We start from the raw sequence: 72,089 nt of genomic DNA, 5'->3' as shown, positions 1-72,089 counted from the left end.
TCATTACAACAAAAAATGAAAACTGAAAAAGACTAACTAAGCCTATCAGCTACTAGTTACAAGGATTCCTATCTCTTAAGTCTTCTGAAACTTGGTCTTGAGTCTTGAATGGTGCTTCATATAGACTTTGGATCTGAACCTTGACACTTGCTAGTTGTAGGCGCTAGTTCTTGAGCAGATCACATTTGTTCTCCACTTCCGTAATTTGGATTCATTCATTTTTCTTCTTTTTTTTTTTTTTGTTTTTTTGACTAGCTCTTGTTGACCCTCTCAGACTGTTGACTCGCATTCTTGGGGCGAGCTTCTTGTTGCTTCTATCTTGGATTGAGTGCTGGGGATTTTTGTTGTAGCCTTCTGCCTTCCAATGGGTTACGGCTTGACTTTGAACGATCCCGCTGTTCTACAGGCGGACCCCTAACTTCTTCAATCTTTTACATATAACAATCATCTGCTCTACAGGCAGGCCCCTGACAATCAAAACAAACAAAACAAACAAAATTTCCTAACCCAGTTTGTACTGGGAAGGTTTGTGAGTCGTTAGCAAAATCGTAGCCCACTGATACTACTGATGCAGTGCTGAGAGTGAACTAAACACTAGATTAGGATGTATTCCCTTGTTATACAGGTGGGCGCCTAACTTCAATGACTGAAACGTATTCCTCTGTTATCTGAGCGGGCTCCCAATTTCTACACCTGAAAAGTAAAGACTGAAAGTATGCCTCTATTATCTGGGCGGGCTCCCAACTTCGACACTTAAAAATAAAAAGACTGAATTTATGCCTCTGTTATCTGGGCGGGCTCCCAATTTCAACACTTAAAATAAAAGACTGAAATGTATGCCTCTCGTTATACAGGTGGGCGCCTGGATTTAGGAAAATGACTCTTTTTTCTTTCTTTTTTTTTCTTCTTTTTTTTTTCAAAAATGTTTTTTTTAGCATCTTAGGAGAAAGATTCATCGGACTAAGATTTTGATTTTTGGTTATCTTAGGAGAAAGATTCATCAGACTAAGATTTTGATCCTAGGAGAAGGTTCGTCAGACTAGGTCTCTATCTTAGGAGAAAAATTCGTTGGACTAAGATTTTGATCCTAGGAGAAGGTTCATCAGACTAGGTCATTTTTTTTATTTTTGGTTATCTTAGGAGAAAGATTCATCAGACTAAGATTTGGATCCTAGGAGAAGGTTCGTCAGACTAGGTCTCTATCTTAGGAGAAAAATTCATCGGACTAAGATTTTGATCCTAGGAGAAGGTTCATCAGACTAGGTCATCATTTTTTTTGTTTTTGGTTATCTTAGGAGAAAGATTCATCAGACTAAGATTTGGATCCTAGGAGAAGGTTCGTCAGACTAGGTCTCTATCTTAGGAGAAAAATTCATCGGACTAAGATTTTGATCCTAGGAGAAGGTTCATCAGACTAGGTCATCATTTTTTTTTGTTTTTGGTTATCTTAGGAGAAAGATTCATCAGACTAAGATTTGGATCCTAGGAGAAGGTTCGTCAGACTAGGTCTCTATCTTAGGAGAAAAATTCATCGGACTAAGATTTTGATCCTAGGAGAAGGTTCATCAGACTAGGTCATCATTTTTTTTTTGTTTTTGGTTATCTTAGGAGAAAGATTCATCAGACTAAGATTTGGATCCTAGGAGAAGGTTCGTCAGACTAGGTCTCTATCTTAGGAGAAAAAATTCATCGGACTAAGATTTTGATCCTAGGAGAAGGTTCATCAGACTAGGTCTTTTCTTTTTGGTATCTTAGGAGAAAGATTCATCAGACTAAGATTTTGATCCTAGGAGAAGGTTCGTCAGACTAGGTCTCTATCTTAGGAGAAAAATTCATCGGACTAAGATTTTGATCCTAGGAGAAAGTTCATCGGACTAGGTCATTTTTGTTTTTGGTATCTTAGGAGAAAGATTCATCAGACTAAGATTTTGATCCTAGGAGAAGGTTCATCAGACTAGGTCTCTATCTTAGGAGAAAAATTCATCGGACTAAGATTTTGATCCTAGGAGAAAGTTCATCAGACTAGGTCATTTTTTGTTTGTTATCTCAGGAGAAAGATTCATCAGACTGAGATTTTGATCCTAGGAGAAGGTTCATCAGACTAGGTTTTTTTCTTTTTGGTATCTCAGGAGAAAGATTCATCAGACTAAGATCTGGATCCTAGGAGAAGGTTCGTCAGACTAGGTCTCTATCTTAGGAGAAAAATTCGTCAGACTAAGATTTTGATCCTAGGAGAAAGTTCATCGGACTAGGTCATTTTTTGTTTTTTATTATCTTAGGAGAAAGATTCATCAGACTAAGATTTTGATCCTAGGAGAAGGTTCATCAGACTAGGTCTCTATCTTAGGAGAAAAATTCGTCGGACTAAGATTTTGATCCTAGGAGAAGGTTCATCAGACTAGGTTTTTTCTTTTTGGTATCTCAGGAGAAAGATTCATCAGACTAAGATCTGGATCCTAGGAGAAGGTTCGTCAGACTAGGTCTCTATCTTAGGAGAAAAATTCGTCAGACTAAGATTTTGATCCTAGGAGAAAGTTCATCGGACTAGGTCATTTTTTGTTTTTGTTGTTGTTGGTTTTTTTTTCTTTAACAACCACTTAGGAGGAAATGCATCTCCTACGGGTGAAACTAAAATGAACTTAGGAGGAAATGCGTCTCCTAGGGGGTAAAACTTAAACTTAGGAGGAAATGCGTCTCCTATGGGTAAAACTTAAACTTAGGAGGAAATGCGTCTCCTATGGGTAACACTTAAACTTAGGAGGAAATGCGTCTCCTATGGGTAAAACTCAAACTTAGGAGGAAATGCATCTCCTATGGGTGAAACTAAACAAACCTAGGAGGAAATGCATCTCCTATGGGTAAACTAAAACTTAGGAGGAAATGCATCTCCTATGGGTAAAGACACAAAATGTATTCCCTTGTTATATAGGTGGGCGCCTAAAATATGAAATGCACAGATAAAAGTATTCCTCTCGTTATTCAGGTGGGCGCCTGTTGAGAATTTTAAAGACTGAAAGTATTCCTCTCGTTATACAGGTGGGCGCCTGGTGGTAAAGATATGAAAAATGATATGGCCGCATTATACTGGTGGGTGACCTAGAATAGAAATGAAAAGACAGAAATGTATTCCCGCATTATACTGGTGGGTGACCTAGAACAGAAATGAAAAGACAAAATGTATTCTTCTCGTTATTCTGGTGGGCGCCTGTCAAACTAGAACATAAAAGTATTCCTCTCGTTATTCAGGTGGGCGCCTGGTTTCAACAATAACTTTGAAAATAAGATCCTATTTGAGGGTGGATGAACCCAACAGATCCTATTTGAGGGCGGATGAACCCGACAGATCCTATTTGAGGGCGGATGAACCCGACAGATCCTATTTGAGGGCGGATTAACCCAAACATATCCTATTTGAGGGCGGATGAACCCAACATATCCTATTTGAGGGCGGATGAACCCAAAATATCCTATTCGAGGGCGGATGAACCCAAAATATCCTATTCGAGGGCGGATGAACCCAAAATATCCTATTCGAGGGCGGATGAACCCAACATATCCTATTTGAGGGCGGATGAACCCGACAGATCCTATTTGAGGGCGGATTAACCCAAAATATCTTTAAGACTTGAAAATGTCTTACCTCGAATTCTTGCTGGGGGTTGGGATGAATTTTCCTTTTCTACCTTCCCCATTTTTATTATTATTCTTTTTTTTTTATATCTTTTTATTCTTTTTGTTTTTCTTTTTATTATTCTTTTTTTTTTTTATGTTTTTGCATAGCCTCTTCCTTCGAAGACTACCTCCCTTGAGAGTCGTTTTGCCTTTCCCCGAAAGGAACCGCTGAGGATACCGTCTTTCCAACCTTGTGTTGGACTCCTCGCAACTGCTAGGGATAACACTGTTGGGGAATTATTTACTTACCTGTTGGGGAATTATTTACTTACCTGTTGGGGGGTAAAATGTTATCAGCTGGGGGTACCTGACTTCCAGAAAATTTTCTAAATGGAAGGAAAATTTTCTGCCCCAGTTTGATAATATCCCTTGTGACATGCAGTTGTGGCATCAATGCCATTTCCTTTACCTGTTTCAAATCAAACAAAATTGTTAGTTTAAAACATGGTGGTTGGTTGTGATACTCCTACTGGGATGGCTTTTCCCTTTCTCCTTCCTTGCTCTGCGTTCAACAACTTGTTGGGGATGATCTTATGTGCTGGGGATAATCCCTTCCTGCTGGGAGATATCCCTCTTCTTTTGTGGCATAGCTTGGAAACTGGCATTTCCCCGACCTTTTAGTCTAGTATGGATCTCGCTAAATCACGCTCACCGTTTTCCTTGCTTTGTTCATGGGCCTTGGCCTTGAGGTTTATAACTTTTGTTTTGGCAAGGATATCTCTCTTGACGCTTGTCAATCCTTTTGTCAATTCCTTTTTGCTGGGGATATCTTTTTGACACTGGCCTCACGTTTGCTCCCTGCTGACTATACCACTTGGATGTACTAGTCAGATCTCATTTTGGAAAGCTGATGGCCTATTTGAAGTCATTTCATACTTGTTCTGGCCAGACAGACTCTATTGGGGATTTTCTATGAAAGGAGAAAGATAAAAGGGAACAGAATATAAAGATAAAGGGAAAAAAACATGACTCTTTAACAAAAGAAACTATAAGTAAAAACCCTATCAAATGCAGATGCCGACTCTAATGGCCATGACATGTATATGGGGCCTATCCTTTACCGTCAATCCTCTTTCAAGATCTTCAATTGGCGATTCCCCATCTGATTCTCACTCTTATTCGACTTGTAGTGCCCGAAGGGTTTTCACTATCAAGCCTCTCTCATTTTGGTTTTCTCTCAGCTTTTATCGCCTTATGGTGTCTGTGAAGGTTTTCACCAATAAGACTCTCTCATTTGTATCACTTTCCAGCTGGGAATTTGGAGTGTTGCCGGCATGACTCTTTTTGTTGGAGATTAGAGTCCTTTCTGTTGTGGAAACAGAATGTTATGTTCGCCGGTAAGAATCTTATTTGTCTGACTTGGCATCTTTTGAAGACTGGTCAGAAGGTCTTTCTTTGGACCGTAATGTGGGTTTTGGATAGGGATAGAAAGAAAGGGTATTAAAGGCTCAAAAATGAATCGATTTCGGGTTATTAATTACAACATTCGGAATTAGATTTATTTACAACAAACGCAACTTTTGCCCCAGTTTCTTGCTTGGGGATATTTTGATTGTTTTTTTTTCATTTTTCAAAACTATGACCGAGCCGTGAAGCGCCTACGTATCCTCTTTGAGGAATCAGGTCAAACGTAGTTCCCAATTCCTCTTTTCATTCCGACTTTCTTTTGTTTTTTTTTCTTTGTTATCAATTTTCTTTTCTTTTCTTTTTCTCTTTTTTTTCTCTCTTTTTTTCGTTGCTGTTTTCTTTCTTTCTTTTTTTTCGTGCCATGCTTGCATTTTCTAGTCGTTTTTACTGATTCCGAACGAGGGGTATGAAAGAAAAATAAGTAAGGCTCAAAAGGGGTAACGAAGGATAAAGTGTTTAGGTAGCAGAACAAAATGCCTTCGTCATTCCAGTCTTCAAAACATGCCAAGTGCAAACAACACAATTGAACAATAGATTTATAGTCTCTTCCGATGGTGCTGGACTTGACAATTATATTCAACATATGTTTGTTCATTTGTCACTTCTAAAGCACCGTTGGGCGACACTCTTATTATCATGAATGACCCTCATGCCAATTTGGCGGATCTTGCTTTTAACGGTTTCCTTTGTGTTTAACTTGCCCCAGTTCCACATGACTCGAGCTCTGAATAATCTCAAACCGTCATTATTTCCTTTAAATGCTTTGATCACCTTCTCGGGGTTTTATGATTAACTTTTAAGACTAGGTCCAAAGTGTGTGCGCATGACATGCCCCTAGAATCGGCATTGAACAAAAATGATAAAAGGACTAAACAAAAAGATGACGGGAAATAATAAAAGACCGGACTTTATATTAGACTACCGGTGAAATGGTTTAAATAACAAAACAAACAAAACAATCCAGAACAAAATCCTAAAAACAAACTGGATAAGACAACGTCCGACTCATAACCTTAATAATCCGAACAACAGAAATGACAACAAAATGAGCCACCACAAGCTTCTCTCTTGCTGACCAAGGAACAAAACGTCCTCCCACTTTATCAAAATTGGCCTTTTAGCCACTGAGCTTTGCATCAATATTACCAGCTTCAACCTCATCAACCTCCGTAGGCAAGTTCTCGAGGAGGTTCGAGTGCTCCATGTCACTGTTATTGATCACAATCCGCCCTTCTTGGATCATTTTCTCTACTTCCCTTCTCCAACTATGACAGCTCTCAATGTTGTGCCCTATGACATTGGAGTGGTAGGCGCATCGTGCTGCCGGATCAAAGCTCCTTGCAAGCGGATTTATAGTACATGCGGGGAGTGGCTCAATCGAACCAGCATGCCTTAGCCTTTCAAACAGACTGGCATAAGATACCCCGATGGGGGTGAGAGCCTTTCCTCGTTTCAGCAACCTCTTCATTCTTGCATGTTGACAGGGCCGGAAACCTGATCTAGATGGCTTTTGATGGGCTTGTATGGGTGGGTAAGCATTTCGTGGAGTCGGGTCCCTGGAAAGTGAAGTATGGCGGGGGAAGAAGTGGTGTTGGGGAGCGGAGAAGCATTGAGGAGTGATGGAGCTACTCGGGTAGCTGGGAAGGCTGCCATAAGTGGGTTGGGATGGAGAGTATGGGGGATCTTCCATTATGGTGTTGGGTGCTTGGGAAATGACCGAGCTCAAGAGACTTGGCGGTGGAGGGGGTGGTGCTTTTCCTGTTATCCATGCCTGATACATGTCTGCCACATGCTGTCTCAGCATTTTCACTTCTTCTATCAACCCGTTGTTCCGTTCGATCAATTGTTGTCGGTCATCAGTACCGACCCACTCGGTTCTGCGGTTCTGAGCCATTGTCCTTTGATTTTGCTTTGCAGGGAGGAGTTACCACAACCAACCACTCTCTATATATGGACACATCAAAGGGAAGTCATCACGTTAGTGTTAGGGCATTGGACAGACAATCATATATAAAAAATGTACCCAAGCAGTTAGGCAATTGTGCCCCCTGAAAATCTTCCACACTCTCTTTTATTTATTTATTATTTTTATTATTATTATTATTTTTTATTATTTTTTTTTAGTGGTGGTCGAATCTTATGGAGATTGCCTACGTATCATGTCCCCACATGAATCAGACCTTGCGTAGTTCGGACAATAAAAGATAAACAACAGTAAACATTTTTCAATTTTCATATTAGAACAAACTGGGTTTCAAGGATTTAAAGATGACCCGCAAACTTGAAAGTCAAACAAACCGCATGTTCTAATCAAAAGATTGGTAGACTCAAAAACAAAATTCCAGCTCCCTTTCTCTGTTCGACAAATGCAACCAAATGGTTATTTTTTGCAAATGTGGCCCCTTCCAAATTTCACATGAATTTTGAGGCCGGGGAGGATTATTTTATGACACTTTTACAAACTTGTCCATTCTTTTACGAAAATAGCCTTTCGACAACTGAAAGATACTGGCGCTATTTCGGCAAGAACGGTTTAAGACGCGGCCGAAGCTGGCTCGTCTTATTATGACAAAATTTGAACGGTATTCACCTGACCGTTGACTAGTTGTTGTTGTTTTTTTTTTGTTTTTTGTTTTTCTTTTCAAATTATAATAAAACCCTGGTATTGCAAACACGGCCCTTCAGCGCCTCGGGGACGAAGATTTATAAGGCTCTGTGGGTCAACTAGACCAAAAATCCTAAACATGACCCGAAGGTGGCTATTTATGCAAAGTCAGCCTTCCGGCGTCCCTTTCGGGAACATTCGGCTATTTATGGCAAAACAACATCACCTGACTTATTTATGACTCTTTTTATCATTTTTTCAAATTAGAAAACTCAATATTGCAAGCACGGCCTTTCAACGTCTCGGGGACGAAGATTTTTAAGGCTCTGTGTGGGCCAATTGGACCAAATCCAAAACATGACCCAAAAGGTGGCTGTTTATGCAAAGTCAGCCTTCCGGCGTCCCTTTCGGGAACATTCGGCTATGTCTTGATAAAACAGCGTCACCCGACTTCTTTATGACAAAATTAAAATTTGACATATATATATTTTTATTTTATTATTATTTATTTGTTTTTTTTTTGGCTTTTTAGCAAAAGGTGGGGTTGGACCCGATGAGGGTTGCCTACGTATCTCACATCCGGTGAGAATCAAACCCGCGTAGTTCGGGCAAATAAACTATTATTGAGAAGACCCTTTTCCATTTTCTATATATTTTTTTTTATTATTTTCACAACAACCAAATAGCCTATTATTCTGTTATTTTTCATTTATAACAAACAAACGAATTAACGAAAAACATAAAACATCCCTTCTTTTTTGAGAAGGTGGGGTTGGACCCGATGAGGGTTGCCTACGTATCTCACATCCGGTGAGAATCAAACCCGCGTAGTTCGGGCAAATAAGAATAAGTAGATGAACTAACTTTTTGTTTTTTTTTGAATTTGCGAAAGAACTACTTTAAAAGAAGAAGGGAAGTATATTTTTTGATTTTTGATTGACTTTATTTTTAAAAGAAACACTTCTAAGATATATTTTTGAATTTCATTTGCTTTTTTTTTATTCTAAAGAAGAAGAAGAAAATATTTTTTGGAATTTTACCTTTAATAAAAGAAATGCTTCTAAAATGTTTTTTTTTTCTGAATTTTCTAAAGAAGAATCAAAATATTTTCGGATTTTTATTTATCTATTTTATCTTTTTGAATTTTGAACTTTCTTTTGAATTTTTTTTTGGATTATATATATACTTATTTTTGGAACAAATAATAAAATCACATTCAACGCCGGACTCTTTTTATTTTTATTTCTGGCATTTTCATAGACAAACAAAATAAAATAGAATAAAACATTTTTTAATTTAAAAAAAAACAAACTCTTTTTCATTTTCATTTAATGGCAAAACAAACTATTTTCTTTAATATTTTAAAAAAACAGACAGAACAATGATGATTTTTTTCCTTTGCTTTTAATATAGCAAACTAACAAGACATTTTTTCATTTTCAAAATTTCGGCAGAGTTTCGACTCTACTCGGACTTCTATGCTGTTATTTTCTCCTCTTTTCCACTATTTTCTAATTTGTGGATGATGATGAAAACATACACAATCTTTTTTGAATTTTCAATGTCTTTTTTTTTTATGTATATATACACATATATATTTTTTTTTTATATTTTTATATTTTCAAAATTGTGGCATGAGGGACATAGGGAATTCCAAGACATCTTGGATTTCACAACTGTTTCCCATTTGCTCTTCCCAAAATATGAAGCGTGGGGGACATAGTGGATTTCAAGACTTCTTGGATTCCACAAATGTTCCCCATGTGCTTTTCTAAAAAATGAAGCGTGGGGGACATGTGGAATACCAAGGCTTCTTGAATTCCACAATGTTCCCCATGCTTAACTAACATAATAGCATGCTTATCAAAAATAGTGCATCTTTCTTATTTAACGTGATCAGCATGATAAGGAGTGTCATTTGTCCGCAAATATCATTGGTCCACCAAATGACCCATTCACCCTTGAATAAATACAACATGTAGCACATGGGATGCCAAAGATGGTCTATTATTTTCAGGTTGCTTGTCCTAGACGGACCCAACCCCTGTGTTGAGTCCCCTAAGCCAAATGCACATGATGCAAATAAACGTTCCTACTAGGGATCCGGCATGAAGCTGAGTTATTCTAAGTTCATAACCTGGGTCGGTGTTCTAGACCTGGCTTACCCGAGCGGACAACTCGAGCCAAGGATGGGAGCTGTGTACCGGTAACCAAAGGGCCATCCGGTTTTGCAACTCCTCCGAATCCTCGTTCTATTTTGGTATATGACACTAACAGAAAGAAGTCAAGACCAGCGTGCACTCCTCAAGAGAGAGAATAGAGGGTTTCGGCACAGTTTATATGTACAGTTCCAACAATATCAAAGCAGTAAAAGCAGCATTTAGCACATTAGGCTCAAAACATGTAATAAAATCAGATAATAAATAAAGCCAAATAATAACAATTATTCTAAGCTCGAATTCTTAACCCTGAACCAGTGGTTCTGGGTAAAATCCCCAGCAGAGTCGCCAGAGCTGTCACACCTCCTTTTTCCGCACCCGAGGGGCGCGAGGGGAGTTTTTTCCAATTAAAGGACAATCGAAATGGGATTGGTTTATTTATTTCAGAGTCGCCACTTGGGAGATTTAAGGTGTCCCAAGTCACCAATTTTAATCCCGAATCGAGGAAAAGAATGACTCTATATTACAGTCTGCGTACCAGAAATCCGGATAAGGAATTATGTTAACCCGGGAGAAGGTGTTAGGCATTCCCGAGTTCCGTGGTTCTAGCACGGTCGCTCAATTGTTATATTCGGCTTGATTATCTGATTTTATACAAATATGAACTTATGTGCCAATTTTATCTTTTAAACCGCTTTTATCATTCACTGTTATTTTTATAGGACTTGCAACGTCGTGAAAACATATCTCGAACCACGTTACATCAATGCACCCGTGGTTATTGATATATCTCGACTCGGTTGAGATTTGGATTTGGGTCACATAAATGTGCACCCGAATTAAGAAAAATAAATTATTTAAGACGCGCCTAAAGCAACTAACGTATGGTTGTTTTGGGGAAGGCCGTAAAATTTGCTAAACGGCATGTCCCGAATTCTAAGTATTTTTAATATATATGCATTTAGAGGGCCCCGCAGCTTCTACATTTTTGTTTGTCGAGGCTCGTCTCATTTATTATTAAAAGGAATTTGCAACGTCATGGAAATGCATCTCGGGCCACGCCACAATCAATGCGCCCGTAACTAAAGACATATTTCGACTCCGTTGAGATTTGGATTTGGGTCACATAAATGTGCACCCGAGTTTAGGGAGATAACATTATTAAAGGCGCGCCTAAAGCAACTAGCGCATTATTATTTTTGGGGAGGGCCGTGAAATTCGTTAAACGGCCCATCCCGGAATCTAAGTATTTAATACATATATTTTGTGAGGGCCCCGCAATTTGTCCCTTTTATTCGGCGAGGCTCGTCTCGTTTTATTCTTTATTATTATTATTATTATTATTATTATTATTTTTTAAAAGGATGCCATTTTATGTCTTTGACAATACTAAAATTTACGGCCTCTTTACAACTAAAATCCCATGACTTGTTAGAAGTTTAATAAAAGGAGTTTAGTGAATGAGTGTTTCGGGCGTAGCAACAACAGGTACTAATACTAATTTTGTCCAAATAAACTAAGACAATAATAACATAACACATTGAACGTAAATAATAACAATACTAATCTTGGGACTACTAATACAACTAAATCAAATGACATCAAGTAATCAATAATAACATAATACAAAAATGAACTAAAATGCATACGGTGAAACATAAGCAGAAAATTATCATATCAATTGATATATTGCAACTTCAAACATTGAACGTAAAATTTCTTTAATCCAATACATCGAGGCTTACTAACCTGAATAAACAGAAACGCATAGAGCCATGGACCAAACCTCAACGTCGACCTCACCGAACAAACTAGACGCGCCGGACCTCGACGAACAAAACAACCTCACCGGACTGAAGCAAAGACTGAGCTACTCAGCAATGCAGCGACGCAGCAACAGCTGCTGTATTTCGACGCAGCAACTGTTGCGTGAAGCTGCAACATAAGGGGTCGTTGGAGATGAGGAAAGGAGCAGCTATGGAGGGTCGTTCGTGTGGCGTCGAGGAGCTGGTTGTTGCTGCGTTTGGAGAGGTCGTTTGGGCAATTGACGACGGGGGGTGGTTGGACGACGCAACAGCCGGAGATGGTTTGGGTGAGGGTTTTCGTTGGTTTTGGTCGTTGGGACAGAAGGGACGGAGGGAGCTGTTTGGGGTGTCGGAGGGTGGTTGTTTGGGAGGCTTGGTGGTCGACGGACTGGGTTGGGGTCACGGGGTGGTGTTTGGGAGTGGAGGCGACGGGGTCAAGGTCGTTGATGGTGGTTTTTGACGCCCCCGGCAGTAGTGTTTTTTCGTGGGTTTTTGAAGGGTTTTCTGAAGAAGAAGCAAATGAACAGTAGTCCGTTTTTTAAATTCTCCAAAATCCTTCTGTTTATTTCTTTCTCAACTTTTCCCCAAAAGTCCTCCTTTTTGTTGGCTTTTTCCTCCTTTTAAAATTTCCCAAGTCCCTTTTCGTTGGTCCCTCCTCTCTTTTCAAATTCTGTCCGTGTTTTTATAATGCAATGCCCATGAAAATGAGCCCCACGCGTGGTGGGGTTCGAGGCATATGTCCCCCACGCGCCGAATATTATCCTTTTGCCCGGACCCGAGAAATAGGAACACGTTGCTTAACTAGTCCTATGTAAGCAAAATAACTACCAAAAATAAGACTAGTATTTAAACAAAACTATATCTTTTTAAATATTTTTCAAGGTTTAAAATAGCTACAAAATATTAATAAAACTATTTTTTTTTTTTGTAATTTTCGTTTTAAAATATTAAGATAAAATATGAGGTAATATTTTTGTATTTTTTCAAAGTTAAAAATGCCTATAAAACTTTAATAGAATTATTATTTTTGTATTTTTTCGAAATTATATAAGGTACAAAAATAAAGTGCAATTTTTGTATTTTTCAAGTTTATGAGAAATACATAAACTAAAATTTATATATATATTTTTTGAAATTTTCTTTTTGCAACGAAATAAAGTAAAAATAGTTAAAATAGCTATACTAGACCCAATTTCACATATTCATGCTAAAAATGTGAAAATTCTCGGGGAGGGTCAAAAATCACGTGCTTACAAAGGGGATTAAGTACGTTTGTCTCTAAAAGAAAGGAAAAGATGATACCGAACTTACTTGTTTGAACAAATACAGACTGAATCTTTATTATGTTTGCCGAACCTAAATTTATTTGATTACCTGATTGATTATTTATGAGGTGAGAGTTACCTCATGCTTTGTCTTCATCGAGTGAATACGCTTATTAATTTGCTAAGTGAGATTGCAAGCAAACTAACAACATATACTGAGTTATATTTAACGACCTCCAAGTTTTATTTTAAACTCTAACCTATTTGAAATTGATAAACGAAATCGGTTATTTATTAGGAAAATTACTACTGCTTGAACTCAAAACGACTATTAGTTTTCCTCAACAGTCATCGCATTATTTCGAAACAAGGAATCTATACCGAGACTCGATATCGAACCTATATCGGAATAAATAATCTGACAGGAGAGCTGGCATTCATAGCCAAACTATTAATGTGACTGCATGGGAGTTTGTTTGGGATACATTTATCCCAGGCCTAGTACCACAGATTTGTCAATTCAGTGGTCTAGGCAAAATACACACAAGTGCTTGCCATAACTCTATGTTATAGAGTCATAACTAAGTCAAATAGAGTGTTATACTGAACTGAATGTATACTAAATCAAACATACTGTCTATGTCATACTGTCATTACTATTGAACAATGCTATCTAATAGTTCATCTCAAACAGAATGTATGTTAGTTTATACAGAATGTTTGCAGTTTGCAGTTAAACAAATACAGGCCCAACTAACATTCAACCTATTTTAGCACCAATGTTATAACATAAACAGATGTTCATTTCTTTATTTCTGCTTCAACTTCAAACTTTCAACAATACATGGTTCAGAGGTTGTGTACCTGGAAATATTTGACAATTGAAGAAGAGGGCAATCAGCAGAGTAACAATGACAACAAGTGCAGCAGCAGTAACAGCAGGTAACAAAAATCCCAATGCAAGAAGCAGTTATGGCCAATGGGAAGAGGCAACAAAATGACAACAAAAGCAGAGGAGTGGGCTCAGGGTTCAAGTGGTCCAATTCCAAAAGAAAGCAAACCAATAAGAATCAAACAACAGAATCCTAACTGATTCTTGAGAGGAAATCAGCACTTATTTGAAACAGGGTGAACAGACTGGAAATCGAACAAACAACAGGAAGAAAACAGTTTCTGATTTTCGTGATATCCCTCTCCCTGTCTCCTTTCTTTTCAAAATCCAATGTCAATCTTTAGTTTTGAAATTATGCTTGAGTTATCAGAAAGAAATCTTTTCCAGTTTTTCTGTTTTCAGAACTTGAAATCTCAGGTGTTCCCTCTCAGTGTCTCTCTCTATCTCTGTGTGCTCTATCTGTATTTATTTCAAACTCTCTCTTTTCTTCAGGGTTCCCTAAACTCTCTCCCCCCTCTTAGGTCTGTCTCCTCCCTTTCTTATCTCCAGGTCCTCCTCTATCAGATGTCCCCTCTCCCCTTTATAAACCTTAAAACTAACCCTTTTAACAGCCTGTTTAGAATGTCACAATACCCCTCCCATGTGCCTTCCATTTTCAGATTCCAATTGGCTAATTAAGTATGAACAAAACCCATGATATTCCCTGGCAGACTCACTTTAAGTAATGTTTATTATTTTTGAGGTTAAAGTAGAGTATGGGCAGCAGAATGTATCTGACAGCATATGCTGTCAAATTATTTAAAACTTAACAAAACCTTTATGCAGGCCACAGGTTGTGCACAAAGCACATGAGGTGCACCAATGCACATGTTGTGCACAAGTGCACATGCCCTCCAATTCAGAAATTAAACCAAACATCCCTTTTACATTACTGATCCAAATCAACAGCTATAAGTAAACAAAACTGGTTCTTAATTGATTTAACAAATGCTTAGCAGAAGTAAGTCGATTTGTTATTGTTCGGACAGCTGAAACTAATTGACGACATATGTCGACTCGACTATATTAGCATTAACACATACAATCGTAGCCAAAAAATCAGACATTCAAAAGTATAGGACACATGACTCGAATTGTACTGGCTAAGCAAAGTGGTACTCGAGGAGCCAATTGATCAGTCAAACATTTGGAGCTCAATTATTCACACAGCATATACACACGCATTATCAGAATAAAGGAGGGATTCAAACAAATACAGTGGTTCAGGCAAAGTGGACAAACAGAAGTTGGTAAAAATTCAAAGACACAAATTGAAACAAAACATGAACAGACATTTATTCACTCACATGGACCAAACAGAAATAAAGAAAAGAAAACAAGACTCACCTCAAATCTTGAAAAAAAACAAAACCTTGACTCGGACTTGGACAGACCTTTCTTAAGGCTGAATGTACTTTAATCGAAGTGTTTCTCAGATGAGAAACACTTCGATTAAGGTCCATTAGACCTTAATCTCTTTGGCTCGGACGGACACGGACCAGTGATGAGGAACCCTAAGGTTCGAAAACTAGATCCGGGATTCATGCTTCCCTGGTCAGATTCGGACCAAACCAAGTATGGTTTGGTCGCGAGGGGGGTCTGGGGAGTGTCTGGTGTGAAACTGGGGTTAAACTGTGTAGATCGAGTTTTGACTCGAATCTTCAAATGAAGATTCGAGAAGGTGGGAAGGGATTCGAGCTACATGGTTAACATATTCGTGTTCCGGATGGTGAGGGGGTTCCATGGTGTTCAGGTGGAGGTCACCGGCGTTCATGCCGCCGGGTTTCTGGTGAGGGTGTGCAGGGGCGGCTAGGGTTTGAGGGGAAGGGTCTGTGGAGACGAAGGCTGGGGTATTGGATAGGGGGGCAGGGTATGTTAAGGGCTTATATATGGAATGGGTGGGTTGATCTCAACCGTTAGATCAATCTAGATCTACGGTCTGGATCTGAGGGCTTAAGTGGAACGGTGTCGTTTCGAGGGTAAAGGGTTTGGGTTGGTCCGGGTGGAAACGGGTCGGGGCCATTAGTGGGTTATGGGGAGGTGATCTTGGCCGTTGATCAATCTGAGATCAACGGCCCAGATCAACCTGTATCAACACGACGTCGTTTGGATTCTCTGGGCATCAGCTGGACTGGACCGGCAGGCCTGGTTTGGGCATTGCTTGTTTGGGCCAATTTTAATAAATTGGCCCAATCCGGAAGAAAGGGTCTTTTCCTTTTTTTTTCTTTTATTATTCTTATTTATTTTAAAAACAAAACTAAGCAAAAAATCAAATTAAAATTAAATACACACTCAATATAATTATTTGCACCCACACACTAAAAATATTTCAAAACAGGTAAAATCAAACAAAATAAAATCACGGACGAAGATGCCTATTCATGATTTTCTATTCAACGACCGGATTACGGTTCGAATTATGCATGACACACACATTTTTTGTATTTTGTTTTAATAAAGTAAAAATGGGCAAAAATCGCAAATAACCAACAAAGTGCCATGTAAAAATCCAAAATTTGTACAACGGGGTCAATTATTATTATTTTTTATTTCCTTTGGAGCGATTGTCGTGCGAAACAAAAATCACGTGCTCACAAGGGTACATAAATTTATTCCATAAAATGAGCGTCAGAACACAAAGTAAAAAGGTTAGTATATTATTAAGAATCAAAATGCTATACAAGTGTATGAGGAAGCATAATCAAAGCTAATCCTAAACAAGAACAAGCTTTCAAGATTATATTATAAAGAGTCAACTCTGGTATAACGAAATTATTCTTTGTATATGCCTCCGACGGAATCGAAATAATAATTCTATGTCATGCATTACTTGCAAATATCATATCAAGAGGCATGACACTATTAGCAACAATAAAAGTGGTGTACCGACAACGATTTTATTGTGAGACCACCCACTTTAGATTTGATGTACCTCTTCAAACAACTTGAATAACATCACAAATATATCAAAGCAGATCAATGGTGCTAAATTTATAAGGAAAACAAAATTGATAATATGGGATGAAACACTTATGGCTAAGTGTCAAATGATCGAAATAATTGTCCGGAGTTCTAGAGATATATTGGATATTAATGAGCCGTTTGGTGAAAAATTAATGGTTTGAGAGGTGATTTCTGTCAAGCACCGCCATTAGTTCCAAAATCGACAAAAGCAGGGATTGTAAAAGCTAGATTGCCAAAGTTATACTTCTGGCCTCAAACGAAAAAGATTCAACTGACAGAAAATATAAAGTAAGAACAGATCCAGTATTCAGTGTCTTCTTGCTTCGTGTAGGAAACGAAGAAGAGCATCCAATAAAAGATGATTTGGTTCTTTTTAAACACTTATTATCAATCCCAATGGTAATAGTAGTGCATTTAATAAGAGAAATATTTCTATGGTTAGATTAAAATGCAATTTATGCAAATCGCACGATAGAATTAAAATGATATCTTAGCTAGCAGAAATGAATATGTTGATCAACTAAATAAAAATTTGATTGCAAAATTTTATAGTAAAAACAAATTTTCAGTTTTTGACTCAGCAGAAAATAATACCAATAATTACAACCAAGAAGAATACTTAAATATTTTTATACCAAATGACCTTCTACCATGCATGTTTGTTGTCAAGTTTCTTATTTCTTGCGTATGTTAATTTCATAGTATATATAATAGACTAAGTTAAAATTGATCTTCGATTGTATGTAGGTTAATTTTGAAGAAAAATATATTTATCATGCTACTGAAAAATTTAGATACGTCAAATAGCTTGTGTAATAGCACAAAGATGGTATATAGAAGTTTTGACAATAGCGTCATACATGAGAAAATTATGATACTGGTTAACATGCTTCTAAGTATATTCTTAGCCCTGAATTCAACTTTCGTCTTTCGAAACAAAGGAATATCCGTTTAAATTTACGTGAAAATAATTTTTAGTATGTTTATGTTTTATAAATATAATAAATAAAGCACAAGGACAAACATCTTAAATATCGGACTATATTTACCGCAAATATATTTTCTTGCAAGAACAACTGTATGTTTCACTTTCAAGAGGGATATCAAGATCGGCAACAAGAGTTCCGGGTAAGGCAGAGCAACCAACGCATTAGGAGGAAACATACACAAAAAGAAAAAAAATTGTCCACAAAGAAATGTTCGTTAAGATACCATAACATTAAATACTTTTAAACTATAATATATAATTATCTAACTAACATGACAAAATTGATCATTTGTCTAAGTTTTGATGATGTCATTTTATTTTAAATTCATGTATTATGCTAATATAATAATGTTTTTCAGCATTTAGATGATTGTTGTATTGTTATACGTAAAATTTCTCTCATTAATTAAATTTTATTGTCCTTTATATCAATAAATGTTTAAATCATCATTTGCCATTATTAACGTGCAACACACGTTTATAGATACTACTATATATATATATCATCGACTATTTTTAATTTAAGCGATTGGGTCAATGACTATTTAGATTAATTGTTCCAATTTTTAATAATTCAGAACATGTTTACTCCTATATATTCTTAGCTGTTCAATGAATATGAACTAGTCCAGATATACAAAATCTATACGGATTACGTACATTTATTGAACTCTTAGTTGCTTTTGAGTTCTTAAACGTGAGAAGTAATGATAAAGGAAAAAGAAAGACTTATGATTTCTTATCATATACATATACATCTATTTATGATGTATCACTTCTGTTTTACATTGTCACTGGAAACCTGTGAAATCGTTCGAGCCTATGAGGGTTCAACAGATTACTCCGTTTGGTGCATTGATTATGAAACTCCATTTTTCTGCTAAAATATCTGACAATATTAAAGGTATTATCGATTTTAAAAATAATAATTAATAAGAATCCGTTCCACACAAAACTGATTCATGCACGTATTATTTTCTTCACAATCTTTCCATGCATGCTCTTGAAAGAAAGTAAACTTTTTCAATTAGAAACTAAAAAGGCCACCAATTAATAACGTGTCGAACAAAAAAATAGCTCATGTTTTTGTTGGAATATAAGCTAGCTAGGCTCTTCGACAGCGGCAATATTATGATAAACTTAACTCTACAAAGCAACATAACAAATGGGGGGGTTAAAGGTGCCAAAGGACGCTTATAGGCTCACACCTACTAAATATATACTTTCACATACACCATGAATTTGGTCATATTGATCGATCATAACATAAAGTCATACATATAGGAGAATATCTAGAAAAGATTATGCACCTAGGATAATTATAGAGACAAATGAACCTAAATACTTAAACATTTAAGTTTACTATTTCCAACTAGTTTAACATTTAATTATATCAACTCCATACCTATTCATATATAATTGAGTTTTACTACTACATGCGTGCTTCTGTTTTCATCTTATAATTATTATCCGCATTTCAGAACAAGCATCTGGGAAATTAGAGGCAACTCAGCTCATAAACACACTTGAAGTATATTTACCAATAGTACAATTTGGTTAAAACTACGAGAATAATCTACGAGTTTTTTATGACATGTGACATGTCTATGATAATCACGAACAAACAGAGTACAACATAGAGGTTTGACGGTATATAAGTTAAATTAATTAAATAATTTTCTATATACGATGAAAGCATTTCTCTTCTCAGATTCCTTTGCATAAACGATCCGTTTCATATGGAACTTTTCCGGATTAATTTTCTTAAGGAGTATGAATTTAAGTTATATATACTCACAATGTAGGTTTTTACTGTAGTTTAATCCGAGATAGCAGACTAATTATGTATATTTCTACTAGATTATCAATTAATATCTTAATATAGTAATTTACGTACAAACTTTATACGTGAATTGATCAGTTGATTGTGTAAATAATTTTTTGTGTAGCGTGTGCCAATAGAATTAAACTCAAGTTACATATATTTTCGTAATCAAGAAGTCCTGTCCCTTTTGGCCATAAGTTTTTTTTTCCTCACTTTTTTTTCAAAAATATTTTAAAAACATTGTTTTGTTATAAAAACTGACCAGTTTTTGGAAAGCTTTTGAAGATGAATTTTTCAAGTTTCAAAAAGTGGCTTAGATTAGTTTTTTTTAAGTTTTCTATTCACAAAATTTCAACTTTTTTTCAAGTAATATACATGCCCAAACATAATTTTAACTTTCAGAAATTATTTTTCACCTCTATCAAATGAACAAATTATAAAGGAAAACTTATTGGATGGGTAATTGGAAACTTTAAACCAGAAGTTGGTACTTGGCAGAGTGATTTTGATTCTTTGTTCTAATATGATGGCTGGGAAAGAAAAAAGACGAATTTTTTTAATGTGCTCATTCCTCTATGTAATCTTGATTTTTCCAGCTCATTCTGTCTTAGATAGATCCAATTTCCTTTTCTTTTCTTCTTCTTTTCCCTGACTGTTTATTCTCCATCAAACAATTATTTTTCAAGAGATAAATAGGCTTTGACCAAACTAATTTGCTAGACAGCATTTTCGTGCACGATTTTGCATGTTATGTATGTTAATATATTTACTAATTTTATTGTACAAATATGTTTCTTTAGACTCCACTGGTTGGTTGTTGTACAAATTATACAAAATATGTCTCATGCAGAGGCAGGACCAAGATTTGAAGCTTATAAGTCCGGGATTCTAGTTTTTCTTAAGTTATTGGGTCTATTCCATGAATTTCACAAGAAAAGCACAAAAGCTACTGAATTAGGCCGAACCCGTAAATAGAGTGGCTAACTCCGCCCCTGTCCCCATGCAAATTAAAATCTTGGTTAAATTAATTAGATGGACACGATATGGACACGTGCCCTCAAAACCTCATATTAGCCAAATATACGATATGGTCTGACCTAATATGCTCTAATTCTATTTCATTATTCCATAAGCCAAACAAGTCGGCGCATTTTTGGTTGATTAATTAATTTGATGTGTCTATAGTTAGCTTGATACTTGAAAAATAGAGGAAGTAGGTAAATAAAAAGAGGAAACTTTTTAATGTAGTAATAATTCTGTCACTTTCTAATGTGACTGCAGCTAAGCAAAAGCTAAAAAGGCTAAATTAAGCCATTGACAAAGACCTTTATCTCATGCATTTCATGATTATTGATTTTTCCTCTACCATTAATTACTTCCCTCTAAGTATGTAGCAGTAGTAGTAGTAATTACTAATATTAGTATATAACTTAAGACACAATTAACAAACCTAATAAAGGCTGATTGACCAAGCCCTTAAGATAGTCAATATAATAACGTATGTATCCTTTTCTAGCCATCTATAAATAAACAAAAAACCACGGCCATTACTACTCAATTCCATAATTATTTAAAGCTTTCCAAACCAGGCTATTTTTGTTTCATCTTCTTGAAACAAAAAGTGTCTGAAACTTTGCTGACATCTCTTAAAATGTCGTGTTTTTGTTTGGTGTTTTTGTCACGTAAAATAATTTTGGTCCATGTTTTATTTCTGTTATTTGTTGCCTCATGTAAAGGGAAAGTGCAGCTGCCGGAAAATGTAACAGTGAGGGCTGTTTTTGCTTTCGGAGATTCCATTGTTGATCAAGGAAACAATAATCACATAGCAACAGTTGTTAAATGTAATTTTGAGCCATATGGGAAGGATTTCATGGGTGGAAAACCTACTGGAAGGTTTAGCAATGCCAAGACACCCTCTGTGTGTGTGTGTGTATATATATATATATATATATATATATATATATATATATATATATATATATATATATATATATATATATATATATATATGTATGTATGTATGTATGTATGTATTGACTTTGTGTTGTATTTAAACTTTCTAAAACTTAAAAAGAGTAGACATACTTTTTTAGTTTCTCGAGTATTAAGGAAGATTGTCTCCACGATTAGTGACGGTTGCGTTTGACGGTAGTCCCTTGTCATGTCTTTATCCTTCACCATGGACGCCGTCATTTTCTCTTTGTCTCACAGTTATAATTAAAAAGAAAAAGGACAAACAATCAACTTCTTCAAGTTGTCTGCTAATGCAAGCATTAGATTGAGCTGTCTACATTACATCCTCATAATGTAGCCCTTCTCGGACCCTGGGTTAATGTGGGATGCTTTGTGCATCGGGCTACCATATTTAATCAACTTCTTCAAGTTGTCTTGATGAGTTGCTTAAAATCACTTAAATCATTACTAGGGCCGAAGTGAATAGAGAGTTTAAGGTGGAAAACTCAGTACTTTAATTTGAAACTATTATGGAACTTTAAGTGCGCACTCTCTCTCTATATATGCATGCTCTCTACTATGGGTGTCAAATGGACAAGTTCAATTTGACAGTCAAAATTGAGACTCATAACTGTCAAATATTTGAGTAAGGTCAAGTAGCAAAAGGAATGGGTAATGATTCAACTAATGCAAAATTTGCTTGTCGAAATGAATTAGGTCAAAGTGAGATACTCCTGAGTCATATAATATAATGTCTATAATGTCACACAAAGAAAGGAAAAAGAAGGGTAAATACCAAAATGAGGAATCAGTATGTAGTGGTCTCTCTTTATTCTTTTGTGTTCTTTGGATTTTTATTCTCTAGCTAAACTCGAAAATTAAATGAACAGTGTAATTAGTGTTCAGTTATAGCTTTCTCTGGTACAACGACCTATGCTTAATTTCCTTCTCTCTTTTTCTTTTTCGGGGCTGAAATAATTTTGCAAATTTAATGGGAAATTAAAGCATGGATAATTCCCATATATTGTCAAAACTACGTTTCCCCAATAAACACAAGTATTCTCCTGCATAATTGAGCAGAGTTCTATGATCTTACGGGATATAATTTATAATATATATAATATATAGTATTACTTTCTTTTTTCTCGTCTGTCTTTTTCAAATAAATACGCAAGAAATAGACCTCTAATAAATTGGCTAGCTACATGATCAACCATACAAAATAATTGGGACTGTGACTGACAATTTAATTCCTCAAGGTTTTAATATTAATATTTGTGCTTTCTTTATACCCCATCAACTGAATTTTCATTATTTAAAAGATGAAGATTTATAAAAAAAAATAATGTATTTTTGAAAGCCAAATCTAGGGTGCTTTTTTTCTTAAATTGATACTCCCTCCTGTCTATAATAAGTGACCAATTTGCTTTTTTATTTTGGTCCAAAATAAGTGTCCGTTTATATAATCAAGAAAATATTCATTTTTCCAAAATTACCCCTTATGTACGTATCCCTAAAAAGTCTTTTACTTCTCACATTAAATTATGCTGCAATATTTAATTAAGGGTAGTTTAGTCACACTAACTATTTTTGTCTAGAATTTAGTATTTCCTTAATGAGTGTGCCCAAAACAAATTAGTAACTAACAAGGTAACAGAAAATAGGTTTAGAAATTTATGAAATGAAGAATCGAACTTTTACTAACAAGGTAAAACTGGAATATGTGCATATATCTTTTACTTTTATTTTATGAGGTAACTAGTTCTCTCATTTATATTAACTAGCCTTAGGGTACGCGCTTTACGCGTGTACCCTAACTCAATAAATAATTTTTTAAAAATAATTACATAAATGTTATTTAAAAAATATATTTTAGTTATAAATAAAGGTTAAGCTCTAGAAATTGCAAAATATTCATCCTATATTGCAAACTCAATAAAAAAAGAAACTATGTCTCATGGAGCCATCAATCATCATCCAATTATATCCAGTATTTAAATTTTGTTCCAGTTTTATAATTATATCAGCTTAATTTCACAAGTTATTATACTTTCTTGTTATTTTCAGGAAGAACATCACTCTTGAAGATGTAAGAGCTTTTCTAAAAATATTTTTATCAAATTTTTCCAAGGAGACAAAAATAGAATTAGCTATACTTATATTATGATTTTAATTTTTTTTTTTTGAAATAACACAAACGGAAGAACAGAATCTTATGTCTTTTAAATTTATTTTTCGTAAAAGGTTATAATATTACCCTTGCAGTGAGGTTTTAGTTACTAAAATAAAAAAGAATAATGATTAATGATGACTCAATTTGAAATTTTATTTTCTATTATTTCATTATCATTTATTCAAATTTGCATATTAACCAAGTTAACTCTTAATACTATACTGCAACTGATTTTGCTCTATTTCTCTAATTTCTTTCATCACCAGTAATCTTTTTGAGGAAACAAATTTATGGTCCCTAAGATTTGAGCCAGCGTGAAAAATAATTTTAGGTTTATAATTTGGAAAGAATAGATTGGATTCTTTTGCTAATTAAATAACTTTAATACTTAAATATTTATTCTTAATATTAAGAAATAATTTATTTTTGTTGATTCAAATTCTTAATATTAGCTTATTGAATTTTAAATATTTTCGTGTAACTAAATATTTTAAATAAGATTATTTTATTTTAAAATGATCAAAGAATCGCATTTTTGCACTTTGTATTTACTGAAGCATTAGTGCTATTGACTTTTGCCAATTATTTTTTTCTCTCTCTTTTTTTTTTTTGTATTAATAAAGATATTTCATATTTATTTATTCTAATTGTTAAGCATATTTTTTAAATACATAGCTATATTTAAATATAATTACAATTATATATATATATATATATATATATATTATAATTTATAATTATACCAAGGAAAAGAATACGGAAAAAAAGTTTGGTCAACTTTTATTAATTATTTTGCTCATGTTATCGGCATGGTAACGTTGCACTCTGAATAAAATATATAGTACATTGTCATTATTTGATTAATATAATTATTTCTCCAATTTCTTATTTATGGAATCGTTTGGTTCAATCCTATATTTTAGTAGAAGTAAATTGAAGATGAAAGTAAACTTTATTAAACGTAATATGTTGATGAGTTTTAAATTCCTAGATATTAGGATTTTAACTTAATTCAAATAAGGAAAAGTTTAATAGCTAAAATTTTGATTTATTTCAAAATCTTAAATATTAAGTGAATAATTAAATGATAATTTTGTCTAATGTGAAATCTATTTTTAAAGGGTAAAAAAGGCGAACGACATTTCGCTAAGGACCTTCGTGCTTTTAATATAGTATAGATATTTGACTCGTTTTCAGAAATATCCCAATAATACCTGCGTTTTATCAACAGTTAGTTTCCCAGCTTCTTTCAATAAATAAAGACTTATTATTTTGGTGCAGAAATTAAATTTCCACATAAACTCTTTACAAGTTTTACCAATTTCAATCATTAAACTAATAGTATAAGTTTAATGTACAAACGGTGTAAACTCATACTCAATCTACATAGTTTTCTGCCGTTGATTTTTTTGTCACCTGAGTATAAACATTTTTAGTTATTAGTAAATAACACCAGAACATTCAATTTAAAGTCTTACTGCTAATTATTACAAACATAATTCTGTAAGTTTGAGTTTGAGTTTGATATTGACTTTATTATCCATTTCAGTGGACGAACTGGGAATTAAAGAACTGATGCCAGCTTATCTTGATCCTAATTTGCAAGCTGAAGATCTTAAAACTGGAGTAAGCTTTGCTTCAGGAGCTACTGGATTTGATCCTCAAACACCTGCCCTTGTGGTATTTTACTCACTTTAATTTGTAGAGTATAAATCTTTTTCATAAAATAAAAAACTATATCAATTAATCCATTTTATATGACACTTATTATTTGAAAGATCATGCAGTTCCTTTTTCATTTCGTCTTTCTTAAATTTTCTGAGTAGTTTTTTAATTTCTTATAAAGATTCTTAAATTTCTAAGTAGTTTTTATTAATTATAAAGACATACACTCTATAGAACCTTTTACGTGATCTTTAAGTATATAATTCCATTTTTGAAATATTTAAGATTTTATGTCAAAAATTCATAATGGAATTAGATAATTTTATCTTCTTTCTATTCTTTACCCCATTCGGTCTCGGATACTTGTATTGGGCCTCGACTAAATTTGAAAAAATCTCACTTTGGGATAAAGAGATTCCTAACAAAGACGACTTTATATTCAGGGCTCGAACCCGAGATCCCTGCTTATGTATGAAAGAGTACCAAATTGTAATAGTTCAGGACAAAATTGGCTAAAGAAGAACAAAATTGTCCTAGCTATTTCAAATAATCCCTCTGTTTAGTGTTACTTGTTCTCTATACGAAAAATATATTTTTGCTTTTATTTGTCCAATTAAAAGGATGATAAAAAAAAGTTTCATTTTTTATCCTTATTATTAATTACTCTTTCTCCAAATTACTTCTCAATTTTTTTTTTTGAAATGCTATCATTATTATGAGTATTATGGTAAAATATTTAATTAATTTATTATCTCTTAAAGGACAACTAAGGGTCCGTTTGGCCAAAAAAAAGATTTTTTTATTTTATTTTTTTTTGAAATCAGCGTAGGCCATGAAATTTTCGATTTTAACTTGAAGATGAATTTCAAATTTTTTCGAAAATTTAAAAAATTCTAAAAAGCTATTTTTCAAAATTTTCACTTCACATCACTCACAAAAATTCAAAAACAACCTAAAATTATATTTATGTCCGCACATAATACAAATTTGAGTAAATTTTTTGTTCCCACTCTTTACCCGAAATTTTACAATTGTTATGTCCAAACGAGCACTAAAAGTGCGAAATTGGCAATTGGCCCTTTCTCCTTTTTTCTGTTTTGGATTGAGGGTACTGTAATTGTGGAAAGTGGAAACTAACAATTTGAATTCCCGCTTTATTTTGGAAATTTCAGTCAGTGATTCCTCTATCAACACAATTAGATCATTTTAGAGAATACATCGGGAAGCTGAAGCAATTAGTTGGAGAAGAAGAAGCGAACGACATATTGAGGAATAGCGTCTTCTTAGTGGTAGCCGGAAGCGATGACCTGGCCAACACCTACTTCACCGTCGGAATTCGCCGGCTGCAGTATGATGTTAACGGATACACTGATCTTATGGCCGCCGGAGCTTCTGAATTTATCCAAGTACGTTCACCTATTTCATCATCTTAATTATATTTACTCTCTTTAATTTTACTTCCTAAATGTGTAGGTTTTTTAATTGCAATAATTATTAACTTGCTCGGGTTAAATTGATCGTTCCTTGATAAATGAAAGTCCCCTCGGAGACATCCTATAAAATTGGAACGATAAAGATAAGATTAGCATGGCCCCTGCGCAAGGATGACATGCACAAATCGAGAAATGGTCCTTGATAAATGAGAAGTGCCAAACATGAGTATTAATTACTCTCTCTGTTCCAATTTAGTGTATGGCATAGGTTGACTCTAGGAGTTTCGGAAAAAATTGGACTTTTGAAACATGCGGTCTTAAACATATCATAACATGTGTATGGCTGTAAAAGATTCTCATAAGACTAAAATGGAAAGCCTAAGTTAAATTGTTTCCAAATATAAAAATGTGGTATTATGTTTTGTACAGACTAAGAAGAAAAGCGTGTCACATAAAGGAGTATTCTAATTCCTAAATGCGTAGGTTCTTTTAATTGCAATGATCCAATTAACTAGCTATGGCCAGATTAATCAATCCTTGATAAATGTGAAGTGTCAAACATATTAAAATGGAAGAAGTAGTAATTCTAGTATAAAAAAGTGATTCTTATAATCCAATAGTTAAACTTAGTTGTGCCACAATTATTCAGCATGACCAATTCGTAGTTAAACTTGTGATGTTTGCAAATGAATGAAAAGCATGTTGTTCCACCTAGAATAATTAATCTGAGAGCTCATAACTCCAAAAATTCACTAATCTAAAATAAACTTTTCTGACTAAATTATTGATTATGTGAATGAGAAAGATTGATTATGAATATTATGTGATTCTCGAAGCCAAATATATCTGATATCTAATCAGTGGCTCTACGTATTTTAGTATTGTAAATTTGAAGAATTGAGCCACCTATAGAATGCTCAATTTATAATGGACGAATACATGTGTCTTCACAATTATGAGCGTTACCTAATACATATTACATTTTACATATGGTGCATCACCTTATTCTCATTTTTATTATCTGTATTTTTAGTAAACAAAATTTCTAAGGTGATCAGTCAGTTAATGTTTGTCAATCTTTTTTTCTTTCTTTTGGAAGGAACTATACAAATTGGGAGCAAGAAAAATAGCGATTTTTGGAGTTCCACCCATAGGGTGTTTGCCTTCCCAGAGAACACTAGGTGGAGGTAAATCAAGAGAGTGTTCAGAGGAATACAATCAAGCTGCACAATTAGCCAACACTAAGCTCTCTGCTGCAATTGATTCATTGTCCAAAAATCTCCTTCAAAGCAAGTTGGTTTTCGTTGATATCTACAGTTCTCTGCTTGATCTCATTGTCAACCCTCAAAAACATGGTAAATGCAAATCTTCACTAAAGTCAAATTTCTTGATTGCTTGGGGTTCTTTAAATTGTATATCAAGTTTGTCTTACCTCTGATAATCTTCAATCTTGAATATGATTTACGTAGGAACTATTTGGTACTCTAGGCTCTTAATCTTTAGCAGCTCATAACCTACAGTGCAAATTTCCATTAAGCATATTATTAGGAAGGCGGTGAATTGAGCGTGGATCTATTTTAAGTCGGTGGTTGTATGTGTATATGTGTGTGTGTGTGTGTGTATATATATATATATATATATATATAGAGAGAGAGAGAGAGAGAGAGAGAGTTTGAGAAGGAGATTGTGGATATCGCCTGCGAGAATGAATATAGCTCCCGATGGGACTCATCAAGGTAGCCAGGGGTTGGGGTATAAGGGTTGACTCAAGATTATTAAAGGCCATGTAAATTTTTTTTAAAATTTGGATCAAAAAGTTATTCACATATTCCGAAAAAAGAAATGATCTATTTATCACCATCAACAACTCAAAACCATAAAATGTAATTTTTAATTTTTCTTCTGTTGAGTGTATCGTTGAAATTGACCTCCTATAAAATATGAATGATGTCAGGATTTGAAGTAGTAGATAGAGGATGCTGTGGTACTGGAAACATAGAGGTGGTAATACTGTGCAACAAATACAGTGGAACATGTGAAGATGACACAAAATATTTATTTTGGGATAGTTACCATCCCACGGAAAAAGGTTACAGGATCCTTGTTGATCAGATCCTTAAAAAGTATGTCAATAGTTTCATATAAACATGGATCCAATCAAGACCAGGATTTGCTTTCTGTAACCTCTGCAATTTACAAACATCAGAAGCAAGGTCAAAACCACTGCATTTTCGTCCAATCGTCCTTCATCAGTTGCTTCATCTCTGGATCTTGATTGATGGAGCTTTATTTCTTACACAGCATGTGTCTGTAGTCTGAAAAACTTTGCAACTCTGTACATCTCATTTCTGTTCATTACATGCCATATGTTATGGCATTTGTGTTTTTGAGATTGAAAGAAAATCATGTTTGTGCACTTAGTTGGAATCCAATAGCTGTACTACTCTATGATTGTTCACGCTACAGTTGTACACGCTAACTATATAAATCATATAAAATGTCTAACACAATATCTGCAATATGAAGCAAAGTCGGAATGCTCCCACTAGAACGGGTGACACAATAGATCAGGGAATGCTGCCACTAGAACGGATGATAGGAAAAATAATAAGCAAAGTTTTGGATACTTTTCTTCGATTGCTAAAATGAGAGATGGACAAAACTACTTCCTCTAACTAGTTTTCTGTTACTGTCGCCTAAGGAGAAACTAGTATAAGTATATTATGAACATTGTGATGTATCCTTAAATTAATTTATCTCTACCTTCGATAATTAGAAATGAAATGTCTATATTGTATAATATAAAATAGTCAATCGAATGATATATTCCGGCACTTTAAAATCTGAAACATGGATGCAAGCGACATTTAACAATAAGAACAACTTCACACCTGAAGGAAAGAAATGAGGTTCTCAGGGAACAGGTTCTCTCTGTGGTGAAGAATCCTTATAACTAAAATCTCTTATCTTCCATAGAATAACTTCCTTTTGGTTCTGAGATGTATTTGTTGCTTTCTCCATTATATAGTTGATAAAAGTTGGACTTTTTATTGGTATGGCATTGCTTGGCTTTGTTTTGTTTCTTCTTTTCTCTTGGAGTTAATGTTGTCCCGAAGTTCTCTTTTTTTTTGCCGCATAGTGCATTCATGTGCATTTACCTTGAAGTTTCCATCTTTTTGTTCTCATCAGTTATTGCTTCTGTTTAGATTCTTTTATTACCGCGGAAGGTACTGTATTAAGTAAAAAAAAAAAAGGGCAGCCCGGTGCACTAAGCTTCTGCTATGTGCAGGGTCCGGGGAAGGGCCGGACACAAAGGTCTATTGTACGCAGCCTTACCCTGCATTTCTACAAGAGGCTGTTCCATGACTTGATCCCGTGATCTCCTGGTCACATGGCAGCAACTTTACCAGTTACGCCACCTGTATTAAGTAATATCATGAAATATATACTTATTGAAAAAGAATATTATGAGATAGATACAGTTTCTCTATTGAGAACCTTTTATTCATGATTCATATGAGTTACAAATACATTTTTGACACAACGTTCATGGATGCATTGCATTGCATAAACCCATTTGTCGGACTGGTTAAGTAGCAGATGCTTGATAATGTTACCAATAGGAGACAACGAATGGACTTCGAACCTTGTACTTACCATTGGTCCATGTAATTGATCCAAAATATTCTCTCTCTCTAGATGTTGCTTTGAAAGTCACTTGAAAGCTCAGTTTCTTCGTGCTACTTGTAAATTTCAATGTGCTTGGATGCACTCGGACTCTCAATGCATCTGGTGCTGCTATGATAGCCGTGTATTCTGTTTTTTCTTCACCAAAGTTAGTTAGAGTTCTGATAACTTGCTTGGTTTCTCTTTCCTTGGACATAGAAACAGCTATTGATGGGTAGTTCATGTTAGACATTGATTCAGCACTTGAGTTGGTAGGGCATGAAAAACTGTCTGGAACTGTCTTTGAGATGAGTTTAACTGTTGATGTGTTATAACCAGCAGAGCAGAGGAATAACAAGTAGTCTGTGATCTCAGTCTCATAAACCAGGCCTGGTTCCCGTGGCCCTGACGTAGTTGCTACTCCTGCACCAAAGTCATATGGGTTGGCAAGGTATTCTCCATATGCACTGTTGACTAACATTGGAGTCTTCAAGTTACTTTCCTGAAAAGCTATTAAAAAGAAAAGAGCGAAAAAAGAAGAAGAGAATAAGACTATTTTCATAAGAGTTAGCAGTGGTGGCATCGGCATACTTTAACTATTATCAGGTTGCTACCTGTGGTCATTATAGCTGATCTGATTGCTGAAGGACTCCAGGTGGGATTTTGAGATTTCAGTGTTGCAACAATAGCAGAAACATGAGGACAAGACACAGAAGTCCCTGAGAGGAAGTTGAATAGTGGTGGTTCTTGGCCAGACCGAGCCACTTCTGTGTCATTTGCTGGCCAAGCTGCAAGTATTGCAGTCCCTGGTGCTGCAATATCCGGCTGCAAGTACATGTCAGAAACCATTCAGTATGTGATCTACTAGAAATCTGCTGTGGAGCGTTGGTTCTGACTTCTAACATTTGTATGTAAGTAGTACGAGTCCTTACATTTCCTTTGGAGATATCCAATAAAATTGAGAGTTAGAAAAAAAAGACTAGCATGGCCCTGCGCAAGGGACAAAAATCGAGCAATGGTCTAAATTGGGGGGAAAAATGAATAAGGAGTGCTTACTTTTAGGAGGTTTCGAGTGTTGTATGCAGGGCCTCTTGATGAGAAGAAAGCCACAACAGGAGCTGGTTTGAAATTATCTACACTAACAGTTGGTAGAATTGTTGCCACTGGGTTCCTTTAGAAAATATGAAGGTGCAGTTAGAAATTTTCTATGTTTAGCAATTTTCTATGTTACATCAAGTGCTTCTTGATAAGTAAAGTGAGTACCTTGTCAAGTTGAGGTACAAAAGAATCTTCACGCCATCACGTTGAGTGATTACTGCCCCTGGGAAGGATCCCATATTGGGTGCCACTATGAGTTCATCATCAGGAATAATTAATATAAATCCAATGCCACTCTTGTTCTTTACTTCATTTAGCCTATCTTCGATTGAATAATCATCAGTGAGATGATAACAAACAACAATTTTACCCTTGACTTTGTGTTCGTCGAGTGTATCTGGTTCACAGTTACTGAAATTTACCTAAAGTTAGTTGCAGGTATGTACAGTTCTATTTCCTAGGTAGACCCCAGAAATGGGAACTAATGTATTTCAATCTTCCAATTACCTTGCGTCCCCGTCATACATAGTTAAGTTTGCAGATCTACTGTCCACCAACGGATAGACTGGAGATTTCTTGAGATTACTAAAGCTAATACCTCCACCCTGAAAATCAACAAGGGTACTATTGAGAGTTGTCCTTGAAAAGATAGCTTGTGTTTAGAATAACAGTGTTTTTCTTTTGAGTACCTTAATCAGCTTGTTCCCGCCCAAGGGAATATGTGTCTCAATGTTTCTGTCAATAGTTGTAGCAGCAACTGTGAAAATCCAAGGAGCAACATTGACAACAGTTTCTCGTAAAGGGCCATCATTTCCAGCAGAGGCGACGACAAAAATGCCCTTCTCTACAGCATGGAAAGCTCCAATGGCAATAGGATTTGTTGAAAACTCGAACTCTGCTCCAGCTGGTTGACCAATTGATAAGTTTATGATATCAACCCCATCTGCAATGGCATCATCAAATGCTTTCATAATGGCCGATCCACTGCATCCATAAGGCGTGCATATACGGTACACTGCAATCCTTGACCCTGGTGAACCACCCTTGGCTGTTCCTGCTGCTAACCCATAATAGGATGCACCTGCCACTGGACTCCCTGCTGCTGTAGCTGCAACATGTGTACCATGTCCGTCATGGTCCCTAGGTGTCCCTGTAACAGGTGTTGCTGAGTCGCCAGCGTCATCGTAAAACCTTGCACCAATCAGTTTCCTAATATATATCCATGAATGTAGATAGTGAAACGTCTTATCATAAACTGATATGATGACGGGCTATCTTTTATGTCTATCTAGGTACTTAGTTGGCTGACCAGGGAATAAATCTGAACATCACATCCAAACTAAAACAAAAGATAGAGGTGCCCAAGGACTCTATATAAGCAGAGTCAAGTCCAGGATTTAAGATTTATGAGTTCAATTTTTGCATGTTTTTAGCATTAAACCAGTAGCAGAACCAAAGTTTTGTACACGGGGATTCAAAATATTCTACAATATCACAGTTAGAACTTGAACCTTTGACTTAAGGCAGTTTTGAACCCCCTTTACTATTATATTTGAATTTTTCATGTCAAGGGGATTCAATATCTCATATATAATTAAAAAAAAATCATTTTTACTCTATTTGTCCAGTGTCAAGGCCAAGGGGGTTTGGTTTGAACCCCCTTGACACTACTTAGTTCCGCCACTGCATTGAACCATTATATTTTTAAAGTTATGAGTTCATATCTATTATCTTATTGCAATTTTAGTGGACTTTACAGTTTACACATAAATTTGTACACTACATCGAACGTATCATATGAACTTGGTAACTGAAGGCTGCACCCCCTGCCTATAAGACTTTAGAAAACTTTACATAGTCCATATGGGACATTACTCAACTAAGACCTTTACCTGTTGCAGCTGGAAGAATTGAAATCATAACCTTTGGTGCAAGTGCCTTTCCAACGGGATGGGACTGGACCCATACCCTTGTCATTGAAACTCTCTGATTCAGGCCATATTCCTAAACATAGTATGAGATACATTGTTTTATTAGTGTCATAAAGGATAAACAAAGAGCAAGAAAAGTTTGCATTTTGATTCCTACCCGTGTCAAAAATCCCAATTATGGTGTCTGCTCCTTTTGAGGTTGAGTTTGAACCAGAACTATTAGGGAAACTGTGTACCAGATCATATTGATCCGTTAGAAACTCCCATGACCGCGTTGTGTGGAGTTGAAATACTGGATCAGGGAAAACAGAGATAACTCCGGGTTGCTGAGCAATCGACTGAGCTTCAGCATCTGATAAACGTGCTGCAAATCCTGAGAAACTATTTCTGTAACTGTGCACCACTGCGTTCTTTCTCCTAATGCAATATTTATAACGTTAAATTAAAAAGATAGTAGAACTTTTGCATGAATTACAATGGTTCTAACCTCTAGAAGATACAGGCAGAGGCGAATTTAGGATTTAAGTTTTATGAGTTCAATCTTTTAAGTTTTTAGCGTTGAACCCGTTGTATTTTTGAAATTATTGGTTCAGGCCTACTTGCTATTTGTTGCAGTTTTTGAAGATTTTCACACATAAATATATGCTTTGCGTCAAAAATATTGGGTTCGGATGAACCTGGTGCTTGAGTATTGCATCCGCCTCGGGATGCAGGTAAGCGCAGTGTGTTCTGATGCACACATTGGCTCCAGCTCACAATATGGGTGTGCGTGTGTGTTTTTACATATAAATGGTTTAAAAATTCCGAAAAACATGTATTTATACTAAGTTTACACTGGATATCAAAAGGTATAGTGCGCGCAAGAGTATTTATCACCTTGTCAAAATACATCAGTGTATGTTTGCAATTACTGTACTAAAATTTGAGCAATACTATGGTATTTAATGAATTAATAAAAGTTTGCGACAAGTGATAACATTACAACCTTATCATAGTCCAGAATGTTGCACATAGTTAACAGCCAATTACCTTGTTGTCATAAGCTGAATTTGATCATCTCTAACGACATTATTTGATGAACCCGTGGCACCCATGTAAACTATGTAAACGCCATGGCCTTCTGCTTGAGAAGCTGCCTTGGATTCTCTTATAAAATAAACTAACAAGAGACTAAACAAGAAAACTAAAGTAACCCTTTTCATGTTTATGCCAAAACTAGATACAACTTCAGTTGATGAAAGTGTCCTTTAAATAGTGGAAATTAAAAGCTTCATCTGCTCTGTGATCATCATATCTGTTTTAATAATCTTGTTTAGTGTACTCCAACGTGTACCCATTACTAGCTGCGCCAAGAATTCATCAATTAGTGGAATAATTAAGTCTAATGTGGTGGGCTATTTTAATGATCATGTGATTACTTGTCATGATTGTTTAACCAAAAAATAAAATTTTAGTCAAAGCTAGAATTTAGAAGAACACGTGTTACTGATAATCAAAAGAATGTATAAAAGGAAGTAATTTAGGTAGCAAGAGAGTAATCAAGAGAAAAATAAGTAAACCAAAATTTATTCCAATAGTGTTTCGTGTCCTCACAATTGATCAGATATCTCCCTTTTATAGATATCTTGGAGATATACGTTTTGCCCAAACCATAATGAGGCTATTATGAGTAATTAAAGACATTGAATGCTATGTTACATAATCATTACATTCAATACAAATTCTTTAACGTATCCCACATTTAATGCCTATTAAATGCTGTATCTGCACTCTTTTCTACTGTCAGATTCATTTCTTTTGATTCTCGGACATAAATGACTTAGATAGGTACGGACGCTGAGTTATTTGAATAACTGCTTGTACCTCTTCCTCTGCCATTTGCTCGTATCTGTTGCAACTCGTGCCTCTTGGCTAGTTGTAATTCTTTGACTATTTGACCAGTCTACGTGTCTCGACACATCACCTTTATATTTAAATACAATTTTTTCCAATGCAGATAGTCCCCCCACTTTTCATTTATTCATCAGTTGAATATTTGGGAAGTGAATTTCATTAAAAGAGAATTTTTGTCACCATTAATGCTATGACAAAATTGACGCTTCAATTGTCGCTTCCATTTAATGCTCCGCACCCGTGTCATTTTTCCATTGGTTCTGCAGTTTTGCAGCCTTTTTCAAGGTTTTTTACGGCTCCACTATTCACGAAGTGCCAGTTATTATTATTATGGTCCTTCCATCACTGTACTTTTACCTTTGGTGGTTGCTTATTAATATAAATATAACTTCTTTCCTTGTCTTTTACCACATAAAACTTATTGAACACTCAATTCCTCAAATCTTAGTTCACTTCTTCCTCACATTATTCTTCTTCGCCATGTCTTCACCAAACCCGAACCCTAAGAGAGTTCCCATTGTTAATACCTTCCCTAATGCCCCCATTAGGCATAGAAGGGGAGGTAGGCTTCATAGCTTAGGGTCTACTCGTGGTGGTGGTTCGTCTATACCTTCTCCTAGTTCTGGTCCTTCTTCTAGAACCAGAGGTTCCCTTTCTTACAAATCTTCTTCTAGGGGTAAAGAACCTTCTGAACCATTACGTGAGCCTTTAGTAGAGGAGATAGTCCCTACAAAACTATCTTTTTACCATGATAGGGAATCTCTTAGAAACCAGGTTTCCGCTTTAGATCGTGCTGATGCTTACCCCACTCAAATTACATAAGTTTTGACTCCTGTAGTTCGCAAAGACTGCCATTGGGGTAATGATTTTCCCATTATTATCCCTAATCCAAATCAGAGAATTACTTCTTACTTGACTGGGTTCTCTTTTGTTTATACATACCCTTACACTTTAGGGTTCAAACCAGCTATTGACCCAGTTATTCTTAAATTTTGCCGTTTCTTTAATGTCTGTTTGGGTCAAATTGGCCCAATCATATGGGGGGCTGTTGCCTGTTTGAGGCATTTAACCAATATGGCTGACGTTTCCTTTACTTTCCCTCACCTGATTCATCTTTACTCCCCTAGGCTTTTCCATAATAGCGTTTTTACCCTAGTGGCCAGGAGTAAGAGGGTTTTGGTGAGCCCTGAAGATGACAAGGACCGTGGCTGGTATGCCCGGTTTGTTGTTGCCCCCACTGTTGGCTTAGTGGGTGAGGATAACGTTCTCTTCCTTGAGAAGTGAAATTTTACACATAAGTCTTTTATCGTTCTCGTGCCTTTTTTCTTCAAGTTTATCAACTTCTCTAATTTTGCCCCCTTTTTTTTAGCAACCATGAGAGTTGTGGAGGATATTCCCAATTTCCGTGGTTGGGTAGATAAATTGCTGAAGACCGCACCAATAGATGGTAGGTCTTGGAGAACACTTTCTAACCGTTACGGTTGGAAAGTAAAGACTCATGGTAAGAGTTTTTATTTCATCTTTCATGCATATACATATTTTTCTTTATTGCTCTAACTCCCATCCTTCTTTTTATTAGGATTTGCTATTCGAGGAGTTACTGCTGAAGCAGTTGCGGTCTCTCGTGTCTCTTTGGAAACTTGTACTCCTTCGGGGACACGTATCTCTTTAGAAAGAGCCCGAGAAATAGTCTTGGGTTCTTCTTCGAAAAGAAAAGCAGTTGAAGAGAAAGACTCTGAAGAAGAGGAAGATGGGGGCTCCCTGGTGATGAGGCCACGAGCTAGGAGACGCATCGTCTCTGATGACAAAGTTGAAGTTTCCCCTCATCTTTCTGTTTCTCTTACCGAACTTGTTGAAACCCCAGTAATAATTCCTGATGATGACGTCACTCCTCATGATACCCGTGAGTCTATTGATTAATTTTTCATTAGTGGTTTTGGTAGTGGAAATTTAGGGTCTGTTTTAGATGAAATACCCTTATCTTCTTTTTCAACTCCCGTGCCTATGATTCCTTCCTTACCAGCCCCAACTGTTTCTGTTTCTTCTTCTACTATTTTCACTTCTTCTACCGCTCCTCCTTTGACAAATCCCCCTCCTATCGTTCATCATACGGAAGTGGGCTCTTCAAGTAGAAGTGCCGCTATGAGGAGGGTAGCTATTGAAGTTCCTGCTGATAGCAGCCGTTTGATGAGGTCAGGTCAGGCAGATGTATGGCTGGAGCCTTTAATTGGCCCAATTAAAAAGCAAAGCTGGAGAGCCATAGTTCCCTGACTCTAATGAATGATATCGTGCATGCCACTTTGAAGGTATTTTCCTTCTCTCCCTTCTTTACTTTGTAAATTTTTTTATCTTTGGGATTCTTATTTCCCTTCCTTTTTTTAGGCCAATCTTATCGGCACAGAAATGATGAACAGAATCCCTCTCTTGGAGAAGGTAGTACGTGATTCAGAGAAGATAGCATGTGATTCTCAGTTGGAGGCGATCAATTGGAAGGAACAATTTGAGAGTGCACAAATTGATATGGAAGATTTACAAGAGAGCAAGAGTATCTTAGAGAAGCAGGTGCAAGCTTTAACTTCAGAGTTAGCAGTTGTAAAAGCTTCCTCAAGCCAAGCAGAAAAAGAAATAGAACGTCTTGAATCCTCCTTCTCGGAGCAACTATCTAAGGCCAGTGAAGAGAACAGAGAGTTGAAGGCTCTTTTGAGTCAAAAAGAATTTTACGCTGGGGAGCTCGTGCAAAGCTTAACTCAAGCACAAGAAGACCTTCGAGTCTCTGCTGATAAGGTGCGTGCTTTAGAGAGCTCCCATGCCTCTCTTCAAGCTTCTTATAACTCCGCCTTGGCTGAAAATGAAGAGCTAAAGAATGAGATTGCTGATTGGGAAAAGGATTATGAGATCCTTGAAGAAAAATCTGCTGTTGAGGTAAGTTGGGCATTTTTGAATTCACGTCGTAATACCCTAATTGAAGCTGGCCAAGAAAACTTCAACCTGGAGTCGGAGTTAGCTAAGATCAATGAAACCATTGAAAAAGCTCAACAAACTCAGGACTTCCCTTCTCCTGTGGTTGAAGTTTTCGTGAATGTTGAAGCTGATACGGGTATCCCAACTCTTTCAAGCCTAATCAAGCCTGTTGCTGCAAGCCAAGTTGAAACCGCATCTGTTGCTTCACCTGCCCAAATTGAGCCCGCTGCTATTGATGCTCCTGCTTCAGTTCCATAAACTTCTCAATGACCAGTTTTAATCATTTGAATGATTTTGTTTTTGTTTTTATTTTGGAAAATTTTAATCAAACCCTTAGCTTCATTTGAGGGTTGGTTTTGGAAACGCAAGTCCCCAAGTCTTTTATGGGGCAATTTGTATAAACAATTTCATAATTTTATGACTAAGTTCGTACTTAGTCTTCAGTTTTTAAGTATTAAGAAGTTTTTCATGTTATTATCTTAAACTTCTGTCTACTTTATTCTTGCCTTTATTTTTAATGACTTATAGAATAATTTACATTTTTGTTCTTCGAAAATGCTTATGTTAATCTCATGACTAACTAATTTAAACATAAGTTTTATAAAAGAGGTCCCTTTTATATTTCGACACTTAATGAAGGTCTCAACTTCATAATGGTGTTATCATACGATAAAAGAAATAGGAACACACATGTTTCTTTGAAATAACTTTGACAAGTTTTGAATAATACTTTACATGTACTTGAGTTACATCTATAACTTTCTCGTAACTGTTTTTCTTGTAACAGATTTTTACAAAAGAAAAATAATAGACACGAGGTTTTTGCTTATAACCCGTTTTAGTACATAGCTTTTACCCTAACTATAGTGAGGTTTTTCTTTGGCCTTAGCTCGTGGCTCCATCTCGTGACTTTGTGACTTTTACTCTGCACTTGACTCTTTTAGGCTTGATTTTTCCTCAATCTTCTTTGCCTTCTTTATACACATATCTGTGTATATTATGTAGTCACCCAAGTGTTTGAGTGTTGAAGTATGAAGCCTCGAGCACTTGATAGTTTCTCTCATTTGGTCCTTTTCCTGAAAAGGAAAAACATACGGGACTCGGAGGTGCGATTATAGATGAAGACTGCTTAACCCGTTTGAATTTCTATCAGAATAATTGTAACCCTAGGCCGGAAATTTTAGGTTATTCTGTGTGCCTTACAGGTTGTGACTCATCATTTAGTACGAGTTAGCTTTTTTCCTATCATCTAAAATCGTTAGTAAAATTTTAACAATTCAAGAATTAAATTTAAAAAGGTGATACATGACCGTGGGTATTTCTTAGAAATAGTATCTCTTCAAATGAACATCATTCCAATGTGAAGGTAGTATCTTTCCATCCATTGTCTCCAGTTCATATGCTCCCTTTCTTGCAATATCACGAACTCTATAGGGTCCTTCCCATGTTGGACTTAATTTACCCGCGTTAGCTGCCTTTGTAGATTGAAAAACCTCTTTAAGCACAGAGTCCCCCACTTTGAAGAATCTGAGGCGTGCTTTTCAGTTGTAATATCGTTCTATGACTTGCTTTTGTGCTGCCATTCTTATTAATGCAGCTTCTCTCCTCCCCTCGAGTAAATCTAGATTGACCCGCATCTCCTCGTCATTAAATTCTTGTGTCGCCTGTGTGAACCGTGTACTTGGTTCCCCTATCTCAAATGGAATTAAAGCCTCAGCTCCATAAACCAATGAAAATGGTGTTTCTCCTGTACTTGTTTTTGTAGTTGTGCGATATGCCCATAAAACTCCAGGTAACACTTCAGGCCAGTTATCTTTTGATTCCTCTAATCATTTCTTTAAATTATTGATAATAACCTTGTTCGTTGATTCTGCTTGCCCATTACCCACCAGATGATAAGGTGTTGACATAATCCTTTTAATTTGCCAACTTTGAAAGTATTCCGTGATTTGAGCTCCAATAAATTGAGGGCCATTATCACACACAATCTCCTTTGGTACACTGAATCGGCATATGATATTCTGCTAAATAAAATCTTTGACTTCCTTTTCTTGCACCTGTTTAAATGCTCCTGCCTCCACCCATTTAGTAAAATAATCAGTGAGTATGAGCAGAAACTTTACCTGTCCTTTTGCTTGTGGTAATGGACCCACAATATCCATTCTCCATTTCATAAATGGCCACGGCGCAATGACCGGATGTAATAACTCCGCAGGTCTATGCATATTGTTACCGTACCTTTGACATTTATCACATTTGACCACGAAACTTTCTGCTTCTTCTTCCATTTTAGGCCAGTAATAACTTGCCCTAATTAAGGTTCTCACCAATGACCTTCCTCCTGCGTGATTCTCGCAATGTCCTTCGTGTATTTTTTTCATTGCATACTCCATTTGCGAAGGTCCGAGGCATCTTGCTAAGGGATCACCGAACATTTTACGATATAAATTGCCTTGCTTTAAGCAGTACCGAGCAACCTTTTTTCGAAGTGCATGAGCTTTTTTCTTATCATCATGGACGGTACCATACTGTAAAAAAGCAGTAATCTCGTTCCTCCAATCCCAAGTTAAATTATTAAAATTTACCTCATTCTTATCAGGATCGAGAACTGAATGAAATAAATGTATAACTAAGGCGTTTGCATCGCTTGCCACATCAGTTGCAGATGCGAGATTAGCTAGGGCGTCCGCTTCAACATTTTCATCCCTTGGTATTTGTATAACTTTCCAAGTTTGAAATTGCTTTATCAATTCCCGTACCTTTTCTAAGTATTGTTGCATCCTTGATTCCCTAGCTATATAAGTCCCCAGCATTTGATTAACCACGAGTTGCGAATCACTCTTGATTATAATCTGATTTATGCCAAGCTTTCGTGCCAATTCTAGACCTGCAATCACAGCCTCATACTTCGTTTCATTTTTAGTTATGGAGCGACATTTAATAGTTTGTCGAATGGTTTCACCCGTAAGTGGTACCAAGACAATCCCTAAACCTGCACCTTTTACATTAGATGAGCCATCAGAAAGTCCAAGTTCCCGGGTTAGCTCTATTGAATACCTGTAATTCTTTTTTTTGCTTCTAATTGCATCCTCTGGCTAAAATCAGCCACGAAATCAGCTAACACTTGTGATTTTATAGCAGTTCTAGGTTGGTATGTGATTTTATAGCATTTCTAGGTTGGTATGTGATTTTATATTCACTTAACTCTATTGCCCACTTAGCTAACTTACCTGATAACTCATGCTTGTGTAATATATTACGTAAAGGGTAGGCAGTTACAACATCGATATGATGACATTGAAAGTAAGGTATTAACTTTCTAGATGCTATGATTAATGCAAGTGCAAGTTTTTCTAACTGAGGATACCGCGTCTCCGCATCTAACAAAGATTTACTAACATAATAGATAGGGAATTGTTTATTTTGTTCTTCTCGGACCAAAACAGCGCTTACCGCAACTTTCGAAACAACAAGGTAAATGAGTAGTCTTTCCCCAGCCTTTGGTTTTGCCAGCAAATGTGGATTTGATAAGTACGTTTTCAAATTCCTGAGTGCCTGTTAGCATTCCTCATTCCATTCAAAAAGATCATGCTTCTTAAGGGCTGAGGAAAATTTAAAACACTTCTCCCTGTTAATCTTTGAACTTCTTTCTTGTTTGAAAGTATATCAGGAATTTCTTCAATGGCCTTAATCTATGCAAGATTCACTTCAATACCACGGTTAGAAACAAGAAAACCCAAAAACTTACCTGATGCAACGCCAAATGCACATTTTTCGGGATTTAACTTCATATTAAATTTGCGCAAAATTGAAAATGTGTCAGATAAGTGTGATATGTGATCTTTTGAATACTGTGTTTTAACAAGCATATCATCTATATATACCTCCATAGTCTTTCCTACATGCTCTTGAAACATTTTGGTAACTAATCTCTAATACGTTACACCTGCACTCTTTAGACCAAAGGGCATTACTTTATAACAGTAAGTTCCCCTGTCTGTTATGAATGAAGTTTTTTCTTCATCTCCCGGATCCATTTTAATCAGATTATAACCTGAATATGCATCTAAAAAACTTAATAGTTTGTGACCTGCAGTTGCATCAATCAATTGATCTATGTGTGGTAGTGGAAAAGAATCTTTAGGGCAGACTTTATTAAGATCTATGTAATCTACACAAACCGGCCACTTACCGTTCTTCTTTGGAACTACAACAGTGTTAGCTAACCAGTTAGGATACTTTACCTCACGAATGGAACCAATTTTTAGCAATTTTTGGACTTCTTCTTGAATCACCTGATTCTTGAAAGTTTCTTGCTTTCTTTTCTTTTGCTTGATAGGAGGGTATGATGGATCTTCATTTACTTTATAAGTCATCACCTCCGGTGGTATTCCTGTCTGTCAGAGTGGGACCAAGCAAAGCAGTCCACGTTAGTTTTCAAAAATTCAATTAACTTACCTCTTATACATTGGCTAAGATTGGCTCCAACATAGACTTTTTTATCAGGCCATTGAGCAAATAATACGACAGGCTCTAACTCCTCTATTGTTGTTTTGATATTTTCATTCTTTTCTGGTTCTTGAATGGTATCAGGCCTTGAATCTACATCTGTTTGCCCTTGTTCAGTTGAGGTTTGTGTTGTGGTGTCTTTAACTGCCTTCTGTGATTGCTATTTACCTTCATTTCTCGTGGTTGTATCTGCAACAGAGTTGATAGCCTTGGCTGTATGTTGATCTCACGAATTTGACAAATTCCTCATGGCGATGGAAATTTAATAACTTAATGCAAGGTTGAAGGAACAACATCCATTTCGTTGATCCATGGTCTCCCAAGAATCATGTTGTATGCAATCTCCATATCTACCACCTGGAACTTTGTATCTTTGATGACTCCTTCAGCGAATGTGGTGAGTGTTAACTCTCCTTTCATAAGGACACTAGATTTATCAAATCTAGATAGAGTATGCGCCTTTGGTATCATTTTATCTTCAGCTTGCATCTCACATAATACTCTTAGCAAAATAATGTTCACGGAACTACCTGGATCAATCAAAACTCGTTTCATATTAGTATCATGTACAATTAAAGATATTACCAGTGCGTCGTTATGAGGGGTTAATACGCCATCTGCTTCTGCCTCATTGAATGTAATGTTGTCTTCCTCTAAAACATGCCACACCCGTTTCCCTTGGGTAATTGTTACTTTGGAAATTTTGTTAGCTGCAGTATATGATATACCATTGACGTCTTCACCCCCACTTATAACGTTGACAGTTCTTTTGGGAGAAGGTGGTTTTGGAGGCTCCTGCCTGTTCTTCATGTAAGCTTGCTTGCCTTTCTCACTGAACAACTCAGTAAGATATCCTTGTTTTAATAAATGATCAACTTCACTTTGTAAAAATCTGCAATCTGCTGTTTTATGTCCGTGGTCATTATGAAACTCGCACCAATGGTCAGGGTTGCGCCTGTTTGGATTCGATCTCATTTCCTTTGGCCATCGAACCTTATCTCTCATGCTTCTCAAAACAGCTACGAGCTCGGAGGTGCTGTCGTTGAAGTTGTAACCACCGAATCCGCTTTTAAATTTCTATCATCATCTCGTGACTCATAGTTGTTTCGCTCGTTCCTGAATCTTGATGAAGAACCTGATTCTCTGTTTCTTGATCTGTGATGGTACCTCTGATTATCCTGATTTGACCGTGAGTCCTTTCCCGCAGGTCCCATGTAAGGCTCGTACTTGTTTTTACCGGATCTTTTTTCAGTCTCCGCACATCTCGAACTTACCTTTTCTTCCTTTTGAACTCGTGGAACAGTATCTTCCTCAATCCTCAGCTTCGTGCTATACCTGTTATAAATATAATTCCATATTGTAGCTGGGAATTCTCGAAGGCTTTCCTTGAGTCTCATCGTAGCTTTCGAGCTTTTTTCATTTAAATTACTTGTGAAAGCTATAGCTGCCCAGTTGTCAGGTATACGTGGCAATGTCATTCTTTCACGTTGAAATCTGTCCATGAATTCTCTAAGCAGTTCTGAGTCCCCTTGCTTGATTTTGATAATATCCTCCATTCTTTTCTCTACTTTTTGAGCTCCTGAGTGTTCTTTGATGTAAGAATCTGCAAGCTCAGCAAAAGAATTTATAGAATTTTCGGGTAAAAGAGAATACCATGTTAGCGCTCCTTTGGTGAGCGTTTCACCAAATTTTTTGACTAATACCGATTCAATCTCCTGCTTAGTCAAATCGTTGCCTTTTACGCCCGTTGTGAATGTAGTCACTTGAACTCATGGGTCTGTTGTTCCATCATATTTTGGAATATCATGTATTTTGAACTTTTTTGGAATTGGGAGTGGAACAACACTTGGCTTCCAGGGTTGTTGCGAATATCTATCCATATCTACCCCTTTGATTATGGGCGGCACCCCGGGTATCTGCTCTATGCACTCACTTTGCTCCTTGAGCTGTTTCTGCAAGGTTAGTACTAAATTTTGTAAATCAGAATTAATTACATTACCTAGTTCTCTCTCCTGTGATTCACTGGGAGTTCTACCGCTGCCTGAGTTAACAAGCCCGGAACGAGGGTTTTCCAAAGTATTATTATTTGGAGTAGGTGTGGGTGTTGCAACAGGTAACTGGTTAACAAGTGCCTCAACAACTTGTTGACTTGAGCAACAATTAATTTCTGCAAAGCTTCATCAACAACTTCAGCATTTTCAAATTGAGCATACTCGTTTATTTGAGACCCATAAGGAGTACCCTCACGAGATTGTCGTGGAGTAGGAACTTGAGTGTTAATATTCTGTGGATCTCCCTGATTTTGTTGGTTCTCTTGGTTTTATTGAGTGTTTTCATTGTTGTTCGACATAATTGATGCAACAAGGAAAGTTAAGTGAAAAGAAAATAGGTTATCAGTTTTCCGGTAACGGAATCAATTTGTTTAACCAAAAAATAAAATTTTAGTCAAAGCTAGAATTTAGAAGAACACGGGTTACTGATAATCAAAAAAATGTATAAAAGGAAGTAATTTAGGTAGCAAGAGAGTAATCAAGAGAAAAACAAGTAAACCAAAATTTATTCCAATAGTGTTTCGTGTCCTCACAATTGATCAGATATCTCCCTTTTATAGATATGTTGGAGATATACATTTTGCCCAAATCATAATGAGGCTATTATGAATAATTAAAGACATTGAATGCTATGTTACATAATCATTGCATTCAATACAAATTCTCTAACGTATTCCACATTTAATGCCTATTAAATGCCGTATCTGCACTCTTTTCTACTGTCAGATTCATTCCTTTTGATTCTCGGACATAAATGACTTACATATGTACGGCGCTGAGTTATTTGAATAACTGCCCGTGCCTCCTCCTCTGCCATTTGCTCGTAACTGTTGCAACTCGTGCCTCTTGACTAGTTGTAATTCTTTAACTATTTGACCAGTCTACGTGTCTCGACACGTCACCTTTATATTTAAATACAATTTTTCCCAATACAATGATACTATAATAATCATAGTGAACTTCGTATTGGCAGATCATGAAAAAAGAATTAATTAAATAGAAAAAGTAAGTGTTCTCTGCGTAATCCATACTCCTATTTTGTAAGGTGGAACCTTTTGGTTCTTGTCCTGCTAATCATAATATTAACAACCTCAGCAATTGTATTCTTCAAAATGAATCAAATGTCAGAACTTCCAGTTAATTTCCTCGTTTTGAATCTTCAGAATAGACAATTTTCTGAGCTGTCTATTTTATAGTTTGTTTCTTTTTAATGTTCTTTTTTTGTACTGCACATGAATGATTCAATAATAAGAATGTATCTGTCTTTCTTTCTGAGAGCTTGCGAATCAACACATTATATTTTACTCCTTTCCTGCCTCAGTGGTGCACTTGATATTATATGGACCCAGTCCCAGTCTCAATTGTTTCTCCACTGGAGGCAAGAATATCTATTAAAATATACGTTACCTATTTCAGTACGAGGTGGAACTATATTTAATTGGCCTTGCAATTCCACAATATTTTTATCCCACCTTTAGCATTTCTCTGATTTCAGTAAAAAAAAAAAAAAGAGAGGAAGAATTAACCTAACTAGCTGGCCACTCAACCAGAGGCACAGCCGGAATTTCAACTTCGTGGGTTCAAGATTTTGAGATCACGATTTCAAGTGTTAATGACTGAGTTCTAAATTTAATATTTATGTATATTTCATGAATTCAAAATACCAAATACAACTGATTGAGCAAAATCTACTGGGTTCGGCCGAACCCGTAGGTCGGCTTGTGCCTCCGCCCCTGCACCCAACTACTTAAACTAAACCTAGCCGGCATATGTATAATATATGTATATCCATGTACAATCAATATATAATTTATGTATACTGACTAAGAAAAGTAAATAGCCAATTCGACCGATTATCTGTGTAAAGATTGTGGAAAAAAAAATTGAACCAGAGTTTTCTTCCTCTGGCCATGAAAAATAATGGTGAAGAATTAAATAAATATTAAATATAGAACCCAGTCATTAACACCTATGTTGCTCGGACTCGGGTGCTGGCATCCGATACGGGCGCGGATCCTAGCGTCAGATTCAGCAAAATCTAAATTTTAAGATTCGGGGGTGCTGATCCAGGTATGGATACGGGTGCGAGGAATACGGTTCAAAATAATCAAAATTATAAAAAATAGAGAGAAAAGAAAGCCATTCAAGGCCTTCCACCAACTCTCCATCTATATCGCTATTGTCTACCAGAAGTCCGAACTCAGAACACGACCCTTTGAATTCTTGATTTTTCTAAAACACAAAGTAGAAAATATGAGACAAAAGTACTACAAATTGAAGGTATGCCATTTCCTATGTCTTAAAACTGTTTTATTTTTAATTTTGAGAAATCAAAATCTCAATTTCCCCCAAATTTGTCGATGGACTCAGATCAAAGTATCCGAAGTTAGTTGACTAAATCCGGGACGTATCCCGTGATAGGACCAAACCTATTGTTGTATGTGAAAGTAGACAAAACAAAAGAAAGAAAAATAAAAAAGAGATGAAAATATGATGTAAGCGCTTACATCGACATTCTTGTGATGTAAGCGCTTACCTCAGCATTCTTATGATGTAAGCGCTTACATCGACATTCTTATGCTGTTAGCGCTTACCTCGGCAGGGCATTCAAATACTTATAAATAGGGGTCTACATTTTCATTTGTAGATCATCCCAAAACTTCTTCTTTCTCTCTTCAATTAATAAAGAGCTATTCTTTGTGTGGTTGTGGAGTAGGCAAAAATTGCTGAATCACGTAAATCTTGTCTTGTCTTGTCTTGTGCAATTTATTGCTTTTCTCTCTTAAATATCCTTTTCCTTCTATTATCTTGACACGATTCCTCAACAACTGGTATCAGAGCACAGACAGTGTAATCTTGGTAGAAAAGTACAGTATTGGTGCAGATACTATTCATAAGAATAGTGTGACACTATTGATCATCGTTACTATTCACAAGCACTATTCACATAAATTATTTTTGTGAAAAATGGCATCGGAAGAAGGGAAGGTTAAGATTGACAAATTCAATGGCAAAGATTTTGGATTCTGGAAAATGCAAATAGAGGACTATTTGTATCAGAAAAAATTACACTTACCTCTGACCGAAGTGAAATCGGAGACTATGTCCAAAGCGGATTGGGATTTATTAGATTGTCAAGCTCTTGGTGTGATTCGTTTGACGCTAACACGAAATGTGGTATTTAACATCATTAACGAGAAGACCACTACATGCCTGATGAAGGCGTTATCAAATATGTATAAGAAGCCATCTGCTTCAAATAAAGTCTATTTGATGCGTCGATTGTTCAACTTAAAAATGACAATGAGTTTAATACAATATTAACTCAGTTGAGTTCTGTTAATATAACAATTGATGACGAAATCAGGGCGTTGATTCTACTATCATCTCTACCGGAGAGTTGGTCTGCAACAGTAACTGCAGTTAGCAGTTCATCAGGAAGTACCAAACTCAAATTGAATGATATTAGAGACTTGGTTCTAAGCGAAGATATTCGCCGAAGAGAATCAAGTGATTCCCCAGGATCTGCTTTTAGTACCGAAAGCAGGGGAGAATCAACCAAAGAGGACAGATTTATGGTCGTGGCAGATCAAAGTCAAGGAGAAGAGGACAATCCAAAAATCGCAAGGACATTACTTGTTGGAATTGCGATAAAAAGGGTCACTACAGTAGTCAATGTAGAGAACCAAAGAAGAAGAAGGAAGAAAATTCAGCAAATGTAATTGCTGAACAAGTCGGTGATGCACTAATTTGTTGTGCAGACAGTCCAGTCGAATCTTGGATTCTGGACTCAGGTGCATCCTTTCAATCTACATCATGCAAAGAATTATTGCATAATTATATTGCTGGAAAATTTGGGAAAGTTTATCTAGCAGAAGGCGAACCTCTCGACATTGCCGGAAAAGGTGAAGTTCATATAAAGACTTCACAAGGCACGCTATAGAAATTGCAAAATGTACGACATGTTCCTGGCCACAAGAAAAATCTGATAACTATGGGTCAGATTGACGATGAAGGATATACAACAACATTCGGCAACGGATCGTGGAAGACAACCAAAGGGAATTTGGTTGTGGCACGAGGCTTCAAAAGGGGAACACTGTATGCAACTGCAATAGAAAGAGATACTATAGCAACAATTGATCATGGTCGTGATACAACATTGTGGCACCGGAGGCTCGGGCATATGAGTGAGAAGGGAATGAAGCTTTTGGCATCCAAAAAGAAGTTGTCAAACCTAAAACATGTTGAATTAGGTTTGTGCGAAGATTGCATTTACGGGAAACAAAAGAGAGTTAGTTTCTCAAAGGTGGGAAGGACGCCAAAGAAAGAGAAGCTGGAACTAGTGCATACAGATGTGTGGGGACCAGCTCCTGTAACCTCTCTAGGAGGCTCACGCTATTATGTCACCTTCATTGATGATTCCACAAGAAAGGTATGAGTTTATTTTCTGAAAAATAAATCTGATGTATTTGTTACCTTTAAAAGATGGAAAGCTGAAGTTGAAAATCAGACAAGTCTAAAGTTAAAATGTCTGAAGTCTGACAATGGAGGAGAGTATGATAGCCAAGAGTTCAAAGCATTTTGCTCGGAGAATGGGATCAGAATGATCAAGACAGTTCCTGGAACACCGGAACAAAATGGTGTTGCTGAGAGGATGAACAGAACCCTGAATGAACGAGCCAGAAGTATGAGAATACATTCTGGATTGCCGAAGTATTTTTGGGCTGAGGCTGTTAACACGACAGCTTACCTCATAAATAAGGGACCCTCTGTACCGCTGAATTTTGAAATTCCTGAGGAGGTATGGACAGGAAAGAAGGTAACTCTCTCACATTTGAAAAGTTTTGGTTGTGTTGCTTATGTACATGTAAACTCTAATGATAGAGATAAGCTTGATCCTAAAGCAAAGAAATGTTTCTTTATTGGCTATGGTGATGATAATTTTGGTTATCGGTTTTGGGATGATCAGAATAGAAAGATCCTAAGACACAGGAATGTCACATTTAATGAAAATGTGATGTACAAGGACAAGCTCGAAGTAGAACCAACCAACACCATCAAACAGACAATGTCTGAAATAGTTGAGTTAGAAGAAATCTCAGAAAATGAAGTAGCTAGAGGGATTACAACTGATTCTGAAATTGAAGATGAAGAACCAGAAGCCGAATTTGAAGAAGAACTAGAAGCCGAACCTGAAGCAGAACCAGAGATAGAATCAAATCCAGAACCAAATCTGGAATCAGGACCTGAATCAAATTCGGATTCTGTTACTCATGAACCTACATTGAGGAGATCTAAAAGAGTCACGAATGCTCCAGATAGGTTAAAACTCTCTCTCTTCACTATTTACTTCTTACTGATGCTGGAGAACCAGAGCATTTTGTTGAAGCAATGCAGGTGATAGACTCTGATAAGTGGAAGCTAGCCATGAAAGAAGAGATGAATTCTCTTCAAAAGAATAAAACATGGATACTTACGGAGTTACCAAAAGGAAAGAAGGCATTGCAGAACAAGTGGGTGTACAGAGTCAAGGAAGAGCATGATGGTAAGAAGAGATACAAAGCACGATTAGTAGTAAAAGGCTTTCAGCAGAAGGAAGGAATTGACTACACCGAGATCTTCTCTCCTGTAGTCAAATTAACTACTATCAGGTTGGTGCTAAGTATCGTAGCTGCAGAAAATTTGCATTTGGAGCAGCTAGATGTTAAAACTGCTTTCTTGCATGGTGACCTTGAAGAAGACATCTACATGAAGCAACCTGAAGGTTTTCAAGTTTCTGGTAAAGAAAACCTTGTGTGTAAGTTGAAGAAGAGTTTGTATGGTTTGAAACAAGCTCCCCGACAATGGTACAAGAAATTTGATGGATTCATGCATAAAAATGGTTTCACACGATGTGAGATGGACCATTGCTGTTATATCAAAAATCTTGATGAATCCTATATCATTTTATTGTTGTACGTTGATGATATGCTAATTGCAGGATCTAGCATAAATGAGATCAACTTGGTTAAGCAACAACTGGCGGAGGAGTTTGAAATGAAAGACTTAGGACCAGCTAAGAAAATGCTTGGGATGAGGATTAGTAGAAACAGGTCGGAAGGAACCTTAAAATTGTCTCAAGAAAAGTACATACAGAAGGTACTAAGCAAGTTCAGTCTTCATGATGTAAAAACCAGAAGCACTCCACTTGGAAGCCATCTAAATCTGTCAAAGGACCAATCACCTAAGACAGATGAAGAAAGGAAGTACATGTCCAAAGTTCCGTATGCTTCAGCAGTAGGAAGTTTGATGTATGCTATGGTTTGCACTAGACTTGACATAGCCCATGCAGTTGGAGTTGTCAGTAGATACATGTCAGATCCAGGAAAGGAGCATTGGGAAGGTGTAAAATGGATATTGCGATATCTCAAAGGCACCTCAGGTATGACACTTTGTTTTAAAAAGAGCAATATTATCTTACAAGGTTTTGCTTATGCAAATTTAGGTGGCGATCTGGATAGTCGAAAAAGTACCACGGGCTACGTGTTCACCTTGGGTGGTACTGCTGTTATTTGGATGTCCAAACTTTAGAAAAGTGTTGCTCTATCTACCACTGAAGCAGAGTACATGGCAATCTCAGAAGCTGGAAAAGAGATGATTTGGCTAAAAAAATTTCTTAAAGAGCTAGGTAAAGAGCAGGACAATTGTGAGCTTTTCAGCGATAGCCAGAGTGCAATTCATCTTGCCAAGAATCCAGTGTTTCATGCAAGATCAAAGCATATCCAGTTGAGGTATCATCATATCCGAGAGTTGATAAATGAATGAACTCTTTCCCTACAGAAGATACCAGGATCAAAGAACCCGTCATACATGTTGATCAAAGTTGTCGGTGTTGACAAACTGAGGCTGTGCACTGCCTCAGTTAGCCTTCAAGACTGATAGAGTGAAGGCGCCACCAGAGAATAGCAAATCTTTCTTTATTTTCTTTCTTGATGTAACATAGGTTTGAGGGGGAGATTGATAGGACCAAACCTATTGTTGTATGTGAAAGTAGACAAAACAAAAGAAAGAAAAATCAAAAAGAGATGAAAATATGATGTAAGCGCTTACATCGACATTCTTGTGATGTAAGCGCTTACCTCAGCATTCTTATGATGTAAGCGCTTACATCGGCATTCTTATGATGTAAGCGCTTACCTCGGCAGGGCATTCAAATGCTTATAAATAGGGGTCTACATTTTCATTTGTAGATCATCCCAAAACTTCTTCTTTCTCTCTTCAATTAATAAAGAGCTATTCTTTGTGTGGCCGTGGAGTAGGCAAAAATTGCCGAACCACGTAAATCTTGTCTTGTCTTGTCTTGTGCAATTTATTGCTTTTCTCTCTTAAATATCCTTTTCCTTCTATTATCTTGACACGCTTCCTCAACATCCCGCACCCGCTCTCGTCCCGTGTCAAGACGGGTGCGGCACCAAAAACGAAGAGTCCGCACAACTTAAATTAACACTTGAAGTTGTAGTCCCAATGTCAAGGATCTTTACTGTTGTTATATGCATACTTACTCAAGAGGCCTAAAGGGCAGCCCGATGCACTAAGCTCCCGCAATAGGCGGGGTTCAGGGAAGGGCCGGACCACAAGGGTCTATCGTACACAGCCTTACTGTGCATCTTCACTGTTGTTATATGCATACTTACTCAAGAGGCCTAAAAGGCAGCCCAGTGCACTAAGTTTCGGCTATAAGCGGGGTTCAGGGAAGAGCCGGATCACAAGGGTGTATCGTAAGCAGTCTTACCCTATATTTTTGCAAGAAGTTATTTTCACGGCTCAAACCCGTGACCTCAAGAGGCCTAATTGTCAATAATATCAAGCAATCTGGTTCCAAACATGGACAAAAGAGAACTTCAACCATAAGAGTGACTTCATCGCTGATGTAGAGGATGAGCTTCGTGGGGTAGAAACAGTAATAAAGGTAACATTTATGCACTCACCGCAAATTAACTTCTAGTGGAATTGACTGACGCACATTGTGATATTCAAAATTGGATATAGTTTCTGTCACAACAATATTTTATTGATGATTACTCTTGTCGTTACAATGATAGGTTGATAACATGATTGTGCTCATGGATTTGTAACATTGCATACAAACTCTCTAGATTACTTATAGGTCTGAAAATGTTCCCATTGATTTGTGTTAGTTGCTACTTACAACAAATGGACTCCGGACTTTGTACTTACCATTTGTCCAAGTAATTGAGCCAAACAGATCCTCCTTTGAGGGAGATGAAGCTTTGAAAGACACTTCATAGCTTAATTTCTTGCTTTTATAATTAAATTCCAATTTACTTGGAATCACTTGGACTTCCAATCCTTTTGGTGCCTCAATGATTGCAGTATATACTGATGCTTCTTCACCAGTATTTGTAACTGTTCTAGTAACTTTCTTCGGCTCGTTTTCTTTGAGACTAGAAATAGCTATTGATGGATAATTCATATTAGAAACCAATTCAGAGGTTGGGTTTTTTGGGCATGAAAAGTCCTTAGGAACTGTACTTGAGATCAGCTTTATCTGTGATATGTTAAAGCCAGCAGAACATAGGAACTGCAAGTAGTCGGCGACATCTGTCTCGTAGACTAGACCTGGTTTTAATGGACCTGAAGTGCTTGCTTCTCCTGCACCTATGTCATATGGTGTTGCTTTGGATCCTGAGACTGTAGTGATTGGAGCCTTCAAATTGTTTATCTGAATAGCTGTTGAAAATTTGGAGTAAGCAACGGTATCACTAAAACAAAAAAATAGTTACTAGTTTACTTTTATTAGGTTCTTTACCTGTGGTCATAATAGCTGATTTGACAGCTGAAGGACTCCAGGCAGGGTTAACTGCTTTGACAGTTGCAGCAATACCGGATACGTGAGGGCAGGACATGGAAGTGCCTGAGAGTAGGTTGAAAATTGGTGGTTTTTGGCCGGGGAGAGCCTCACTCGTGTCATTTCCAGGCCAAGCAGCAAGAATGGCAACCCCTGGTGCTGTAATATCCGGCTTCAAGAACAAATGAAAATCCATTTAGCCCATGTTTTACTGCGCCCAGCAAACTTCTGTTAAGAATACAATCAAAGATGAAATGTTGGCCTTACTTTGAGGAGGTTAGGGGTGTTGTACGCAGGGCCTCTTGATGAGAAGTAAGCGACAACTGGAGCTGGTTTGTACTTTGTTATGGAAACAGTTGGTAAAATTGATGCAATGGGATTCCTTCAGAATTTTGAAGAATTGTTAACTGTTGTGCACTTAGGAACTATATCAAACCAATCAATTATATCAAATCCCAAATTTCTTGGAGTATAGTATAAGGATCTTTTATAGGGTCCATTTCATTCCAATACCAAATAATTAAGTCTTTTAAAGTAAAAGTACTCTAAAAAACTAGGAGTCCTACGACGAATTTGCTTGGAAGGTTCAATGGCAACGAGAAGGGGACTCTTAGCTCGTTGTCAGATAGAGTCAAAATCTACCCTGAGGTCCCAAATTAGACCAATGGAATTCTGTCTGTCCGATAAATCTCACAATTGTCCTCAAATTAACACTAATTGTTATACTGTCATACAAGTCTTAATCCAGATTAAAAAGACTCTTGACAAATATATGCAGCAAGTAGAAAATAACAATTAAGCCTTAATCTCCACAATTTGAAATATAGCCTACTACTGGAAACTAACAGTGATTACCTAGTCGAGTTAATGTAGGCAAGGATCTCAGTACCATCCTTTTTAGAGACTACACCTGCTGGGAAGGAATTGAATTTGGGTGCCACAGTTCTTTCATCATCATCTATTAGTATAAATCCAACTCCACCTCGACTCTTCACTTCGTCTAGCTTGTCACTGGGAAAATATTCGCCATCATCAAGATTTTCACAAAGAACAATCTTCCCCTTGACTTTGTTTTCATCTAATGAACCAGGAACACAACTCCTGAAACACCACCATTAACCATTTCATTTTTTGGGGTTAATTTCATATAATATCACTCACTTTTACTTTATTGCATCAGCCACTGAACTATTTTTTGTAACTAAAAAGTCACTCAACGTTCTTGATCTTCCATTTACCTTGCATCCGCCTCAGAAACATTATTGTTTGATTTGGTTGAATTGCCATGAATCAAAGGGTAGACTGACGATTTTGTCATGTTACCAAAGTTTATACCTCCACCCTGAAACTCAACGAGGATACCAAGTATATGAATAGATAAACATGAAAGGCAAAGCTGAGGATTGATGTTTAGTATTGTACAGAAGAAAGTTTGTTAGTCTTTACCTTAATAAGCTTGTTTCCACCCAAGACAATATCTGTCTCGAAGTCACGATCAATGGTGGTGGCTGCAACCGTTAGAATCCAAGGAGCTGTATTGACAACAGTTTTTGGGCCAGGGCCACTATTTCCAGCAGAGCAAACAACAACAATGCCCTTTTCTACGGCATGAAATGCTCCTATGGCAATAGGATTGCTCGGAAAATCAGGTTCAAGTCCGGGTGATGAACCAAGTGATAGTGATAAAACATCAACCCCATCTGCAATTGCGTCATCGAATGCTTTCATGATAGCTGATCCACGGCATCCAAAAGTAGTACAGACACGATACATGGCAATCCTTGAACCAGGAGATCCACCCGTGGCAGTTCCTGCAGCTAGGCCATAGTAGGATGCACCTGCAACAGGACTCCCAGCTGCAGTAGACGCAACATGAGTACCATGTCCGTTCTCGTCCCTGGCTGATCCAGCGATTTTTATTCCACTGTCATCAGACTCCTCATAAAATCTTGCACCAACTATCTTCCTGATCATAGAAAGTTACAATCATCATAAAAGCTCAAAAACTATAAGCTTCTAATCATCAATGGCGGAGCCACCTTAGGTTAAGAGGTGTCAATTGACACCCCTTCCCTGGGAAAATTACACTAAAGATAGTTGATTATTAAAACCCCTTAACTTATTCGTATATTTACTTCTTTATATTTTGACACCCTTAAAGAAATTCATTGATCCGCTACTACTAATCATATATCCTTGTTATAGGTACAATTCTTCTTTTCTCAATCAACTATACGTAAAATCACCCAAGTTAGTTGGATCCGCCTATGAACTCTTTGTATCTATTCCCTTAACCTATCACAACCATCTTCTTTTACAATATTTTGAGCCAACTATATAAATATATACTATGTGAAACTCATACAGGTGGAGTTTTGTTGTAAGCATGAAACCTACGAAAGAAAGTGCAAAAATGAGGAGGAGAAAATTACTTGTTGCATTTTGAAGAGCCAAAATCTTGACCATCCATGCAAGTTCCATTCCACCGGGCTGGAATTGGACCCATATCCTTGTCATTGAAACTCTCAGATTCTGGCCATATACCTGAATATAATTTCAATGATCTTATGATCCTTGTCTTAATTATAAACAAAGAAAAGTGCTGCAATAAATTTGCAGTATTATATTATGATGTAATAAGATTTTTCTGAAATATCCTACCCGTATCCAATATGCCAATTATGGTATCAGCTCCAATTAATGATGAATCAGAACCAGAGCTTGGACTTGAATTGATTTTTTCATCAGTTTGATACTTCAAGAAATCCCATGAATGTGTAGTGTGGAGTTGCAGTACTGGATCAGGAAATACAGAGATAACTCCAGGTCTTTGAGCCATGGATTTAGCTTCAGCTTCTGATAAACGTGCCGCGAATCCTGAGAAACCATTGTTGTAGCTGTGTACCACTGCATTCTTGTTCCTAACATAAACCAGACATTGATATTATTACTTAGTGACGTGAAGAAAAACGAAAATTTCAAGAAACCAGTTTAACACCAATTAAATTCTATATATAACCTATTCACACATTCACGGTAAAAATTACTACCCTAAAGACTTGGGAAGTAATAAAAAATAGAGTTTAAATTATATATATAATTTAAGATTACCGTCAGTGTTAGAATGTTTTATACCATCATGTCACCTTTCAAGTAGCCTATCTTATTTTAAAGATTACGAATCCCACATTTTAAGGACGCTAACCTATATATGTATATCCTTTGAATGACGTGATAGTGTTTAACAAATCCTTACGCGACAAATGTATATGAGTAATTTAAAAACACAAAAATATCTAATATAACAAAAGTATCCTGTGTATCTAATGGTTTTTAATATGCATGTCAATTCCTAAAAGGCATGCAAAATAGATATGTTAAAAACTCTTACCTTCTGATCAAGGAGCTGATAAGCTGCGCTTGATCATGTCTGGTACCACCGTTAGAAGAAGCCGCAGCACCCATATAAACAATATAAATGCCATTGTTTTGTGCTTGAGAAGCTGAGTCGGCTTCTCTTATGAAAGCGACAATGAAAAGAGAAAAGCAGAAGAACAAAGAAAGGCCTTTCATTTTGCTGCTGACAAATGTTGATGAAAATTAAGTTCGTTTTATAGTGTCGTAAAGGCTTGATCCCACTAGCCCAGTTCTATAAACTGGATAGACAATATGTACTATGAAATCATAAAAATGAATTGTAAGTAATGGTAATCTTTGTTGGTGCATTCATGCGTGTATCCACTGTAAAAGCGCCCGTCAATCAGCTATGTTATATTCTCTCAAAGTGCGTTTATTGCTTATCCAAATTAGCACGCCAACTGAGACAGTGGATTAGTAGTGATAATGGTGGTAGGCAGGCAGATCGTGGTGGTGGTGATTGGATACTGGAATTAGCATGTAAGTTAATTTATAGTCGAAAGGTACCTAAGTATATTGGCCTAAGTACTTGACCAAACTTCTTTTAGGTGTACAATGGGAAGTATTAGACAAAATGTTAATATCTTTGATACGCTACATGTCTATGCAAGTGATGCCACAACTAAAAAACAGTGCAATTCCGTCCACTATTTCCGACCGAAATCGGTCGGAAATTGATGATTTCTGACCAAATTCCGACCGATTTTAATTGGACAGAAAAATGATGGTCGCAAATGTGTACCGACCGAAATCGGTCGGAAATTTTCGACCGAAGTCGGTCGAAAACTTCAAAGCGTTGACTAATTGTCAAACTTTAATTTTCGACCGATTTCGGTCGGAAAGCCTTGGACAAAATCACCTGATTTTTAGTAGTGTGCTGCAAGATGCCGTGCGCATGGACTAAGTACATGTCAAATGTTGGATGTCCTCCTCATTAATAAGCTTGATAGGTAAGTTAATTAATACGTCTTGGTCTCATTCTCCTCCTACAACTGGGATTGTTACCTAAGGCTGAGGAGATTTGAGGGGACATAACCATATATTTATAGGCGTTCGATGGAAAATATGTATGAACAACGAAAGCAAATAGCCAGAATCACTTGCATGTAATATAGACAACACATAATTACAGATTTTAATTGAATATAAAATCAATACTTATCTCTTGAAGTGTGACCGCGATCGAGAAAAGAGTCTTGAAGTGCGAGCAAACACTGTCCACGAGATCATCCTCCAGTTCCGCAATCTTCTGCTGTCTGACCCAAATAATACCCGGAATTGACAAAACTTGTGTGGGCGAGTTTCTCCTACGAAAACCGTATATTGAAAACCATAGCCTCCTTATGGAATAAGACCCCTTTATATAGTTGTAACGACCCGACCGGTCGTTTTGAGTATTTGCACTTCGCTCGGTTGTTTGAGGGCATGAGTAGCTCCGTACGATATATTATGACTTATGTGAATCATCGGTTTTGGTTTTCAGGTTATTCGGAATTGATTTAGAAGAATGATTCTCAGCTAGAAGCTTTAAATTTGAAAGGTTTGACCAAGTTTGACTTTTTAGTATTTGACCTCGGATTGGACTTTTGATGGTTCCGTTAGTTCTATTGGGTGATTTTGGACTTAGGAGCACGCCCGGATTGTGATTTGGAGGTCCGCAGTAGAATTTGGCTTGAAACGACAAAAGTTGGAATTTTGGAAAGTTTGACCGGGAGTAGACTTTTTGATATCGGGGTCGGATTTCAATTCCGAAAGTTGGAGCAGGTTCGTAATGTCAAATGTGACTTATGTGCAAAATTTAATCGGACGTGATTTGATAGGTTCCGACATCGGTTGTGGAAGTTGAAATTTCAAAGTTTATTGATTTCGAATTGAGATGTGATTCGTCGTTTCTATGTTGTTATGTGTTTTGAGGCCTCGAGTAGGTCTGTGTTATGCTATGGGACTTGTTGGTATGTTTGGACGTGGTTTTGAGGAGCTCGGGCGTGTTTCAGATTGATTTCAGATCATTTTCCTCCATTATACTTGATGTCGAATCTCGCGTGGTTATTGATTTTGAGAAAAGCGACTCGAGGTATGTAGTATGGACCAGCGTTTGGATGGAGTCACGCATTTTGGCGGCGTTATATTTATATATGATCCTTTATGTTGGATTCATGTATTTTGGTTCTACGGTGTGTGCTAGGCTCTTAGCATGGCGTTGTGATGGTACTTGTTAAGCTGGTGGGACAGTTCTCTCGTTTGAATCATTTTCATGATTGAGTACATTTGGAATGTTGCTATTTGGTGCACGGGTTGTGATTTTAGATTGTATCGATGTGTCATGTCCCTAGAGTGGACGAGTTGGATGAGATGAGGTCATTGGACCTAGAATGGATGCTATCAGATTTGATTGTGGTATATTTGGAAGGATAATATTGAAAGTCGGCTTAGAAATATATTATAGTTCTTGTCGGAGGAGAGGGAGCTCCACAACCTGTTGATCTGGTGAATGGTTATGAGTTTCTATGTATTTCTTTCATCATTGGCAGTGAATGAAGGTGTTGGAACGAGGCTTTGTTTGATAAGAGGTTTATTACCGGCATTGAGTTGTTTTGAGCAGCTACCGTGATTGAAATTTTTTGGTATGAGTATTTGAGTTTTGCGGTATATCATGTGATTACATCTTGGATTATGATTGCAGCTTGTTCAGACTTATACATTGTGTAGATGTGAGATTCTGATCTTATAGAAAATTCCAGATGGGGGAAATTGGATTCTAAGGCTTATGGGCTAGGATGAATTAAGGAATTTCAGTTATGTTGTGTTATCAGACCTGTATGGATAGGGTAATGTGGGATCACCCCCGGGTATATGCATGATAAGGTCGCACGTCGATTTGATGGCTTTTGGAACAACTCTTGGCACGTTCGAGGACGAACATAAGTCCAAGTGGGGGAGGATGTAACGACCCGATCAGTCATTTTGAGCATTTGCACTTCGCTCGTTTGTTTGAGGGCATGAGTAGCTCTGTACGATGTATTATGACTTATGTGAATCGTCAGTTTTGGTTTTCAGGTTATTCGGAATTGATCTAGAAGAATGATTCTCAGCTAGAATCTTTAAATTTGAAAGGTTTGACCAAATTTGACTTTTTAGTATTTGACCTCGAATTGGATTTCTGATGGTTCTACTAGCTCCATTGGGTGATTTTGGACTTAGGAGCGTGTCCAGATTGTGATTTGAAGGTCCGTAATAGAATTTGGCTTGAAACAAAGAAAGTTGGAATTTTGGAAAGTTTGATCGGGAGTGAACTTTTTGATATCGGTGTCGGATTATGATTCCGGAAATTGGAGTAGGTCCGTAATGTCAAATGTGACTTGTGTGCAAAATTTGATGTCAATCGGACGTGATTTGATAGGTTTCAGCATCGGTTGTGGAAGTTGAAGTTTCAAAGTTCATTGATTTCGAATTGAGGTGTGATTCATCGTTTTGATGTTGTTATGTGTGTTTTGATGCCTCAACTAGGTTTGTGTTATGTTATGTTATGGGACTTGTTGGTATGTCTGGACGTGGTCCCGAGGGGCTCGGGCGTGTTTCGGATTGATTTCGAATAATTTTCCTCCATTTTGTTATTGCTGCTTTCTGTTGTTACCTGATACTTCTGGTGTTTTTCGCGATCGCGAAGGTCTAGCCGCGATCGCGAAGTGTAATTTGGTCTGCTTTAAATTTTTTCTTGGCGGACGCGATGGAAGGAACACGTTGTGAGCACGTGATTTTTGCTTCACGGAAACTATTCCAAAAGAAATCGGAAAAGAAATAAAACAAGTTACCTTCGGGTACAATTTTGAGGATTTGTGTGATATTTTGATAATTGTTCTGTCCGTAAATGCTCGCCTTGCTATAGTTAGAAAATACAAAAATACATGTTGCATGCATTTAGGAAAAATGGTACATTTGGAAATTAATTAACCATTATTTGGTTTGTAAAAGCGAAAATCACAAAAAATAGGCATTTTATTCTATTTTGTTGTCATGGTAATTTTATTAAATGTTTTAATTCGTGTGATAACTGGTGTTAGGTGTTAATTAGTGTTTGTGTAGTTTACTTTTGGTTTTTAGGAATTTTTGTTTAATTATAAAGAGGGAAGGTATCGGATTTGGGCTAGAAAATTCAACTAAAATCAGGGCCAAACCAACACCACGACCCAGTCCAAAGCCAGGCCTTCTAGGCACACCCCCAAAACGACGCCGCATAGGGCGTTTGATTTGAGCCATTCATCCATACTCATCCAACGGTCCACGCTCACGCCCGTAACCCGACCTGCTTACCCGGGTCAACCCAGCCCTTCATTAAAACCAAACGACCCCGTTTCTATACCAAACGACCCCGTCTTGTCCCTTACCAGTTAATCCAAGCCGTTGAGATCATTTGATCTAATGGCTCAAATCAATTGCCACGTTCCGTATATAAGCCTCTCATCACACCCCACGCCCCAAACCAAACCCCCCTTAACGCACTGTGCACCATCGTCCCAAACACAAACCCAAACCCCCCGTTCCAAACCCTAGCCGCTCCCATACACTCTCACCATGAACCCGGCGACAACGATGCCGGTGACCACTAAAGTAACACCCCTGATGCACCCAACCACCCTGAACACGGATCTGCAAACCGTTGGGTTCGAATCATTCCCCATCGTTTCGAATCTTCGTTTGAAGGTTCGAGCAAAACCCCGATCTATACCAACCCACCCCGGATTCATACCAGCCATTACCTTGCCCTCACTCGTGACCAAACCAAGCTTGGTTTGGTCCGAATCCACCCACAAATCCTCAAGCCCCAAAATCGGACTGTCCAAACCCTAGAACACAAGAACTTTGGGAATCTGGCCAGTTTTAACAGAGGGTTGGGGTCGAATAGACCTTAATCGAAGTGTTCTCGGTTGAGAACACCTCGATTAAAGTTTGTTCGACCTCAAATGGGAAAATCCAGTTCAGGCCTGGGTCGTTTGTTGTTGAGCTTCCAGAGTGAGTTCCCTTTTTATTTTCTATTTTTGTTTGAGTGCTGTTTGAATTTGATAACATGTTTAATTAGCTTTTTGGTATTTCTGATAGTTTCTTTCATTTGTTCTCCATCTTCGTAAGACCTTTTATTTGGCCGATTGTTATTCTGTTTATGGTTGAATACGTGTGGTGATATACATGCTTGATTTGATCAGTGTCGTCGAGTGTTCCATTTATGTTGTTCCTCTGTTTTATGCAAAGTTGTCTGAAGCCATTTGGACCCTGTTCATATTATTTGTTTAATCGACTGATTGTTCTATGTTATAATTAGTATAGTCGATTAGATAAATGTCGTCGATTAGTGGTACATGACTGAATGTTCAAATATTCTGATTCTGATAAGCCTCGCACGTTTGATCAAACCATTGTGATGTAGTTGATTATTTGAATTTAGCTGGGTATGGTTTATGATTGCAGTGCACGTGGGAAATGGTTAGAACTCAGTTTAGGGCAGCTTGAATTTGAACTTTCAGAAGTTCAAAATTTCCTGCTGCTGAAGTAGGGTAATACAGTAATAATCAGGGGCTAACAAGGGTAGTTTGGGGGTGTGAAAAGATCAGAAATGGTTAGTTTAAGTTGGGCTGACATAGGGTACTGAAATAGGATTAAACTAATACAATAGTGGGGAACAAAACTTGATAGCATGGGGGTAATGGAAGATTGTCAGCTGCCCATACCATTGGGACACAAAACACATGTTAATGGGAAATAAAGGGGTATGGGCAGAGTTGAGGGCTGAAGGAAACGAGGCAGCCTGGGGCTTGCTTGTATTTTGCCTATAAATAGGCTCATTTAAGGTAGAGTAAGGGGTTAGACACACGAAATTGGGTTAGACATCAGAGGTTAAGAGGTAAGAAAATCAGAAATTAAGGCTGAACACTAAAATTTCAGAATCTGAAAGGCTTTCAGCTGCTGTTTTTCTGAACCTTCACAAGTTAGAAAATAGGCTGAAAGTTGAGCTAATTTTCCAAAGCTAAAAGAGTAGTTTGAGAGATAAAAGAGGTCTTTTCTGTTGCACTATTGAACATCAGGACTGTAGTTGGTGCTGTTTATTAGGTCTTCTGGGTTTTCTTTGTTCACTGATTCTGCTGGAGTTCTGTTTAGTACTCAAAAATTTGCACTATTTATTGGTTATTGTTAGCACTGGTTGTTGCTGTTGGGTTTTTCTGAAATTTCTGCTGGGCTTTCTCTTAAGTTGCTGCTGAGTTTTGGTCTGTTATTGGGTTGTCGCTGTTGCTGTTACTGGTTTGGGGCTATCGACTGACAGTGTTGCTGTGTTGTTGTATACTGCTCTGCTGATCATTCCTCTTCTTCTTTTGCTTTCCTATACCAGGTACACAACGGATACATTGGTCAATGTAGGCAGAAATTTGAAGCATGAATACAAAGAGTTGAAGTTATTTTAAATTCATTTTAGAAATATACTGAACAGTAGTTGTATGTATGATAGTGTACTTTCTCTACTAGAACCATGAAATTATTTGTGGTGTAACTGTGCTTTTATACATATCATTTAGTTGGAAAACTCTATGTTTTTGCTTATAATAAAAAAAGGATTAATGTTGCAGTACCCATGTTCTGTTAAGTTCATCATTGTTGTCAAGAAGCATGTTAGGTATCCAATAGTTACGTCCTTAAACAAATGGCAGTTTTTTTTAGTTGGTAAGAATATGGTTTGATTAAGGTAAGCTGTACATTGCATGTTAGTCTTTCCCCTTACGAATGTTAGGCACATACCAAATAAGTTGAGTAGGCCCAATTGAAATAAGGTTGGCCCAGGCCTAGTATCACATTATGCACAATGGGCCTGGGCCTGTAATATCTAAATGACTGCCCATTTACGCGTTCATGTTAGGATTTTGCAAATCATATTTGGAACCCGACTAATAACTAACTTGTAAGCATGTAAATAAAGTTGGACCGTTCTTCTTCTTTCATTATTAGAGACAAACTCAATAGAAAACATAGCCACTATAGGACGACCTTTTAAATAAAACGAGACGAGCCTTACCAAATAAAAATGCAAGTTGCGGGGCCCTCAATAATTGGCCATAATAAATACTTAGAACTTGGGATGGACTGTTTAGTGAATTTCACTGCCTTCCCCAAAGATAATAACGCGTTAGACTCTTTAGGCGCGAATTAATTAATCTTACATTCTTAAACTTGGGTGCGCATTTCATGCGACCCAAATCCAAATCCCAAAACATTGAATAAAAATGTGTTCCGGATTGCGGGTGCATTTCATGTGACGCAATCCAAAGACATATTTTTAAACGATGTTCACATTCTTTTAAAAAATATAATAATAAAAGCGGTAAAGAGTTAAAACTTGCACATGAGCGCATAATTGTATAAAATCAGATAAACAAGCCGAATATGACAGTTGAGCGACCGTGCTAGAACCACGGAACTCGGGAATGCCTAACACCTTCTCCCGGGTTAACAGAATTCCTTATCTGGATTTCTGGTTCGCGGACTGTAATACAGAGTCATTCTTTTCCTCGATTCGGGATTAAATTGGTGACTTGGGACACCCTAAATCTCCCAAGTGGCGACTCTGAAATAAATAAACAAATCTCGTTTCGATTGTCCTTTAATTGGAAAAACTCCTTCACCCCTCGCGGGGTCAGAAGAAGGAGGTGTGACAGCTCTGGTGACTCCGCTGGGGACTTTTCGGCCCAGAAAACTGATTCAGGGTTAGAAATTCGAGCTTAGATAAATTGTTATATTTGGTTTTATCTGATTTTGTTACATGATCTGTGCATAATGTGCTAACTAACTGCTTTTACCGCTTTGATATTTTGTGAACTGTATATAAACTGTGCCGAAACCCATCTCCTCTCTGAGTCTTCTAAATCATGAAGAAGGGTGTACTTCATACGACTTCTTTTCTGTATAGTGTCAAATCACAATTTAGAACGAGGTTCGGACAAGTTACTAAGCCGGTGAAGCTTCTGTATTCCCGGTATGCTCCCCCCTCGGCTCGAGCTATCCGCTCAGGCAAGCCAGGTCTAGAACAAACACCCCACGTTCTGAACCTAGAATAATTCAACTTCATGCCGGATCCCTAGTAGGAACGCTTATCTGCATCATGTGCATTTTTGACTTAGGGGACCCAACACAGGGGTTGAGTCCGTCTAGGAATAGCAACCTGAAATAGAAAAGACCATCCTGATGCATCTTATTCACCGCTTGTGCATTTATTTGCTGTGGACTTGCATGATGACCGGTTTTGAAAAAAAAATTTAGCAGTATATAGGGTTAATCTTCTGTTTTAAAAAATAACAATGTCTAAATAGTGTCGAAACTCTGATGAAATTTTGAGAAAAATATTTTATTTATTCAGAAAAAAAGAGAGTCTATCATTTTTTTGTCTGGTCTGCAAAAATGGAAAATGAAAAACAATTTGTTCTGTTATGGGAAAGAGTCTTGATTGTTGTTTCAAAATAGTCTATTTGCCTACGGAAGCGAAACTAGGTTGTGTTTGAAGAAGTAGTTTTTTTTTGTTTTTTTTTTCACTTATTTTGCTTGGAATGTTTCAAGATAGTTTGTTTAATTGGGCGAACTACGTCGGTTTGACTCTCACCGGATGTGAGAGACGTAGGCAGCCCTAATCGGGTCCAACCTCCCCTTTTGCCAAAAATAACCAAAATATGTCAAATGTTAATTTCATCAGAAAAATAAATCAAGTCAGGCTGTTTTGCCATAAATAGCCAGGTACTCCCGAAAGGGACGCCGGAAGGCTGAATTTGCACAAACGGCCATTTTTGTGATTTTTGATCGGTATACCCACACAACTTTAAAGTCTTCGTCCCTGAAGTGCTGAAAGGCCGTATCTAAAAACCGAGTCCTTCATCTTCAAAATTCAAAAAAAATCGAATATAGATAGTTTTGTTTTGAGTCTAATAAAAGTTTTCTTTCTTTAATTACCTTAATAAATGTGCAGGATGAGCACAAATCGAAATGAACCGTTCTCAGTCTTTAGCGAGGTCCCTCTACAACTCCACATGTGGTGGAATGATCTGGAAGCCGATAGTAAAGAGATAGTGGGAAGAGTTTTGGGAGGTTTTGTCAATCTGCTGAATATCAAGCCAAGGACAGATATCCTCGAGCCTCTAATACCGTTCTAGGACCCAACCCGCAATGTATTCCGTTTTGTTGACTTTGAACTTTCACCTACGCTAGAGGAAGTTTCCGGATACGCGGGATTGAATGGGAAATTAAGAGGACAATATTTACTTTCACCAAGACCAGTATCTCCGCACGCGTTTTTGGATTTGCTAAGCATTAGTCGGAAGGTGCAAAATGATTATTTGTTGAGAGGATGTTGTGCTCTCCAATTCTTATATCAACGGTATGGTACTCCTCAGGGTTTTGAAGAACCGAACCTCAGACTAATTCATGCTGGGAACAGAAACAAGTGGGAGGCGAGACGTACTTTGGCTTTCATTTCCTGGGAATCGTGGTCTGTCCCCGCAATGATAAGAAAATAGAGATAGGCCTAGTAGGGATGGCTGATGTTGCAATCAAAAGAACTAACAATACTGTGGTTCCTTTGGTTTTGTCCGAAATCTACTGAGCTTTAACTATATGCCGAGAAGGAGTCAATTTCTTCCAGGGATGCAATCTATTACTCCAGTTGTGGATGAAAGAATACCTCTGTCACCGAGCAGGATACATGAACCATGGGTTAACCGAAAAAAACTGTATCAGCGGTTTTGAGAAACGAATGACGAGCGTTGTATTCCCCGAAGGTGTCGAAGCATGGCTTACACAATTGAGGTCAACAACAGCCGACCAAATTGAATGGGCATTTGGGTGGTTGTCTGATACTGAGGTAATGTACATGGCGGCCGAAGAATGTCATATTCTTTTGTTAGGACTTCGCAGCATCCAACCATATGCCCCTCATCGGGTATTGCGCCAGCTAGGAAGATTTCAAGTAATTCCCACTGATGCGGATCTAAGCAAGCACGCCATTGAGCTGAGCCCAGGAGTCGTATTCCCCAAAGGAAAAATTAGAAAGTTGTGGCACGAATGTAGATTCTTGGAGCCCAAGACTATGGTTCGAGAACTGGATAAGGGTGAGGTAGACCCAAAGTATGATGTTTGGTTCGGGAGAAGGTTCCAGATTCGTCAGAGACCTGCTAAAAGAGCTCACGTCCAACAATTTATGGATGATTTGCAGGAACAGTGGGGCTGGTTAAAGAGAGAGGAAGGCTACCGGGCTGAAATCGGAAAACTAAAGCGACAAGTTGAAAGGCTTATATTTGAGAACAACGTGCAAGTCACCTCGGAACAGGGTGAAAAGAACAAATTAGCCAAAGAAAACCAGGCACTGAAAGCCCGAATTCGCCAAGTCAGTAAGAGTAACAACGACCGACAGAACCGTCGCTCCGATGAAAGGTTGATAGCAGAGTTGGGAAATCAAGTCAGCAAAAGCCGAGAAGACTTAGAGAGGTCCGAGGATTGCATAGCAAGAATGGGGTCAGTTGGGCAAAAGGAACAAGGGCACGGAGAAAGCATCTACAACAAGTCATAAGGGATTCTAAAATAAGCATCGGACTGTTGAGAGAAACAAACTCCACTCTTCAAGAGCGGGTCCTTAAACAAGCCCGGGATGCCCGGACAGACAGAAGGCGCTGTTATGATTTAATGGCCAGAATGGAAGAATGAATGGAGAGGGGTTCCAGGATCGACTCGCCGACAATGCTCAAGCACTGGGACTAAAGAACCGGCGAATAGAGCAATTGTTCGTTGAAAGGGACAACATCCGAGGAAGGATTGATGAGATTGGGCACTACATCTACATGAGATGCCTAGCATGTGAGCAAATACCTCGTGATACCCTTCTTGCCTCCATCATGGTCTACGTCCACCAGATCATGAATGAGTTGAAGAGCTTGCAGAGAGGTCTTACATCAAAGTCCGCGGAAAGGCCGAACGATGCCTCGCGAGCACCTAAGTTGGAATCTTTAATGTATCCCTAATTCAAGTCTTGTTTGTTGGCTTTATGGGTCCATTGTCTTCCCATATGTTGTTTTTTTCTTTTCATCGAGTCAGCTTAAGAATTTTGGAATCTGTACTATTGCTGTTCTTTGTTTGAAATAAGTAGTTTGTAATAGCAAATTTTGGTGATGAATTGAATGATTCCAAAAGAATTTTGTGTCTTTACTTTGTGGCAGAACTACGCCCGATCTGATTCACGTGGGGACTTGATACGTAGGCAATCCACATAAGATTCGACAGCTACTAAAAGAAGAGAAAGAAAAAAAAGGAAGAAAGAAAGAAAAAGAAAAAGAGAGAAGGTAGAAAGAAAAGAATAAAGAGAAAATGGGGGGTTCCCGCAACACTTTAAAAGCACAAATAAAGCAAGCCGGGATGACGCATACGGTTGAAGCAAAACATGTTAGAAATGGTTAATTGTTTAGGAAGCATTGCATCCCCAATGTGCTATTACCAAATCTGTTAAACTCTAGCGCTAACAAGTTTGTTGTTTTCCTCAATACCAGACAGTTAGTTTTTAAAGCGTTCTGGCAGCACATCTTTATCAAACCAGATCCAAGGGACCTGTACCGATAGTCATGACTACTTCAGAAAATAGTGCCGAGGAAGAAAGTCCAGTAAGCCAGTTGCTGAAAGAGGCAATTGAGAAGATAGAGAGGATGGGATTGGAGATGAATGCGATGCAGTTAGCCTTGGCTAAAGTACAAAAGAGCCCTGAACCACCCGCTGCTCTTACACCAGGGCATATGCCGGAATACCCTCATTCTGGCCCTTCAACAAGCCTCCAGAATCACCGCTATTATCAGGAGAGAAGCCCCTATGATTCCCAAGCTCCACCACCCCATCAACCTTTCCCACCACCAAATGTTCCCACCTTTATGGGACCGACACCAGCCACACTGCAAAGATCAACTAGTGAGCTGTTGTTTCAGGATCACGATGCGCAATACTATCCCCTGAACCCACATTCAATGCACCAGAACCCCATACCTATAATCCACACTTGGAGGTACCAGCGGAGATTGTAAAGCCGGTTAAGGTCCCAGAGCAAGATGAGGTAATGAGGAAGTTCAAAAGCCTGGAGCAATCCTTCAGGAGCATGCATGGATTGTGTAACCAGGTCAGCGTGGCCTACAAGGATCTACACCCTTTTTCGGACGTCCAACTCCCGGCAGGATTCAAGATGCCTAAGTTTGACTTATATGAAGGGCATGGTGATCCTATGGCATATTTGTGGGGATTTTGAAGCAAAATGAGAGGTGCAGGCGGCAAAGATGAGCTACTGATAGCTTATTTTGGTCAAAGTTTGAGTAGATCGGCGTTGGTATGGTATACTAGGCAAGATCCCAGTAGATGGTACACTTGGGATGATCTAGCGCAGGCTTTCGCGGGTCACTTTCAATACAATCTCGAGATAGTCCCTGACCGTCTCACATTACTGAGGACCGGAAGAAGCCTGGGGAAAGCTTTCGTGAGTTTGGTTTCCGCTGGAGAGAACAGGCAGCCAGGGTTGATCCTCCCATGAGAGAGGGAGAAATGGTGGACTATTTCCTGCAAACACTGGATCCAACTTACTTTGGTCACTTGGTGACGACAGTTGGAAAATCCTTCAATGAAGTAGTAAAGATAGGGGTTATGATAGAAGAGGGGCTGAGGTCTGATAAAATCCTGAATTACTCAGCACTCAAAGCAACGACCCAGGCTATTCAGAGCGGCACAGGAGGTGCGCTGGGAAGGAAGAAGAAAGAAGAAGTCGCCACGGTTGAGGCAGGCAGTTGGTCCAGGTCCGGCAAACCATACTACAACCAACCCAGACCCCACAGGCCAAATTATCCATACAGCCCGCCACAACATTACTATCCACCTTAAGAACCACACTTTTCCATGCATCAAGCCCAAACATACACTCAGCCTCCGGTTCGCCCGCAATGGCGCGCACCGGCTCCCCAAAACACATATGCACCCCCACAGAACACATACCATGCACCACAAAATGTCTATCCTCCACCAAGGGCATACAGGAACCCTTCAGAGGCGGGCTTTCGAGGAAATCAAGCTGCTAGAAATGACAGGCTACAGAGACAGAGAGCTTTTACTGAGTTGGGAGAGACCTACACCGCCTTGTTCCACAAATTGAGGCAGCTAGGTTTGGTGAGACCTATCGAGCCTAGAGGGCCAAACCCCCTACCCCAAAACTTGGACCGATCGATAAGCTGTGAGTACTGCTCGGGAATGCTTGGGCATAATACCGAAAAGTGCTGGAGGTTGAGGCATGCAATACAAGATCTTATTGATGCCAACAAGATCGAGGTCCAGACGCCAGAGGCACCCAACATCAACCAGAACCCATTGCCAGTACACCACGAAGCTCACATGATCGAGTTGGTATACAAGGGAGGAGAGTCGAGGAAACCCTCACAGATAGTGATGATGATCCAGGCCCCTCCGAAAGAAGAATCAACCGGTGGGGAAGCAGGGGTGCAGTTGAAGAGGGAAGATGTCAAGCCAGTGGTGATACTAGGGAAGAATCCATCCACCGCAACAAAGAAACCAGAGCCAGCCAAATTGGTGGTATCAGGAACGTCATCCACACCCACAGTTGTTGTGAAAGTAGTCCTCAGGGAACTGGTCACCATAAAATCGGTGGTTCAATTGCCAGTGATTGATAGCAGGGCTGTGCCTTGGAAGTATGAAAAGGTAGTAGTAATGTACAAGGGAAAACAAGTGGAGGAGGATAGTTGTGAGGCGCAGGGACTGACTCGATCGGGACGGTGTTTTGCTCCAGTGGAGTTGAGAAGATCCAACCCAGCCGTAACAAAGACACCCGTGTCGGAAGAAGAGGCGGAGGAATTCTTGAAAAAGATAAAAGTGCAGGATTATTCTGTTGTCGAACAGTTGAAGAAAACACCGGCCCAGATCTCGTTGTTATCACTATTGATCCATTTGGATGAGCATCGCCGGGCCCTGATGAAGATACTGAATGAAGCTCATGTGCCCAATGAAATTTCAGTAAACCACCTTGAAACAATTGCCAACAAATTTTTTGAGGTAAACAGGGTAATGTTCTCTGATGATGATCTGCCAATGGAAGGCACAGAACATAATAAAGCTCTCTACTTGACTATCAAATGTGAAGATTCGGTAGTTACTCGGGCGTTGGTGGATAACGGCTCAAGTGCCAATATTTGTCCATTATCTACCCTGAACCAGTTGAAGATCGACCATGGTAGAATTCACAAAAATAGCATTTGCGTCCGAGGATTTGACGGAAGTGGAACGACCACTGTGGGGGATATTGTACTCGAGTTGACCATCAGCTCGGTTAAGTTTACTATGGAGTTCTAGGTATTGGATGCCGCAGTATCTTATAACCTTTTGTTGGGACGACCGTGGATCCACGCGGCCAAAGCGGTGCCATCCACCTTACATCAAATGGTCAAGTTCGAATGGGATAGACAAGATGTCGTGCTGCATGGGGAAGACACTGCGTGCACCATGGGAGGCGCTATTGTGCCCTTCATAGAAACCAATGATGACAAAGGTCCCTGGGTTTACCAGATTTTTGATGCAGTGTCAGCAAACAAGATTCCCGAGGGTGAAAGCATTCCACACCCCAGGGTAGCTTCCGCAACTGTCATGATGATTTCAGAGATGCTGGGTAATGGGTTTGTGCCAGGAAAAGGCCTGGGGGCTGAGCTTCAAGGGATTGTTCAACCTGTCTCCTTGCCCAAGAATTTAGAGACCTTTGGATTGGGGTTCAAACCTACTGCGGCAGATGTAAAGCAAGCGCGGAAAATGAAGAAGAGAGTTTG

General features: G+C 37.7%; 3 protein-coding genes and 1 non-coding gene across 4 annotated transcripts; 2 read left to right on the top strand and 2 right to left on the bottom strand.

Annotated features, from left to right (window-relative positions):
- Nucleotides 1-21,180: 21,180 nt before the first annotated feature.
- LOC107783455 (GDSL esterase/lipase EXL3-like) lies at nt 21,181-29,261 on the top strand. Its single transcript, XM_075249734.1, has 5 exons — nt 21,181-21,549; nt 25,297-25,427; nt 26,585-26,818; nt 27,945-28,200; nt 28,800-29,261. The coding sequence occupies exons 1-5, from the start codon at nt 21,273-21,275 to the stop codon at nt 28,988-28,990; spliced, it is 1,089 nt and encodes a 362-aa protein (XP_075105835.1). The 5' UTR covers nt 21,181-21,272; the 3' UTR covers nt 28,991-29,261.
- LOC142164999 (U6 spliceosomal RNA) lies at nt 26,950-27,052 on the top strand. The gene has a single exon (XR_012696056.1). It is a non-coding gene; the product is annotated as a U6 spliceosomal RNA (small nuclear RNA).
- A 1,049-nt stretch (nt 29,262-30,310) lies between the features above and the next one.
- Nucleotides 30,311-34,779, bottom strand: LOC107783456 (CO(2)-response secreted protease-like). Its single transcript, XM_016604425.2, has 9 exons — nt 34,570-34,779; nt 33,698-33,957; nt 33,502-33,613; nt 32,299-32,818; nt 32,117-32,214; nt 31,775-32,020; nt 31,568-31,682; nt 31,126-31,336; nt 30,311-31,021 (listed from the first exon to the last, which is right to left on the bottom strand). The coding sequence occupies exons 1-9, from the start codon at nt 34,740-34,742 to the stop codon at nt 30,459-30,461; spliced, it is 2,298 nt and encodes a 765-aa protein (XP_016459911.1). The 5' UTR covers nt 34,743-34,779; the 3' UTR covers nt 30,311-30,458.
- Nucleotides 34,780-52,985: 18,206 nt separating this feature from the next.
- Nucleotides 52,986-57,406, bottom strand: LOC107773612 (CO(2)-response secreted protease-like). The gene is made up of 9 exons (XM_075249717.1): nt 57,197-57,406; nt 56,467-56,726; nt 56,238-56,349; nt 55,252-55,771; nt 55,044-55,147; nt 54,661-54,906; nt 54,073-54,187; nt 53,767-53,977; nt 52,986-53,687 (listed from the first exon to the last, which is right to left on the bottom strand). Exons 1-9 carry the CDS (start codon nt 57,376-57,378, stop codon nt 53,131-53,133), a joined length of 2,307 nt encoding a protein of 768 aa, XP_075105818.1. The 5' UTR covers nt 57,379-57,406; the 3' UTR covers nt 52,986-53,130.
- Between the last annotated feature and the right edge of the window lie 14,683 nt (nt 57,407-72,089).

The sequence above is a fragment of the Nicotiana tabacum genome, chromosome 1 (assembly GCF_000715075.1).
Source record: "Nicotiana tabacum cultivar K326 chromosome 1, ASM71507v2, whole genome shotgun sequence".
In the NCBI taxonomy this organism is placed as follows: domain Eukaryota; kingdom Viridiplantae; phylum Streptophyta; class Magnoliopsida; order Solanales; family Solanaceae; genus Nicotiana; species Nicotiana tabacum.
This window is presented reverse-complemented; position numbering and strand designations above follow the sequence as displayed.

Bases quoted from the DNA above. Each gene is read 5' to 3' on its own strand.
- LOC107783456 (XM_016604425.2), bottom strand. From the start codon at position 34,742: ATGAAAAGGGTTACTTTAGTTTTCTTGTTTAGTCTCTTGTTAGTTTAT. The intron at 33,958-34,569 runs GTAATTGGCTGT...ATATTGCATTAG, and splicing joins ATTCAGCTTATGACAACAAG to GAGAAAGAACGCAGTGGTGC. The intron at 32,215-32,298 runs GTACTCAAAAGA...GTTGATTTTCAG, and splicing joins GCGGGAACAAGCTGATTAAG to GGTGGAGGTATTAGCTTTAG.
- LOC107783455 (XM_075249734.1), top strand. From the start codon at position 21,273: ATGTCGTGTTTTTGTTTGGTGTTTTTGTCACGTAAAATAATTTTGGTC. The intron at 25,428-26,584 runs GTATTTTACTCA...TGGAAATTTCAG, and splicing joins CTCAAACACCTGCCCTTGTG to TCAGTGATTCCTCTATCAAC. The intron at 28,201-28,799 runs GTAAATGCAAAT...GAATGATGTCAG, and splicing joins TGTCAACCCTCAAAAACATG to GATTTGAAGTAGTAGATAGA.
- LOC107773612 (XM_075249717.1), bottom strand. From the start codon at position 57,378: ATGAAAGGCCTTTCTTTGTTCTTCTGCTTTTCTCTTTTCATTGTCGCT. The intron at 56,727-57,196 runs GTAAGAGTTTTT...GGTTTATGTTAG, and splicing joins ATCAGCTCCTTGATCAGAAG to GAACAAGAATGCAGTGGTAC. The intron at 53,688-53,766 runs GTAAAGAACCTA...AATTTTCAACAG, and splicing joins ATCAGCTATTATGACCACAG to CTATTCAGATAAACAATTTG.